The following is a 60,948-nucleotide window of genomic DNA, read 5'->3' as shown; positions in this document are numbered from 1 at the left end:
ACCATTTGTCAAGACGTGCGCTGCGTCGTACGGATGTATTTGAAATTTTATTTAAATGATGTTCGTATAGCAACAATTATCAATTGTCGGCCGGACATGTGTGCTTCGCGCAATGTCAAGTTGTCACCTTTGTAGTTTTTCTTTCTTGTAACCCTTTTTACTTTCTTTGTGATTAGTATTATGGTTTTTATTTTTGTTACGTGCATTTCTTGTATGTGTAATTTTAAGTTTTGTAACTGGGTTAGGCTTGTTAGCCACCAGTTGAAGTAGGATAGGAAAACACTTCCTACTGACCTTTCGGCCTCTGGCTCCAGTGACCATCAGGTCAATTGGCGAGCCTATATAGAGAGGGTCAACCCGTTTCTCGTGGCTTTTTTACATCTTCTTTCACCGAAGAGGAAGCTGCCGCCTTCCGTAAGTTTAAGGTAAACTCCTTTGTTTAAGTGTTGTTCTAGGTAACCTTTTGTTGTACTACAGTGCTACGCGTGGTAAACAGACTTTTTATCTTAAACTTAGGTTTAGCAATAAGTAAATGCACGGAGTCTTTTAATTCGCTTTCGAAATGTTTAGATTTGTATTTTTCTTTTACTGTACCATTGATTTGCATATTTTCATCTTTCATAATTCCGTTTCCGTTGTTTAAATAGGCCAAAAATAGTTAAATTTATAGTTTATTGTTAAATTTATAATTTAAATAAAATGTATAAATGTTTCATTCTAATTTTTCTGTCACCGTACTACACCGGACCTGGCAAATAACATGTTTTGAAGTAGTACGTCTGTTACTACCTTGTCCGTAGATATTCACACTCTTTTTTAATACGCCAAGGTCATATTATTGACAGTCCACATTTGGAATATGCTGTTTCCGTATGGTCACCGAATCTCATAAAAGTCATTGACAGACTGGAAAAAATACAACGGCGAACCCCAAAACTGATTCCAAATATCAAAAACAAATCATACGAAAATCGACTAAAACATATGAATCTGTTTTCCCTAAAAAAGCGTAGACTCAGAGGTGACTTGATACAGATCTTTAAGATTCTAAAAGGAATTGATATAAAAAGTGACAAAATTCTCACACTGAATGAGAATCCGACAAGAAACAATGGTCTCAAACTGTCCGGAATTAGATTCAGTTTGGAAGTGGGTAGCAACAACTTCGCTAACCGTGTAGTTAATGAATGGAATAAACTTCCTGCAGAGGCAGTGCGATGTAGTTCAGTTCGAAGCTTTAAGAATCATTTAGATAAACACCTAAGCAAGATGCTGTAATGATTATAATTTATTTTAGATTACTTGTTTTTGTTTTGTTATCATTTGTCTGATTCTCATTTATTATTAGTTATATGTAAATGTATTATCATTTACTATTTACCTGTTTGTTTATTATCTAACAATACCTATGCATTTGTTTATGTATTTTATTTGTTATTTACATTATTATAGTTTTTATTTATTCATTTATTATTATTACGATTTTTTCGCATCCGACCTAGATATGGACCAAAAGGTCTCCTGTCGGCATGCTCCGCCTTTGTAATCCTTTGAGTGGGTGGGGGATGGGGGTGAGGGAGTATGTGTGAAAAAATTAATTGGCGCAGCATGAAGGAATTTCTCCCCGTCTTCTCTTTTTCTGTATGAGGGGACGGAGAGGAGAGGGCCACCGATTTAATGAAGCGGCCTTGCTATGGATGTGCTGTGTCTTACGACACTGCTTCTGACCCAGGGCAGTGGGCGATATGCAGGGATGATTCGTCATCCAGGAGCCAAGATAGGAGGGAGGGAGGGGGGTGAATAGGAGTGGAATAGGTGAGGATACAATGGGTGAGAGTGAAATTTTGCCCACATATTTCACTCCCCTTCACCACCACCCCTCCCTCTTCTCTCTCTCCTCCTGGATGACGGGTCATCCCTGTATCTCGCCCACTGCCCTGGGTCAAAAGCAATATAGCAAGACAGCACATCCACAGCAAGGCCACTTAATGTTATATATACATACATACATATATATATATATATATATATATATATACATACATACATATATATATATATATATATATATATATATATATATATATATATATATGCATGCAGAATGATCAAAATAAACGCACGATAAAAACCTTCTGGTAACCACAAAAGAAATCTGTTCTCTTTCAGATTTTCTTCGTAGTTACGAATATATATATATATATATATATATATATATATATATATATATATATATATATATATATATATATATATATATATATACACAATTCCAACTGTAGTCTTCGGATTCGAACCGGGCTCGTGAAATCTCACTGCCGTCGCCTTACCGGCTGAGCTACTGACCCTATAAAATTCTCTAACTTGGAAGTTAATCTATTTCCCGAGGAACTAAGTCGACTGCTAACCGTCCGTACTTATTATTTTACAGAGAACCAGGGCTACTTACCTAGTGGTTAGACTGGTACGTTTCCTTGATTGACTTATCGTCGTTGTCCTACCTGAATAGAATCGCCATGCAGTGACGGTGATGTCGATCAAATAATTCCGACAGTCGGAATTATTTGATTGACATCACCGTCACTGGTGATTCTATTCATATATATATATATATATATATATATATATATGTGTAAATATATGTATATATATATGTACATATATATATGTATATATATATGTATATGTATGTATATATATATGCATATATATGTATATATATGTATATGTATATATATGTATTGTATATATATATGTAAATATATATATATATATATTTATATATGTATGTATGTATGTATGTATTGCACATATATACAGTATCTCAGAAGGAACATTATCCTGGCTAAAATCACCATATCTTAAGTGCAAACATTTAGTAATAGTAATAAAGGTAAACGTTAATAGAAAATATATCTATATACAATTAAAGACCATCAGGGGTACTTACTTTACTTTTGATACTTCTGATATTTCCATCAACTAAAGAGTAAGGACACAGCTGAGGTGGACCTCCACTGCTGCCAGGCTAATGTGCGGCACATAAAATTGCTCCTTTTAGCCCAGCCTGGTCTTGTAATTCACTATGAAGTATAGTATCAGTATTTACTTAGATTACAGACTCGCCGTCGAAAATAGATTATACACTGATATTCTTTAATTTGGAAAAATAGCGAATATATAAGTGACGACCGGCAAAGTTTCCAACAGACCTTGTTATCTTGGAGAGCAACTGCCTATCCGTTCCGAACGCCCTTGCTCACATCCTACATGCACGAACTTTTCCCTAATTTGTTCTCATGGCCTCTGGAAACTCTTCTATCCTTAATCAAGAGACCTCTTCTGTCACTGTAGTTTATCCCTTGTAGTGACCTGAATACTGTAATCGTACCACTTCTTTCTCTTCGATCTTTCAAAGTTGGCAGATCCCGAGATTTCAGTCTTTCCTTATCTGGTATATCTGTTACGTTGACAACTAGTACGGTTAATGCACTGAATTCTCTCGATCTTGCTTACATCCACTCTCTTTTTACTATATGTAAGAAACGACTACAGCAAGATCTATATCGTTTATTAAAGTAGGGCTAGGTTAAAACTGAAGTTGTAATGCATACATTTCATTTGTTAATGTTTTCACAGCGAGATGCCAATTATAAGAGCTGTATCAGTCCGGCAAGTCTATGGATACCTGAGGGCTTTCGTATGTGTTCAAACGTTTGTAAACAAGCCACCGACCCTACCTGATCAAACTGTAGGTATGGCAATAGGTGGTTCGTAACAATGTAGTTCCTCTCCGTTTAGCAAGTGATGTTTTGGTCTTAAGTTATACTGTATCATGTATCGTTAGTAGCCTAAATGATGGAAGTGATGTCTTTGTAGCACATTGATTTAATGATCATGCCTGGGGGAGTTTACTTGATCAAAAAAACGTTTGGAAGCGTGATTTGAGAAACAACTTTGTTATATATTTTTTACTATTGCTCACGTCCTCCTTTGAAGGTGAAATTTGTATGATTTTCTAATGATTGTAAGGTTTCTGAAATAATGATATAATCTGATATTCATTTCTCTCAGAAATCACTCCAATTCACTACATTCACCTCAGCAATCTAGGGGACCATGTTAGGAGATCATTGAGGTTTTCTATGGGGGGGAAACAAATTAAACCAGTGATTTGTGATATAAACGAACAGATTACTTGAAATTACATAACCAAACCTAATGAAATTTACTAGTCTGAACCTTACCTAACAAAACCTAAACCAGGTTACTTACCTGATTGTAATACACAGGAAAGGAGCACTGCTTTTGGAGTCCCGGCTCCTGCTCTCCATTTTATCATACATAGCCTCAAATTCATATATGATTCCAACTTGGTTTATATCCTTAATTTCCAGTTATATATAGGTTGTTTATATATTGTTCCCGCTGCGGCTAGATCCCCTCCTTAATTATTCCAAGTATTTATGCATGTATATGGAATACTGTATTTCTTTACATCCTTACGATATGTAGACTTTCTTATCTTGTACTCCTGTCCTATCACCTCTCTCTCTTATCTTTCAAAGTTGGCAAACCCAGTGCATTTAGTCTCTTCCTGCATGGTTTATCTGCCTGGTTGGGAGCAACTTTGGTTGCTGCCCCTTGTCTGCCTTCTCAGTTTTGCTTATTTCCTGCCTTCTGTGTGAGGACCATAACATAGACATATTCTAGTCTTAGATGGATCAGGATGAATTTGTTCATCATTTTGTCATCCATATAGTGAAAAAGCTAACTTAGTCTGTTGTAGAAATCCATATGTGTCTCCTACATTCCTGCTGATATGTTCGTCAGGTGACAGGTTGTCTCGTATCAGTACTTCTAAATCTTTTTCCTCTTGCTTTTGTAATGGATTCATTTACTAGAGAATAGTTGGACTTTTGTAGCTATTGCTCATTTCCAATATAGTACTTTTAATTTTTTGGTATTGGAATTCAATTTCCATTCTTGGCTCCATGCAAAAATAGTTCTAAATATTTTTTGCAGTAGCTTACAGTCATTCTAATTTTCCACTCTTCTCATGTTGGCATAACTTGCTGTACCTTTCATCATGTCATTGACTTGGATAAACATTATTGTTGCAAGCACTGAGCCTTGTGGAACTGTGGTCATTACTGCTGTCCATCTTTACATTTATCTTTTACTACTGTTCTCATGTATCTTTCCTTCAAATAATCTTTCATCCATTCAAGGAGTTAGCCTGTTAGTTCCCATGCTCCAATTTCCTTATAAATTGACTATGAGGTACTTAATCAAAAACCTTCTCTAGGTCTAGGTGTACACAGACCACCCAGCTCTTCCTCTCTTGCAGCACATCAATCACTCTTAAGTAAAAAATTAAAAAAGTTTGACACACTTGACTTCCCAGATCTGAATCCAAACTGTCTGTCAGAATCTTCATGTCTGGAAAATATTTGTCTCATTGATCTTTCATAATCCTTTCACATAATTTTACTATTGTGTTGATTAGTGATACTGGCCTATAATTCACTGTTATTTCTTCACTTCCATTTTTGTGAATTGGTGCTACATTAGCCCTTTCCCAGTAATGTGGCCCTATGCCTTCTTTTTATGAATATACAATAAGACTGTGATTCTTGTCTTCTCTATGCTTTTTAAGTATCCTTTTTGAGATTCCATCAGGTACAGAGGCTTGTGTCATAGCCATTGATCCCAGAAAATTGAGCACTGCCCTCACTTCTACATTTATATCTTCTAGACCTAAATGCTTGATCCCCTTAATAATAAAAATACATACATACATATACCAAGGCTTTTTTCCCCTTACAAGGGAGGTAGCCAAAAAGAAAAAGGCATAAAATCATTCCCACCCATTCCATCCCTAAATACACTCCATTCCCCTCCACCCTCCCTCTTATCTTAGCACCTCCTGGATGATGGGTCATCCCTACACCCTGTCCACTGCCCTGGGTCAGAGGCAGTGTTGCAAGGTACAGCACATCCACAGCAAGGCCGCTTCATTAAATTGGCAACCCCCACTCTCTGTCCCCCATGCATAAAAGAAGAAGATGGGGAGAAATCCCTTTGGGCTGCGTCAAATTTTGCTCAAACATACTACCTCACCCCCCCATCCCCCCACCCATTCCACCTCATGCATCACAACATCCATATACAACCATTCTCCATTCACCCCTGTCTTCTGTCCTCTCCCGTCCTTCCTCAACAGACATTCCCCTCTTCCCCAAAGCCCCCTTCACCCCATCCATCCATCTCATCCTAGGATGTCTCCTCATGTTCACTCCCTCCACATCTGCCTTCCATACCTCTTTTACTAGTCTTTCTTCATTCATTCTTTCCATGTGTCCAAACCATCCTAATACTCTTTCATCAAGCCTATCTCCCAACTCCCTTTCCACCCCTGTTCTCCTCCTCACCTCCTCATTTCTCACTCTATCCAGCCTAGTAACCCCTATCATACTTCTCAGACACCTCATCTCAAACACATTCAAACTCATTCTCTCTTTCTTATGTTCCATGTTTCTGCCCCATACAGTGCTGTTGGCACAATCATTCCTTCATACAGTCTCCTCTTAGCATCCATTCCCAAATGTCTATTCCTCATTACACTCTTTAATCCACCAAGGCATTTACTTGCTTCTCTCAATCAATAATAAAAATAAATAAAAATTCAATTAACAATAAAAAAATAAAATAAATAAATAAATAAATCCTTTGTGAAGACATCAGAAACTTTCATTATTTCTGCCCGAGCTGAAGCGTCTTCAAAGACTTCTCCACTCAATATTAGTTTAGTGATTACTTCCCTGTATTTTTTTTACCACAGTTTTGGTTCATCTTTTCATTTATCTACAGCACCCCTTTCAAAATTACTTTCTTCCTCCTTGCAGATTCTTGTGTAGTCAATTCTAGCTTGTTTGTAAGGTTCTTTTGTTTTGTTGCTTCTTTTCTTCCTCCATTTTCCCTGAGCTGTGTCCCTGGCTTTAATTATAGTCATACACACTTTGTTGAACCAGTTTTGTTTCTACACCTTTCTTCTACTTATCTTTGGCACATGTTTATTCACTCATAGGCTGTCACTGTCAAGATATATATGCTTTTTCCTCATTATTCCCATGGTATTAATTAATTCCTCCCAATCTTTTGCTTCAAAGAATTTCTTCAAACCTGAGTAATCTGCCTTCCAAAAATTGAGTCTTCCTTGTCTGTGTGGTTCATTTCTTGGCTCTATTTACTCATCCTCCAGCTAAAATTCTATTTTTACATGGTCACTTATTCCAATGGAGCAAAGGTAGTTCAAGGAGTTGATGTTGTCTGTCTCTTTGGTTAGTAGCAGTTGAATGTGATCTTGTGAGCCACTTCCTTTACCCATAGAGTCATTGTGTTCTCCATAACTATATTTAACAATATATATTCACAAGAATCTGCTTTACCACTTACTTTCCATTCTTCCCGGTTGACCTCACTGTAATTAAAATCTCCAATGTGGACTACATTGTTACTTTGTTCATGTTTTCTACAGGAGAAAAGTTGTGTCCAATAACATTTCTTGATATTCAGCCTGATTCCAAGCTGATGTCTTGGGGATATGGCACCATAGAATGTCTTTTATTCAGCCCATTAATTCTAATTTTCAAGTGGATGGCTTCAGCCCCTTTACTTAGGTTTGATTCTTTAATCATCATGTCATTTCTCACAATAACAATTACCCCTCCATCCATTTTGTCTTCTCTGACTTGTCTTGTGGAGGTGTATCTATGATTCCTTAGCTGTAGATGAATTTTTTGGGGGAGTTTGGTCTCTGCTAAGCACAAACTATAAAGTTCGTTTACCTTCAAGTAATCAGTTATCTCCAATTTAGCTGAGAGTAGACCATCTACATTTACAAAGCTACCCTAAGTTTCCTTGTAGCATTTCCTGTATATACAGTATTGCCCTCCTATTGTTTTCAAAATTTATTCCCTCTCATGCTGATTCATAAAAAAAAAAAAAAAATCTCGTGTCCTCATGTACTTTGGCTTCCTCTAAGTTTCTGTATATTTGCATGTTCATCTTTATTTGCATCTTTCCAATTAAAAAAAAATATACTAATTTCCAAGACTTATTGATTACTTTAATTATCATGACTTGCTATTGAAATTTTATTTTCATTGGGTGTGAGCATTTTCTCTTGTTCTGACCTAACCTTAGCATGTCATCAATCTGATCCATTACATCTAAGTTATTTCCAAAGATCATAGAGGTAATTTCCCTAGCCTTTTGCATCTCAAGTGGTTTTTCACTATATAGATGAAGAGATGATGAAAAAACTCATCAAACCCATGATCCATCTAAGACTGGAGTGTGTGTCAGTAGTATGGTCCCCACACAAAGTGAAGGAAATATACAAGATTGAGAGAATACAAAGGTCAGCAACCAAACTGGCTCCTCAGCCTGGCACACAAACCATATGAGGTTTATGAAAAAACAAAGTGGCCTGAATCTGTCAACATTGAAAGATTGAAGAGAAAGAGGTGATACGATTATTGTACAGTATTCAGGTCCCTAAAAGGGATAGATTGCATTGACTGAAGAGATCTCTTGATTAAGGATGGGAGGGCTTCAAGAGGTTGTTGGAACAAATGAAGAAAGGACTCATCTAAAGGATGAGAAGAAATACAATTTTCCATATAGCTGCATGAATATTTGGAATTGTTTAGAAGGTGATATGGCCCAAGCTGGAACAATATATAGATTTAAATCTAAATATGATAATTGGAAAGTAAGAGATGGGAACCATGGAGCATTGCTCCTGTGCACTACAGTTAGGTAAATACATGAGAAAGACAGTGGTACAGTTCTTTTCACCCCACCACAATGGTATTGGGAAGAGGTATGATAATAGAAGTGGTAAAGTACAGTTTTAAGGGAACAACATAAAGGAGGGACAATCATAGTATAAAAGTAATTTCATTCCTTTATGAATAGAGATCATACATAGATACATGATGAGTGAATCTGGTCCATAATAACATCCCAAAACAGTCCCTAAAATATTGGTTGTATGTTACCCTGCAGTCAATGCCTGAATATATGTGTAATCCACAACAATCCTCCCCAGCCCCCCCTTTTTTTCTAATCTGTCCAGGGTTTCAACAGTAACATTGTACACATTGGTATATTTTATTTTTACAGGACTGCCCACAGAATGGTTGACTTTGTAAACAGGAGTGAAAGGTAAAGTAATGGTTCTTCATAAGAGCACTATGTAGAATATAAATGCTTAGTTTTTGGAGAGAGTGAATGGTTTGAGGTAAAGGTGGGACTTTGTCAGGGGTGTGTTATGTTGCCCTGGCTGTTCAATCTTTACATGGATGGGGTGGTGCGAGAGGTGAATGCAAGGGTGGTGGGTTAGGGGTTGGAGATGGTTGGAGAAAATGGAGAAAAGTGGGAGGTGAGCCAGCTGTTGTTTGCTGACAACACTGCACTTGTAGCAGGATCAGAGGAGGGATTGAGGAAGTTTGTGACAGAGTTTGAGAAGGTGTGTGAAAGAAGGAAGCTGAAGATAAATATGGGTAAAAGTATGGTGATAAGATGTACAAGGGGAGAGAGTGACAGTAGGCTGGAAGTGAGCATTAAGGGTGAGAAACTGGAAGAAGTGGATAGTTTTAGATACTTGGGTGCGAATGTGACAGGAAAGGGAGGAGTGGGGGTGGAGGTAGAATGTAGATTGAGAGAAGCGAGTAAATGCCTTGGTGGATTAAAAAGTGTAATGAGAAATAGACATCTGGGAATGGATGCTAAGAGGAGGTTATATGAAGGAGTGATTGTGCCAACAGCAATGTATGGGGCAGAAACATGGAACATGAAAGAGGAAGGGAGAAGGAGTTTGAATGTTTGAGATGAAATGTCTGAGAAGTATGATAGGGGTTACTAGGCTAGATAGAGTGAGAAATGAGGAGGTGAGGAGGAGAACAGGGGTGGAAAGGGAGCTGGGAGATTGGGTTGATGAAAGAGTATGAGGATGGTTTGGACACATGGAAAGAATGAGTGAAGAAAGATTAGTAAAAGAAGTGTGGAAGGAGTGAATATGAGGGGACGTCCTAGGATGAGATGGATGGATGGGGTGAAAGGGGCTTTACAAAAGAGAGGAATGTCTGTAGAGGAAGGACGGGAGAGGACAGAAGATAGGGGTGAATGGAGAAGGCTTGTGTATAGATGAGGCTGTGATGCATGAGGGGGAGTGGGTGGGGGATGGGGGGTGAGGAAGTATGTATGAGAAAAAATTTGACGCAGCCCAAAGGGATTTCTCCCCGTTTTCTCCTTTCCTGCATGAGGGCCTTCTTTTAATGAGCATCCAATAATACTGCAACTATCCAGTTTGAGATCCCATCAGGCCCTGAAGCTTTTGTCACATCCAGTGATCCCAAAAAATTGAGTACTTCCCTCACTTTTACATTCATATCTTTTAAACTTGAATTCTTGCTTCCCTTTCCACCAAGAAACTATTATCATTTGTGAAGACAGATTGGAAATCTTCAATTGTTATTTATGGTTGAGGTAAGGCCTCCTCAAAGACCTCACCACCAACTTTTAGCTTGGTGACTTCTTTCCTGCATTTCACTTTACCATTGATAAAACTGTAAAACAGTTTCAGTTCATCTTTGCAGATATTTACAACACCTCGTACAAAATTACTTTATGCAAATTCTTGTATATATATATATATATATATATATATATATATATATATTTTTTTTTTTTCTTCTTCACTGTCCTCCATCTTATCTTTCTCCTTTAATTTGTCATTATCAGTTTTCAGATTGCCAGACTCTTTTGGTTTTCTTTTAAATTGGTCATCTATCATTGATATTCTAAGTCTTTTTATTCTTGCCTCTTTTTTTTCAATCATGTCTTTATGTTGCTAGTAATTTATTGTGGCCATTCTTGTCTTTTGTTTATCTATACTTACCAGTAATTCTGCTATACTCAATATCCTGTTTCTGTTCAGTACCAATACCAAGATCACTGCTACTTCTCCCATCCACCATATCTATTTTCTCGTGGCTTCACCTGCATTCTGAATTTTTGTTTTCCTTCTTTCTACTTTGCACAAACTCACTTTCCAATTTTTGTCTTGGTGGGATTATGTGTTTCCCCCAACCTCAACCACTATATCTACATTTAGAATATTAAAGCCAATTCATTCTGATGTCACAGTTGGATGAGGGATATCTTTTTGCCACCATGGCCATTAACTGTTTATATGTCAGTATAGTACATAAATGCTTATGTGATTATTAAATTTCCAGGCTATTTCACCTAGATTTAAAGGGGGCAGCACCCAGAATTGAATATTACAAAAAGGTAAGGTAACAGTATTTCTCTTCATTGAAGGTCTTGTTATGACACTCATCCTGTAGTCTAGCCATTAAACTAAGCTTTCCTATTCTTTTTTTATTTGAAAATAAATAAGAGTTACATGGATAGGCAATATGAAGTATCTAGCTTAGGAGAAGATTAATTTATCAATCTGTTGCCCTAAATCTACTTTCCATTAGATCCACTGCACGTAGGTAACCAGCAACAGCCACTGGATTGGTCCATAAGTCACTTAAGGGAGAAATATTGTGTTGTTGTCTTTGTATGGTTAAGATGAGGCATTGTAAGAAAAAATATTTTGTGCCTCATCATCTGTGTGGTGATTCCATCCAAAGCAGTTTGTTTCTATGACTGGAAGGCATTTTTGAATGTGTTGCAGATATATGGTATAGGGTAAAGGCTGTTGACGCCAAAAGCTTTTGTGTGAGTAGTAAAGCTTATCGTAGGGGAAGGAATGGAGACAATAAATGGTTTGAGGTGAAGGTGGGGCTGTGCCAGGGTTGTGTAATGTCACTATTGTTATTGAATGTGTACATGGATAGGGTAGTATGGAAAATAAATGTGAGGGCAGAGTTTAGGGCTTTTGAATAGAATTGTGTTCTCATGAACATATGATGTTCTGTAAAGAGAAATTTGGTTTCTATATGCAGATGTTGTATTGAGTGGATAGGGCGACCCCCTATCATTTCCTCATCCTCTCCTCACTCCCAGCACCCTCCCCACTACACTCCCAAACTCAAAATCTCCCCTTCCTTTCAATTTAATTTCACTTAATGCCAACACATCTATCCTTCTCACAAACATACTGCCTATCTCTTTCCCTCATCTCTCATCTGTATCACACCCATGCACATTTAATGACCCAGATGCACCCAGACCCTCTGATGCCTTGACTTCTCATAGGATAGCATTACAGAGAGCAGGATACCTAGTCCCATCACTCTGTCCCACTTTAGCCACCTTTTACAACCTGCATGGGAAAACTCATTAGCTGAATTCTGCCTTCCTCCTACCACATGGGACAGAGGCTTAAAAGAAAACATACTCATAGAAGTAGTACAGAACATTTTTGAGAGGGATAGTTAAAGTACAAAAGTAATATCTTTTCTCCAGGAGTAGAGGTTTTCTCTAACATAGAATGACATGTGGCCCTAGTCTGTTGGGGCACCCCCAAAATAGTCCCTAAAACATTGGCTGCATGCCACTGTGCAATTAATAATGCACAATAACATGCAGCCAGTATTCCCCAGTACAGGGATACCATACCACCAGTACAGTCTTACATACATATACCAAAGGTCTTTTCCCCCTTACACAGGGGATAGCCAAAAAGAAAAAGGCATAGAAACCACTCCCACTCATTCCATTCCCTACATATTCTACTCCTCCACCCTCCTCCCTCCCTCTTATCTTGGCACCTCCTGGATGACAGGTCATCCCTGCATCCTGTGCACTGCCCTGGGTCAGAAGCAGTGTCACAAGACACAGCACATCCACAGCAAGGCCGCTTCATAAATTCAGCGACCCCCCCTCTCCATCCCCTCATGCAGAAAAGGAGAAGATGGGGAGAAATCCCTTCGGGCTGTGTCAATTTTTTTCTCGTACATACTTCCTCACCCCCCATCCCCCACCCACTCCCCCTCATGCATCACAGCATCATCCATACACAACCGTTCTTCATTCAGTACAGTCTTACCCAATGAAAAATCCATGAATTTGTGAACACACCAAAAGGGGAAGCCATGAATATTTGGGGTTAGGTGTATTTTCTTTGTAGATTCAGACTTTACAGAAATAAAATGTGTATGATGAAAGTTAGGCCAAGTAAGTATAAATTTTCATGTAGATTTTTATTTCTCTTCTGACAGATATTTCCTTTAGTGGCCTCTCTAGGGGCCACAGGTTTGTTGGTTGAATATGAAGACATGTTTCCATACAGCGAACCCTACACCCATCTACAGGCCCCATATGCATATACCCCAGGACAGATAGCAGAACTTCAGAACCTTGCAAAACAGAACAACCTCAGTTTCATCCCACTTATCCAGACTCTTGGACATTTTGAGGTAACAGAAACTTATTATTTGTTGTAATATGCTTATCTTTGCCATTTTTTTTCCCACCCAGCTCCTCATCTCTGTATGTTATCTCCCTAATTTTTAATGACTTTGCTTCAAAACTCCGTCCTTTGCCACCTATATTTTCTCCATTTGTTCATATTGTCAAAAGCTGAGGACTGACAATAAGTAGTTGCACAAGGTAGTCCTGCAGTGAGGACATGGATGTCTTTTTCCTGCCACTCATCTTCAAACCCTGTCAATCTTCTCATTCCTACTTGAAGGTCCAGTCCTAAGAGACTGACATTCAGTCCTGAAACTGAGCCCAAGATATCTCTATATCAACATTGTTTCTATTTCTTCTACTTTGAAATATGAGAGGTGAAAGCTTGTGATTGCTCCCCTTGTACTACTTTTAGCCAGTTACACAGAAACTCTTCCATAATAATCTTCCTATTGTATATACCGTGGCCAAGGTATGCATCCACATTCACCCATCCCACTCCCATCAGTCACTCATTAGTTTCCCTTCTATCATAGCTACTTGTGGATGAAGAACCATCCATGTCCCCCATCCCACTGCCCTGGTGAGAAGCAATGCAGCAAGACATTACATCCACAGTAGGACCTGACAGCCTAAGCTACTCCTACTGCTTTATTTACATGGTGACCCTACCTCCTCATCCCCTCATGTAAAAATAGGGAAGACAAGGAAAAATCCCTTTGGGCAGTATCAATTTATTGTCTGTTTGGAAACATTCTCCATTCACACCTATCTCTTGCCTTCTCCCTTCCCTGCTCAACAGACATTCCCCTTATACTCAAGGCTCCCTTCACCCTGTCCATCTATCTCGTTCTTCCCCTCAAGTTCACTCCATCCGCCTCTGCCTTCCAAACTCATTTTGCTAATCTTTCTTCACTTGTTCTCTCTGTGTACCCAAACCATCCCAGTATTCTTTCATCAACTCTATCTCCTAGGTCCCTTTCCATGCTTGCTCTGTTCCTTGCCTTCCCCTTTTTCACCATCTCCACCCTCATAACTTCTACCATACTTCTTAAGCATTTCATCTCAAACGCATTTAAATATCTCTTGTAGGCGTCATAAGGTGTGAGTGGGTACACGAAGATGCTGATGTCAGCGTCTTGATTATATATTTTTTTGTAGTTGCACATGAGTTACCCCCAATTCTGTGAACTGGTTTGATCATGATTTCTGTGTTTATTATTATTCAGAGTTCCCCATTGTATTTCAGATCTCTGCTCCATATAGTACTGTGGTTGAAATTTTATTCTTTGCTCCATATCTTGTCATTTGAAATTCTAACACTCTAAGATATATGTATGTATATATATATATATATGTATATATATGTATATATATATATATATATATACATATATATATTTATACTATATATATATATATATATATTATATATATACATATATATATATATACGTATGTATGTATATATATATATACATATGTATATATATAAATATATATATATATATATATATAAATTTGTATATATATACATATATATATATACATATATATATATATATATATATATATATTGATAAGCAGTAAATTATATCTCAATTTCTAAGGGAGAAAGGGTTGCACTGCCCCTCACCACATTGCTGAAGTCATAAGCAATGCATCAAGATATATTTACTTCACAGCAGGGCCCAACAGCTGAAGATAGGTTTCTCCTCAGTCCTTCACCATATGAAGCTCACAACCCCACCCCTGCCATCCATTCATTTACAGAGCGGTTGTTGGGAACATTATCCATGTGTCTGTTCAGAGTCTTTCTCTACACATTCCAATCATTAAACCATTGTACTCTTTCTCAAGCTTTGGTGACATATGTACATCCAGAGCTCCTCCCACTCCATTCATCCATCTCATTCTGGGTCTTTCTTTGGTTCACTCTGCTTTTACTTTCCACACAGTTATTGCTAAGCATTCCTTGTTTATGCTATCCAAATGTTGAAACCATCTACCATATTGGACAGCTCTCTCCCCATTTTCTGTTTAATAATAATGAAAGATACTATACCTTGGACACTTTGATAATTCATGAAGAATTTCATGTTACATAAGATGTGCATAATATATTATTAATGGATGTTAATACACAGGAATTGGAATTCTTGGATTAATTATTCATTTTTGTCTACCAGATATTATCAAAGGAGATTGTTAATCTTGGCAAATATCTTCTTACAGTTTGTTTTGAAGCATGACCGGCATAGATCCCTGCGTGAACTGGACCCTTACCCCAATTCCCTCTGCCCAACCCACCCTGAAGCATTCCCTCTTGTCTCAGGACTTATTCATCAGATGGTTCAGATGCATCCTACAATCAAACACCTCCACATCGGTGCTGATGAGGTCAAGTACTGTAGAGTTTAAGTTTGGTCTTACTTTTTGCCTGTAGGGAAAGGTGTATGTGTATATTATTGAGATTAGTAAAGGAATACAAAGGGAAACATTTCAGTGTAGTTGGAAGTAAAATTGCTTTTCAAAACAGATATATAAAAGATCTACAACCATGGCAGTAGACCTTGGATGAAATTTTGCACTGAGATTATGATGAGAAATGGAGATACTTAGGGAAAAAGTTTTGATGGTAAGATAGTGAAATATGTGGCTTCTTTTGTTTGTTTATTTGTTAATCTAGGTGAGACAATGGTGGAGGGGCTGCCATGTTGTACCTGCAAGGGACTGCCCTGCTGGCCAGGAGAAAAGGAGATGATTGAAAGTTCCCTAGTCTTCAATCAAGCCACTGCCAACTCCAAGCTGCAAAGCAGCACAAGAACCTCACCTCCACAAGGAGGTGCGGCCTTGAGGGGCTGGTACCTGGTTTCCAGATCATGCCCAGAAACTCACTCTATCTGCCTTACTGCTTCTCTCCGACCATCTTCCCTTTTTTTATTCTCATTTTAATTACACAAGACATCAATACCCTGGTGCCTTCCCTCCCACACCTCACAATAGTGAGAGACATAGAAACCAATCCAGGCATATACACATAACCAACATGTACAAAACCAATAAACTTTTCATGCATGGGTCCACCTCACATACTCTACACTCTCCACCAACAACTAGTACACAAAGTATTGTGTATTGCAAGTATCTCACAGCAACACCTACATTTAAAAGCACACTTACACAAAAAGGTATACTAGGAACACAAGATGTATGGGTCTAGGGAAATTACTTACATGATTATGGAAAATGACTGAGATGCAACTAAACAGATTGATGACATTCTTAGGTTAGGTCAATATAATTGCTCACTTCCATTGAGAATATAGTTTAAGTCACAAGCCATAGTAAATGAAGTAATCAGCAAGTCTTGGAAATTAACAGGAAAAGAAAAGTTTAACATTAATTGGGTTAGAGAAGATGGAACTGAAGATGAATTTACAAAGATCTGGGAAGATGTAAAGGAAGCCAAGGACAAATATGAAATGAAGATAGAAGAAAAGCAGCAGTTTTTCAAGAGCTCAATCAGTGGGAGGAAATGGTTTAAAAAATATATAGGGAAGTATAGGAAACACATAAGAAAACCAAAAGTAACCTATACAAGTGTAGATGGTTCACTATGAGCCAGTTTGGAGATAAATGATAACATGATGGTAGAGATACTCTCCAATCATACCTAGCCTCAAATTCATGTACAGTTCCAACTTAGTTGATATAATTGATTTCCAGATATCATATTTAGATTTGAATTTGTGTATTGTTCCAGCTTGGGTTATGACATCTTAGCTATTCCAAGTATGTATACATCTATATAGAAAATGATTTCTTCATATCCTTTAGACATGTAGTCTAATATATCTCATGACCTCTTAAAGTCCCCCTATCCCTAATCAAGGGATCTCTTCTGTCAATGTAATCTATCTCCTTTAGTGGCCTGAATACATACATACATATACCAAAGGCTTTTTCCCCTTTACAAGGGAGGTAGCCAAAGTCAAAGACATAAAATCACTCCCACCCATTTAATCCTCACATACTCCACTCCCATTCACTATCCCTCCCTCTTTTCTTGGCTCCTCCTGGATGATGGGTCATTCATCCCTGCATCTTGCCCACTGCCCTAGGTCAGAAGCAGTGCAGCAAGACACAGCACATCCACAGCAAGGCCGCTTCATTTAATCAGCGACCCTGCCTCTCTGTCCCCTCATGCAGAAAATGAGAAGACGGTAAGAAATCTCTTTGGGCTGTGTCAAAATATCATTCACACATACTCCCTCACCCCCATCCCCCACTCACTCCCTTCCATGCATCACAGCATCATCCATACACAACCATTCTCCATTCACCCTATTTTCTGTCTTCTCCCTTCCTTCTTCAACAGACATCCCCCTCTTTCCGAATATCCCCTTTACCCCATCCATCAATCTCATCCTTGGTTGCTCCCTCATGTTCACTCCTTCCACCTCTGCCTTTCACACCTTTTACTAATCATTCTTCACTCATTCTTTCCATGTGTCCAAACCATCCCAGTACTCTTTCATCAATCCTATCTCCCAACTTCCTTTCCACCCCTGCTCACCTCATCTCCTCATTTCTCACTCTATCCATCCTAGTAACCCCTACCTTACTTCTCAGGCATTTCATGTCAAACACATTTAAACTCTTCCTCTCTTATGTTCCATGTTTCTGCCCCATACAGTGCTGTTGGCACAATTACCTCTTGTATATCCTTGCCATGTGTTAAAAAGGGTAAGAAATACAATTGAAGTTAATAGAGGGAAATCTTGGGCCCAATCTGGTGGAGGCTGATAGAGATGAAGGAGTTGATTGGTTTTGAAATTGGGCAGTTTTCCTGTCCATTATGCAGGAGAACAACATGCATGTACCTATCATTGGTCCCTCAGGTGATGGTGGTTGTGAGAAATGACATGATGGAAGAAAAAAAAAAAAGCCTTATGGAAGGCAAGGCTGAAGCAATTCACCTGAAAATTAGAAATAAAGGGCAGAATAAAAGAGACCTCATGGTGTCATATAATCACCACCACCCCAACAAATGAAATGAAATGAAGCTAAGTATCAAGAAATGTTGTCAGACACAACTCTCCATATTGAACAGAGTAACAATATAGTCCTTGCCACAGACTTCATATGCAGTACTGTCAATTGCGATAAGTGGGAAGCAAGTGGCAAGGCACATTACTGGGGTGATAACCTGTTGATTACAGCAATGGAGAACACAATGACTCAACTGATAAAAGAGGCAACTCAGGTAAGAGGGGATGATATTCCCATGAGGTTGAACTTGCTACTTATCAGAGATCCAGAATTCATTGGCTCTGGGGGTGGGGGGTGGGGGGGAAATTGTAGGAAAAAGTAGCCTTATAACAATTTAAACAATTTCCTTTTTTATTTGTGTAAATTATATGGATAGTGTTCTGATATGTTAAAAAAAATCATGGGTAACACTGAAATTATTAGTTAAATTAGTAATGCAGTGCATAAGGATCAACAACAACCTGCCTTAGATCATTTAGTTGAGTGGAACAGTGAATGGCAATTGGAAGTTAATATTGATGAATATAAAGTTTTGCATAAAGACAACAAAAACAACTAGTGATTATTTCATGATTGGTAACCAGCTTCAGAAATCAGATCATGAAAAAGACCTAGGTGTCACTGTATCTAAGGATCTAAAGCTGACTCTTCAATGCACAAAAGCTGCAAATGGTAAGATTTTGTTGGAAGAACATTTGAACACAAGACTGAAAAAGTAATAATCACTATATATTCCTCTTGTAAGACCTAATTTCGAATACTGTGTTCAGTTTTGGTCCCTATATCCTATAAAAGACATAAACAAATTAGAAAGGGTACAACGTAGAATCACTGAAATGATCCCTTGTCATGTTAAACCTTATGAAGAGTGTCTGTGTAAAGTTAATTTATTTAGCATATCCGAACATAGAATGCAAAGTGATTTAATTGAAGTCTTGAAAATGTTCCATGGTTTTTCAATATGAACATGATGACTATTTTATTGTGGACTGTAGTAATGTCACAAGAATAGATGGTTACAAAATAGTCTATAAGAAATCAAACACCAATGAATTTTTTTTTTTTTTTTTTTTTTTTTTTTTTTTCTCTTTAACCACATTGTAAATGTTTGGAACAAACTACCTGTTCATGTGAGTTAAAATACAAATGGCACTTAAAGAATGCCTAGATAAATATATGAAGTCCAACTCCAATTTAACTTATTTCTCAGCATTGTGAGCTTATACACTTAAATTAAGTCGGTGGTTCTTGGCTGTTTCCACTGTTTACACCTCCTTTCAGTTTGCAAGCAGCCCCAAAAAGATTAATAAGTCTGTTGTGGTTTGCATCTCCTTTGTATTCCTTTGTAATTTCAGCCAGCAGATGAGGTAATAGAGCTACAAATACCACTGGGATTATGAGGAAATTGGAAAACTTTCATTACATATACAATAATCTGTTGCTTCTGGCCTCTCTTCTAGAAGACTCACAGCCTCCTGGAAACCTGTAGCAGCATCTGGATGGGATCATAAGCCACTTAGAGAAGAGATATTGTGTTGTTTGGGACACTGTAGTATGAGGTGTTGTGTGTTTTCTGTGTGGTGGTTGAATCTAGGGCAGTTTAAGTCTGTGGCCAGGCTAATCCTGTGTATGTATTGTCTTAATGACAGATGTCCTGTATGCAGGCATTCTAGTATGGTTCGTGTCTGGTCTGGGAGGATGTTCTCTGTGGGACTTGTTTCTGGAGTTTTGAGCTTGGTGGTCTTTCTTGAAGGATGTAGGACAGCTGTGTCCCGAGTAATTGTGTCCCAGACAATTGCATCCTGGACAGTTGTGTACCTGGACAATTGTGTACTTGGCCAATGGCACACATGGACAATTGCATACCAGATAATCGTGTAACTGCATATTTGAAAATTTTAAGGAATAAGAGATGTAAAAATTGAATATGCTAATGTTAAATTGTCCAGATATTTGTTTATTTACCTAATTGTACATACATATACCAAGGGTTTTTTACCCTTACAAGGGAGGTAGTCAAGGTCAAAGGCATAAATCCACTCCCACCCATTTCATCTCCACATACTCTACTCCCATTCACCACCCCTCTCTCGGAGCACTCCATGATTCACCGAGTCAAATGCCTTCTTGAGCTGCAAAAAACCCCTGTTAAAACTCATGGCACTCCACAAGAATATGAAGAACTAGGAACCAATCAATTGTAGACTTGCCTGGGTGTGAAGCTAGACTGCTCAGGCCTCTGAAACTTAAGCAGGTGTGAATGAACCCACATCATCAATAGATGGGCAAGCACCATACCTGACATACTGAGCAGCGTAATACTGCAGTATTTGTTGTAGTCCTGCCAGTCCCTTTTCCCTTTCCAGATAAGGATGACCAGACCCTTTTTCCAGTCAGAGGGAATAGTAACAGACTGCCAGACAACAGATCGTACCACATGCAACCTGCACATTATGGCCTCACCTCCAGCTTTTAGCAACTCCACACTGATGATGCAGATGCCAGCTGCCTTTCCACCCTTCATCTTACTCACAGCCTCTTTGACCTCTGTCAGAGAGGGTGGAGATTTTTCTATCATTGGATCAGGAACAGCCACCTGATGTGCCTCTCTCTATTTTCATGAGAGCTTTAGTCTGCTGTTTTTGAGTCCTGTATTGGTCTAGGTCCCCAGCCATTCTGGCAGCATGGCCCAACTCCCCAGTGACTCCTGTGACGCCACACCACTCCCCAACCTTGGGCACTCTCCAATGCACTCCTCACCAGCTTTCAGAGTTCACATTTAATAGTGTCCCACAGTTCTTCAGGGTCCTCAAGAGAGCCAATAACTTCAAACCAATTACAGATTGCTACTGCATACTCCTGGGTACATGCATAATCCCTGAATTTCTCCAGAAGAAAGCCAGGGGTGTTACATCTTGGGATTCTCCTGGATTTGATATGCAGTCTTAGTGTTGTGACTACAAGTCTATGATTGGTCCCAAAGAATTCACATACATACATACATATACCAAGGCTTTTTCCCCCTTTCAAGGGAGGTAGCCAAAAAGGGAAAGGCATAAAAACACTCCCACCCATTTCATCCCTAAATACACTCCACACCCCTCCCACCCTCCCTCTCATCTGAGCACCTCCTGGATGACGGGTCATCCCTGCACCTTGCCCACCGCCCTGGGTCAGAAGCAGTGTCGCAAGACACAGCACATCCACAGCAAGGCCGCTTCATTTAATCGGCGACCCCCCCTCTCTGTCCCCCCTTGCATATAAGGAGAGGACGGGGAGAAATCCCTTCGGGCTGCGTCAAAATTTGCTCACACATACTACCTCACCCCCCCAGTTAGATAAATCCTGCAGTTTTGTAGGATCTAGTGAGTACTAACAAGTATGTGATCAATCTCATTGGCCACTCCTACAGCATTGCTATACCATGTCCTTCAGTGTGGCTTTCTTCTCTGGAACCAAGAACCGACAGCCTCAGCCTTCTGGACTTTGCAAAGTTCAAAAGGAGAGGACTGTTGATGTTCCTGGTTCCAGAACCATGGGGCCAATACATACTTCATAGCCAGTTCTGTCAGTGCCAGTAACAACAATGAAGTTCCCCAAAACAAGTGTGTTTTGTGGTGGGCACTGGTCAACTATAGATTTAAGCTTGGCATAGAACATTGTCTCTTCAAAGTTATATACTTAAGACCATATACTTTAATAGGAGAGATGAAACCCAAAATGTCCTTCAGCCTCACCAGCATCATACAGTCATCAACTGGAGTAACTTTTACAATGATGTGCTGTAGTTGGTAAAACATTACCATCACAGAATAGGCCTGGCCACAGAAATAAACTACCCCAGCTGTAAATGTAACACAGAAGACACTGAACTCATCATCTTACACTGCCCCATCTTAACTCTACCCAAAGAACAACATAGTATTTCTTCCTTGAGTGACTTATGGGTCAATCTGGTGGCTGTTATCAATTACTTGGGTCTCTTGCAAGAAAGATCTGAGGCAGTGGATTGATTGACTGATTGACTATTTTTAATGTTTTGTTTTGTGTAGTTTGTAGTGTCCACTGGAAGAGCAAACTATCACAACCTACCTCCACCTGTAGTTGTAACCCCAAGGGGCCAGTACTTGGTTAAAAAATATTATAGATATTAGATTTATTTCAATTTATGTTTCAGAAAACTGCATGTTATTGTGCAATATTAAATGCACTGTAGCATGGAGCCACTGCTTTAGGGACTATTTTGGGGCACCCATACAGGGTTGAGCCACACATCATTTGTCTATGTTAGAGTAAAATCTCTACACCTAGATGAATGACAGTACTATTTGCACTGTGACTATCCCTCCATAATGCTGTTCCTTTGAAACTGCCCTTAACATTTCTTTGAATATTCATTTTTATTTACCCTGTGTCCCCTGTGGCAGGGGAAGGAAAGAATTCTGCCACAGTGTTCCCATGTGAATCATAAAAGGCAACAAAGTGGTACAGAGTGATTAGATAACCCACTCCCTGTACATTTATCCTATGAGAAGTCAAGGCAAAATAGGGTCTGGAAATTTTCCAACCATAATCCTAAAATTTAGGTTATTAAATGTGTGTGGTTGTGGTACAGATGAGAGTAAAAGGGAAGAGATAGGCAGCATGCTTGTGAGAAGGAAGAGGGATATGTTGGTGTTAAGTAAAACTAAGTTGAGAGGGATGGGTGATTTTGAGTTTGGGAGAGTCGTGATTGGGGAGGAGGCAAGGGAAGAAAGGGGTAGCTTTATTGGTAAGTGATATGATAGGAAAGTGCTTGATGGAGTTGAGGGAAGTATCTCCAAAGTTAATGTGGATGAGGGTGAAATTGGGATGAGAGATGTGGGCTTTTGTAAGTGCATAAAGACCCGATTGTGAAAAAAAATTAAGATGAAAAGGAGGCTTTTTGGAAAGAATTTTGGGAGGAATATCAGTAATGATGTTGGGAGATTTCAATGCAAGAATAGGGGATGAACCAATAGATGGAGTATTAGGGAATTTTGGAGTGCCAGGTAAAAACTATAGGGGAGAGTTGATATTGTTTAGAAAGGTGATGATAGCAAACACAATGTTTAAGAATAAAGTCAAAGATAAGTATGTATGGGAAAGGGTAGTGGATGGAAGGGTGGTTGATAAGGCATTAATGAACTATGTAGTGGTATCCAAAGGAAAGGTAGGAAGAGTTCTGAATGTCCAAGTTCTTAGGGGAGTATCAATTTTTATGGTGGAAGGGAAGTTGAGAGTGGAGGATAGGTGGAAGAAGAGGAAAATGGTGGAAGATAGAGAGGTGCTTAGAATAAACAGTTTGAATGGGAAGGAAAGGGAGAAGGAATACTATGAGAAGCTGAGAGAAGTATTGAGGTGTAGAGGTTTGTTTCAAGAAGGAAATGACAAAGTGTGCAAAGATGGTATATGGAACAAGGAGAAAGGGAGTGAACACAAGAAAGGGTGGTGAGTAGTGGGATGATGAAGTCAAGACAGAAGTAGAAGAAAAGTGAGTATGTGTGGATTAGGAATCATATGAGAGTTATGAGATAAAGAGAAGAGAAGAAAATCATAGGAGAAAGGTGGCAAAGAAAATTTTGAGAAGAATAAAAAAGTTTTGGAAGGAAGTGAAGAGAGTGAGAGGGGTTGAATCAGGTAGAGAGGAAAAGGTAAAAGATCCAGATGGGTAGGTGTTAATGGAAGTGAGGGTGGTAAGGGGAAGATGGGTACAGTGTCATGAGAAATAGGCATCTGGGAATGGATGCAAAGAGAAGAGTATATGAAAGGGTGATTTTGCCTACATGAAATATAGAAAAAAGCAGAAAGAAATTTAAATGTGCTTGAGTAGAAGTGTCTGAGAAGTATGGTGGGAATAACAAGGTTGGATAGAGTGAGAAATAAGGAGGCAAAGAAGGGAGTGGGGGTGGAAAAGGAATTGGCAGATAGGGCTGATGAAAGATCATTGGAAAGGTTTGGATAAATTGAAATAATGAGTGAAGAAAGTGTGTGAAAAGCAAAGGTAAATGGAGTAAATTTGAGGGGTATACCAAGGATGAGATGGATAGGTGGGGTGGAAGGGGCTTTGAGCAAGAAGGAAATGTCTCTTGAGCATGGAAGGGAGAAAGCAGGGGATAGAGGTGAGTGGAGAGTGGTTGTATATGGATGATATTTTGATGCATTCCAAAGGGATTTCTCTCTATTTTCTTTATTTTCTGTATGAAGGGATTAGGAGGGAGGGCTGCTTTGTAAGAGTGTTAGCCCTGCTGTGAAAGTACTGTGTTTTGTTGCATTGCTTCTGAACTGGGCAGTGGCCAGGAGACAGGGATGACCTTTTATCCACAAGGAGCTAAGATGGGAGTTTAACAGTGAGTGGTGGATGGGAGTGGAATGAGTGGGAATGGGTGCTTGCCTTGACTGGCTTCTTGCCTTATACGGGGAAGCCTTGATATATAGATAGATGTTTCAGTAATGATAATTTTTATTATTAGTATGATTGAGTCATGTATAATATTGTGATTATGTGACACTCTTTGATTAATTATCAGGTATGGCACTTAGGGAAATGTCCACGTTGTCAGGATGAAATGATGAGTAAACCCATAAACGCAGTCCAACTCTGGCTGGCATGGATTGGCACCTTAGCGCGCTGGATCAAAGAGAACTATCCTAACATCACTATCATTATTTGGGATGACATGATCCGAACAGCCTCCCTGGATCTTTTGAAAGGTGAGCCATACCTAGAAACCTTCAAATGAAGGATGAGATACTAATTTGAAAGGAATGTATTTTAGGAATGGTAAAACTTATGAACATAAGGAATTGCAAGGTAGTTTATAAGAGGAATGTAGAAGCTTTGGAAGTACAACCACTCCTCGTTTAACGACGACAATTGGGACCAGCGTGCCGTCGTTAACCGAATTGGTCGTTAAGCGAAAGTGTATACATATACGTATATGTACTGTATGTACAATGACCAGCAATACATGTATCTTTATTTTCGTGTATTTTCCCTCTTTTATACAGTACATTAAAGCTTTATTTACTGTTTATTTACGGTGGTTAGGTTCCTGAAATTACCGTATATGACCAAATCCGCATATGCTGACATTCCATATTGAATACCGGGGTATTTTTTTAGTTTCGACCATGGGCGCAATATAGCAATAGAAAATTAATTATTATTTTTGTAAATTAAAATTTATCAACGTAATATGCAATTTTGTGGGCGGAAATGAAAGTAAAAAATACCATGCTACAAGAAAATATGCTAATGAACGAAGTCAGTAGCATAGGATCGGGACGCCATCTTGTCGTCTGCCAACGTCTCTCACGACGACGACAACGACGACGAGCCGGATGACATTTAATTTGCAGGTAATGATTTATCAAACACAGGTTAGGTTAGTTTAGTTTAGGTTAGACGAATTTATCATCCTTTCATTTCTTCGACATCGGCATCTATCATAACAAACATGGTGTACCATTCGTCCGACATGACTTCGTTACTTACGAAATTTGTTTTAGCACCTTTTTTTCCGCTCACAAAATTGCATATTACGTTGATAATTAATTTTCTATTGCTATATTGCGCCCATGGTCGAAACTAAAAATTTACCACTACCAGTATATACTGTACCCCAGGTAGTTTTTTCAGCTTGCAGGATGGTAATGTAGACCTAAGCTTCAGAACACTTTACCTCACAGGTAATATCCACCGTACAAGTTCATTTATAACATATTACAAATTTGCCTCACCCAACTTAATTATCATACACGACGTCGTAACTTCGGGAGATTTACGTTAAACGAATGTCATAAAGCCCGTCGTTACTCCGAGTTGTCGTTAACCGAGTAGGTCGTTAAACGAGGAGTGGGTGTACATGGAAATACAAATAGGAATTTAAAGAGAATATTAGGAGCTTGGAGAACATGAAGACAAAATGAATGTGGAAGCTATTTAGGGGAACAGAATATGAGGTGTAGACAAAGTGGGTGTGGAAGTTATATAGTGGAAATGGATGTTAGGTATTGTAATAGAGGGAGGATTCTTGGCACATTATTTGTCCCTTCTCTTCCATCTCTCTCTCACTCTCTCACTCTCACTCTTACTCTCCCTCACTTCTCTCTGTTTTCATATCTGGATTTCTCTGAAAATGCCTTGGAACCACAGGAAGATTCCCTTGGTTTTAGGAAGATGATTGGCACAGACAAAAAGAAAAATAATAATAAACAAGATAAGACATGTTCTCAATAAGTGTGTCTTTTAAAGCGCTGGTTATTTTGAATTGCTCAGATGTACTACTGGTACATTTTTGTACTTGTTTCATTTTGTAATTTGAAGGTATTTATCTTTTGATAGGATGACTAAAAAGCATATAATTTTTGTTGCAGAAAGTGGTATTGGGAAATTGGTGGAACCAATGGTGTGGCAGTATTATGCCAGGAACTTCAATTTGCCTGAAGGTATGTTTTGGCATCCTTTATTATTTTAATGACCATAGAAAACAAACAATTGTGGGAAACTTGTGACAGGCCATTTCCTACCATGAATCCCTACTGTCCAATTAGAATAAAATACCACCACTTAAACAGTAATATAACACTGAAATTCCCCCATCTCCATGGAACATCTTCACCCTTTTCACTGTCATCACACATGTCTCTTTCAATCAATCATCAGTCAGTTGCCCCAGGCCTTTCTTGCAAAAGAACCATGGCTCTCAGGTAACTGACTACATCCAGTGGGATGACTCAAAGAATAAATGTTTATATTGTTGTTGTCTGAGTATGGCTAGGGTGAAGCAATGTAAAAGGATGTGTTCACTGTCCTCTGTGTGATGGTTGCAGTTGATCAGTCTGTTGCCCCTGGTCTTCCAGGAGACCCATGACCCTCAGGTAACTAGCAATGACTTCTGAGCAGGATAAGTCATTAAGAGAAAAAAATATTGTGTTGCTATGTAGGGATTATCAGTGTTGGGTATTGTCTTCTGCATGGTGGTTACATCTTGGGCAATTTGAATCTGTGACCAGTGACCAATTCTATCTAATGTTGGTGCTGTTTTAATGCTGTATGGTGTACTGAATGCAAGTATGCCAATGTGGTTCTTAGAACATGTGGGAGGGATATTTCTGTGGGTTTCATGTCTGGAGGGGTGTTGATGGAGAGCTGAGTTTGGTGATCTGTCTTGAAGAGCTTTTTTAGTGATATGAGTGTGAATGTGTTTTTTGTGTGGATGCATCGTGTGGTACAGTTGACAGCTTGTATATATTAGAGTAGTATGTCTTTTTTTTACTACTATCTATAATATCCAAGCTGACAGAAAGGCTGCTTATAGCAAGAATCAAATTGGAACTACCTACCTCCCCCAATCAACATGGTTTCAAGGAAGGTCACTCTACCAGCACTTGGCTCACAAAAATCACACAAGTACTGGAAGGACTCAATGAAAAGCCCCACCAGAAAGAACAGTTATGGTTGCCATAGATATAGACAAGGCTTTTGAGAAGGTGCTGAGACACAAACTATTCAAAAAGTTAATTGAGACAAATATCCATAACAGAAGAAGTGGTTAACCAACTTTAGCAGGAAGACCATGAAGAGTAACCCAGAATAACCAAATCTTAGGTATAGAAATACTATAGAACAGAGTTCCTTAAGGTGCAATACTTTCACCATTACTGGTCAACTTTTTTCTTTTCTTTTCTTTCTTTCTTTCTTAAGGTTTGTGGGGCTGACACCTTCCTGGACCTCAACCTTGTGGCGATCTGGAACAGTTTATATGTGAACTCAGGAGGCAGTTTCCACGGCTTTCCGCTGTTAGGAGTGGTGATGCCCAGAGGAGATCAGGAAGAGAGGGCACCCCTCAACCCTAGACAGCACCAGGGGGAAGGCATCCCTTCAGGAAGCTGAGGGTTGCCTCAGAAGGGGATATGGTGAGGTACTGCGCCACTTCTTCCCAGTTGAGTGGTGGGCTGAGGCCTAGGTGAAGAATAGCAGAACTTCTGCACTCTAGGAGGTAGTGGTGGAGAGGTTGTACCACAGCCCCACAAAGTTTGCAGTGTTTGTGATGGTCTCTCCTCGTGCATAACATTTGCCATTCACAACAATATCCAAGGCAGATCCTGTAGAAGATAGATTCTGCACATCTACCAGGAGACAGGTGGATGACCTCATACCTAGTGATGAAGTAGCACACCACTGTGCAGATGACAAAATAGGAATAAGACTGCTATGGTTGACCCAGGCCATCAATCTGGTCTTCTTGTTGGTGACCCACATGATGTGTGTGATCATGGACATCAGGGGCAGTGTAATCCTGCTGTACCTCGTCATAAGAACATAAGAATGAAGAAGACTGCAAGAGACAATAATGTTCCCTGGAATTCCAATATAGCTGGGGATCCAAAGAAACCTTGCAGGCTTTTCTTGATGGTTCAAGAGGTTCAGTGAGTGCTGGATTGATGTCATTAAGTAGACATCATCCATTGTTTTTCCCGACTGGATTACATCAATAGCACCCTTGAGAAGGCATGGTCCAGGGGCTTGGAGATGGTAGCAAGCTCCATCCATAGAATAGAGTTGCCATCATTCACTCTCCATAATGGGGTCCCCTCAGTAGTAGTGAAAAGCTCCCAAGAAAGGACCCACAGAGCCGTCCATGTAGTACAACAAACTCGCTGGTAGGGTGATGGACCTTAAGACCTTAAGGGACCGTCAGGTTGCTTTATAAGGGAGCATGTCCTATAACTTTTTGAATCTCTTTGATGACCTTAGGGATAATTACCCTTTACATTTGTCTATGATTCCCCTGGGTATTGTATTCCTCACATGTATATATAAAGTGTAGTGAAGATATAATGAAGTTATAATGAAGTTTAATGAAGCTGTAATTAATCATATGGAAATCCTTCCACATAATTAAGCTTGGTATATATTGCAAGCTTAGATTCTGGGGAATATTTGTTATATTGTACATTTGACCAAACTTATACCTCTGATTTTTTGTGAATTTTCTTTTCTGAACATTTCAAAGATGCTGCAAAATTCAGGTTTCATAAATAGAAAAAATAAAATGAAATAAAATTTCTTTTATTTTTTTAATATAGGAAATAAAGAGCATAATTTTATCTTTCAAATGAAACAAAAATGACAAAAATCCATCAAGAACAACCGAAGAAATAACAACAAAAAGAACAAAAACATTAAATGTACATGAGAAGGCATTTAAATTTTGCGCGACATTTTTAAAAGGCCCCAGCCCCATAGTCCCCGCTTTTGGTCACTTTACCACTTTTACTTTTCACTTTTTTCTCCTCTCGTTTCTTGTCTCTTCTTTCGAGGGCAGACTTATGAATATGGGTGTAGGGTTCTTCAAGAAGAGGAACAACAAATCCTTCTTTATAACCAACATTGTTGGATGCTGTCCTCTTCGTTTGTTTGTTTTTTTCCTTCTCGTTTCTTCATCTGGCATGCAAGGGCCTTCACTGCATTCTTCCTCCTTGCTCGCTGGCTTTTCGTCAATCTTGCCATGATTACCGCAAGAAATTACAGTGAGGAATCAAAAATATGAAGCACGGTGAGAGCTTCAAAAGAACGTGACCTCACTTTGACATTTGGATGGGTACTGATGCCCTGATGTGTGCTATTTCTGGATCTACGCTTGTGGGAGGAGTTGCTAAATACCTCCATAAACACAATTCCGTAGCAAAAAACAAAATAGCTATAGAAAAAATTAACGCTATTCCAATATACAGAATATTTGATACGCAATGGGGTTGCCAGAGGTTGCCAATAATTTATCTATTTTATTCTGTATAAAAAGATAGAAACGAAATACAGCTCTATAACTTTGTAGGAGTGTTGCCAACATCATAGAGATTCTTTTTAAATGTTTTCCTAAAATTCGTTCATGTACCAGATTTTTTCGAATAATTGCCCCTGACGGACCCTTAAGGATTATGGGTTGTAATTGTGCTGGGTTGCAGTCAGCCTTCCTCTGGGTGAGAAGAAAGATTTGGAAGGTGGCACAGAGATTGCTACAGGGGAGGTGGGTATAGTCTGGATGAGGTCTGTCCATCACCTTTGTATTTACCTCCTGTACCACCCTGGGATACAAAGGGTATTGAGCAAGAGGGGAATGTCTGTTGAGGAAGGGAGAAGACAGAAGATAGGGGTGAGTGGAGAATGGTTGTGTATGGATGATACCGGGATACATGGACAGGAGTGGGTGGGGGATGGGGGGTTAGGGATTGGTTGTGTAAGTGATATTTTGATGCAGTGCAAAGGGATTTCTCCCTGTCTTCTCCTTTTATGCATGAGGGGATGGAGAGAGGGGTCACTGGTTAAATGAAGGGGCCTTGCTCTGGATATGGGTGAGATGCAGGGATGACCCGTCATCCTGGAGGTGCCAAGAAAAAAGGGAGGGAGGGATGGTGAATGGGAGTGGAGTGGGTGGGGAAGAAATGGGTGGGAGTGGATTTATGCCTTTATTATGCCTTTCATCTTTGACTACCTCCCTTGTAAGGGGGAAAAAGCCCTTGGTATATGTATGTATGTATGTCCCACCCCACCCATGTACAAATTGAACAGCCATGGTGAGATGACACAGCCCTGATGCAGTGTCCTTGACCAGTATGATTGTGTATGAAAAAAACTGTAAAAGATATATGGATGAAACATTTAGGGGAGAAAGGATTATTGGCTGACAATCAGTTTGGATTTAGAAAAGGAAAGTATTGTGTAACCAACCTGCTATTATTCTACTCTAGAGTGGTTGATGTGCTGCATGAGGGAAATAGGTGTATTTTGTATACCTAGATTTGGAAAAAGCTTTTGACAAAGTGCTACACAAAAGATTCAAATGGAAGTTGGAAAACATGAGGCCACAGAGGGAAGACACTGAAATGGGTAAGACTTGTGAAGTGGTAGATATATGGGATGAAGAGTTGGACTGGAGAGAAGTAACTAGTGGAATACCACAGGAGTCAGTTTTGGTACTTGTAATATTTTTATTGTATATAAATGACATGATAAATGGAATGGACAGCTGTGCAGATGATGCCAAGATTATGAAGAAAGTGAAGAATGAGATGTGCATACCATTACAGGAAGACCTAGATAAGGCTAATGAATAACAAATGCAACCAGTAGTGTAAAATTAATAATACAGTAATACAAAGAAATGTGAAATTGTGGAACTGAGCCAGAATATAATAAAAGAAGGAGGTAATGAAGGAAAAGGGCTTAGAGATCCTAATCAGGGATGATCTGTAGCCATAAACTAATATAAAGAAAATAACAGGAAAAACCTATAATTTGCTAAAAAAAAATATAAGAGTGGCATTTGACTACATCTATCTATATACCAAGAGCTTTTCCCCCCTTATAAGGGAGGTAGCTAAGTCTGAGGAACGTACCTATTCCCACCCATTTCACTCCCCTCCATCACCCTTTACAACCATCCTATCTCAGCTCCTCTTGGATGACAGGTCATCCCTGCATCCGCCAACTGCCTTGTGTCAAACACAGTGCACCAATACACAGTACATCCATAGCAAGGCTGCTTCACTTAATCGGTGACAACTCCCCCTTCATACCCTCATGCAGAAAAAGAGAAGACGGGGAGAAATCCCTTTGGGCCGTGTCAAAGTATCCTTCACACATAAGCACCCCCTACCCGCCATCCCCCATCCTTCCCTTGCATAACAGTATCATCCATACAGTCATTCTCCACTCATCCCTATCTCCTGCCTTCCTCAATAGACATTCCCCTCTTGTTCACCCCCATCCATCCATCTCATCCTTGGCCATCCTCTCAAGTTCACTCCCCCCACCTCTGCCTTCCACACCTGTTTTACTAACTTTTTATCACTCATTCTTTCCATGTTTTATCAACACTCCCAAATCTTTCTCCTTTGTTTTTGTAATGGTTTCACTTTCCAAGGAATGGTTCAAAGACAATCATTTTGAACTGTTGCCGATTTCCAATTCTTTGTGTCTGTATGCCTCCACACTTAAGTGATCACCTCAGAGGAACATCAAATAGAGGACATGATTCACACATGCTTTTTTTCCTTTATTCACAGGAATGTTTGATAAATTTGCAGAAGTTTTTGACACATTATGGGTTGCAAGTGCCTTTAAAGGGGCTACAGGCAGCACACAGTTCATGCCACCCCTGGAACAACACATCAGCAATCAACTTACCTGGCTGGCGGTTATTGCACTGCATGCTCACAAGTTCAAACGATTTGCTGGAATTGCATTAACTGGATGGCAAAGGTAGGTTTATTGTGTCCATACTTTTTTAATCTTTGTTTTTGGTGAACAACTTACAACCCATTGTATAATATTAATTTTGAATGTATTTCTTCTCCGAACTTCATATAGTGTGTATTTCACAATTTCATGTTACCCCATATCAGAGTTCTGACTACATAGTTTTAAGCAGCTATACACAATCAATCTATCTAAATCTATATCCATATACCAAGGGCTTTATCTCCCTTGTGAGATATCCAGGCATCCAGGAGGTGCCAAGATAAGAGGGAGGGAGGAGGGTGGAAGGGAGTGGAATATGTAGGGAATGGAATCGGTGGGAGTGGTTTCTATGCCTTTTTTTTTTGGCTACCACCTATGTAAGAGGGAAAAAGCCTTTGATATATGTATGTATGTATGTATGAGGTAACCCAGTCAAAAGGCACATACCCACTCCCATCCATCACTCTTTTCCCCCTCTCATCTTAGCTCCTTGTGGATGAAGTGTCATCCCTATCTCCTGCCCACTGCCCTGGGTGAGAACCAAAGCAACAAGACACAGTACATCCACAGCAAGGCCACTTCACTTAATTGGCAACCTCCCCTTTCCATCCCCTTATGCGGAAAATAGAGAAGATGGGGAGAAATCCCTTTGGGCTGCATCAAAATATCATTCACACACAACCAATCCCTACCCCTCCATTCCCTGCCCCATCCCTTTTTTGCATCACAGTATCATTTATACACATCCATTCTCCACTCATCCCTATCTCCTGTCTTCTTCCTTCCTTGTTCAACAGACATTGCCCTTTTGCTCAACATCCATTTCACCCCATCCATCTATCTCAACCTCAGTCATCCCCTCAAGTTCACTCCATCCACCTCTGCCTTCCACAACTCTTTTACTAATCTTTCTTCACTCATTCTTTTCATGTGCCCAAGCCATCCAGATACTCTTTCATCAACCTTATTTGCCATCTACTTTTCCACTATTACTCTCCTCCTCACCTCCTTGTTTATCACTTTATCCAACCTTGTAACTTCTACCATACTTCTTAGACATTTCAATCTCAAACACATTTAAACTTCTCTGCCACTCTCAGATTCCAAGTCTCTGCCCCATACATTGTCATCAGCACAATCACACCTTCATGTAATCTCCCCTTTGCATCCATTTCCAAATGCCTATTTCTCATAATGCTTTTCAATCCACCAAGGCATTTACTTGCTTCAGGTCTTCTTCATTGCTTTGCCAGCAGAGAAGCTGCAGGCAGGCTGGACACTTCATCATCTCCAAGGTCACCACAGAACTAGAAAGTTAGATGGAACCTACATACATACATACATATACCAAGGCTTTTTCCCCCTTCCAAGGGAGGTAGCCAAAAAGGGAAAGGCATAAAAACACTCCCACCCATTTCATCCCTAAATACACTCCACACCCCTCCCACCCTCCCTCTCATCTGAGAACCTACATACAAAGAAAAATCATAACTGAAGAAAGCAAATTGGCAAAAATACATGGAGGAAGATATATACTGTATATATATGTATATATATATATATATATATATATACATATATGTATATATATGTATATGTATATATATGTATATATATATATGACGAGATAAACACCATATGAGGACGGAGCCTTTATTTGTACGACGTTTCGCTTATTACAGACGTTTGGGCCAGCATTCTCATCCTTTCCCAGTGTCCAATCCCCCCCCCCTTCTCCTCCTCCTCCTCCTCCTCCTCCTCTTCCTTCCCCCCCCTTTTCTCTCCTCCCTCCTTTCCCCTTATTTAATCTCAAGCATTTGTATCTCAACTTGTACTTGAAAAAGCTGTAATAAGCGAAACGTCATACAAATAAAGGCTCCGTCCTCATATGGTTTTTATCTCGTCAATCTTGTCGGCAAACTGCCACTTTTAAGAATATATATATATATATATATATGCATGCATACATATCTATATATATATATATATATATATATATATATATATATATATATATGCTTTCAGCCTAGAACAGTTTTCATCCATTCATAGACTGTAAATGATTCCAAGAGACTCCAGAAAAAATTCAACTCATGCTACACATAGGAGATAACTACCCAGAAAAATTATAAAAAAGGACTCAAATACCACAACCTAACACATGCATCATGCAACACATTTGTACAAAAACATGTTCATATTTAGACCACAAAACAAGCACTTTGAGACTGATCATCAAGTACCTAATTCCATCAAACTTCTAGTAGTTTGCCTTTCAGTCCTCCAATGTGATCCAGTTTTCAAATAAGTTTATTGTGAGATACTTTGTCAAATGCCTTCTCTAGGTTGAGGTACACACAGTTCACCCACCCTTATCTCTCTTGCAGTGCCTCAATCACTCTTGAATAAAAGTTTAAAAGGTTTGACACACACAACCTTCCATATCTGAAGCCTAACTGACTGTCTGTCATAATGTACATCTTTTCAAGATATTTGGTCACTGATAAGACCAAAATTGGAGTACGCAGTGACACTATGGTCACCCAGTACTAAAAAGAATATAAGAAAAATTGAGAGTATCCAGAGAGCAACCACAAAGATGGCCCCAACACTATCAAAACTATCTTATGAAGACATTGTCAAAACTAGAATTATTGATTCTGGAACAAAAGAAAGAAAGAGGTGACTTGTTGACTATCTACAGAATTATGAGCAGTATAGAAGTCCTTGATAGAGAAGACTTACTAAATTGGGATAAGAGGAACACATGAGGACATGGAAGGAAGCTCAAAAAGGACAGTTATAGAAGAGACCTGAAAAAGAACAGCCATCCCCACAGAGTGGTGGATGTATGGAACATATTAGATGAAACAATAGTGTGTGCAAAAACAATACTGTACATGAGATTAAGAGCAAATTAGATATGGCGAGATACAGAGATGGGACACCACGAGCATAGCTTCCCTTCCCATAAGATACAAATAGATAAATACAACTAGATAAAATAAACAGACCATGGAACAAGCACTTCAAGACAGACTACCAGACTCGGTATTCCATCAGATCCCTCCAGATATTATTCATACAGAATAATCCCTTACAAAAGAAGGAAGAACTGCTCTAGCAAGACTGTGGTCAGGTCACCATTGAGCAAAAAGCAGTACCATCACAAAATAGGCCTGAACACAGAAACAAACTGCTTCAGATGCAACCATCACACAGCCATCACTGAACACATCATCCTACACTGTCCTGCTCCAACCCTACCCAGATAACAACACAACATTTCTTGCATAAATGAACTGTGGGCCAGTACAGTGACTGTTAGGGAGTTGCTGGTTACCTGGGAACCAAGGGTGTCTTGCAAGGGGACCCTAGAGCAATAGATTCTTCTTCGTTGTCATCATTGTCATATTTGTCTTCCTCTTTCTCTTCTTCCAAAAATTTAACATGCACTTGTACATTACCTGTTTCTAAATTTGAATCAGAATACTCAAGTTGAATTGTATGTTTACTCCAACTAGGTATGATCATTATGCGGTCCTGTGTGAGTTGCTTCCCATGGGAATACCAAGCTTAGCATTATGCTTGCGAGCGCTCACACGAGGTTCCTTTAATGTTGTTGATCATGAAGCAGTATCCCAGGCTCTTGGATTCCAGCAGAAGATCAACATAACACCTTTTCCAAGGTTAGTTCTATAGAATAAGGAGTTATTCATCAATGTTTTATTATCATTACACACTACTAGAATATCATGAATCATACAGACCTATCTTACACCACTCCATCATATCAAAACTTATGGAACTGTCCTGATGAAAATAAAAATTCACTGACCTTACCAAATCAACATGTATGAAAAAAAACTTCCACTTCCACATATCACAAAACAAATATTGAATGGCTTTGACAGATTAGAAAGAATTAGAAAGAATAGAATTAGAAAGAATAGAATAGAAAGAATAAGAATCATTAGAAAGAATAAGAATGATGGCAATATATGAAGATAAGACCTTTCATACATTCTTGGGAGATATACTATCAAGAAAGCTTATAAAAACAGCTATGTACAATGACAAGAAATTATTTACTTTTTTTTTTCAAGTAGACAACACTGTTTCAGAACCAACTCCTGTCAGTGACTAAAAGTTAAATAAAGAATACCTCGTATTGATCTTGTGTATGAGACCAATATCAAGTATCAGCAAGTGGTGATCCTATAAGATAGACATCATAGAGAATCATCTCCCTGCCACCTATTTTCAAAGCTCATGAACACCCTCACTGCCCCTGTGTGGCTTTCACTTGGTCTCTGAACAAGGTTGAGACCGTTTCTTGGTCATTAGCTTGTTGTATTCTGATAGAGATGTAATGAAGGGCCTGAGGACCATTGACAACCACTGAGGGTTGCAGGTTCCCAGTCAATGGAATTCAGGCAACAGTTATTATTAACATATATTTCTCTTTGCAGACCTCAGATCTTAGAACAGGGAATGACCTTCCCTGGCCACAAGATCTACTTAGGTGTGCAGATGTGGTCTAATTTCATTGCTCAGTACAAGGCCATAACTAGCTCTGAGGGGTCAGTATTGGTGTTCCTCTTGAAAAATATGTTGCTATGTATTTAAAGAAACTTGTATACGTTCCTATGTTGTGTATGCTATATCTAATGATCAATGGCATGGGGCTTTTGACAGTATGGTTGGATGGTTCAGCACCTACCTACGTTCAAGAAACTTCACCAATCCAGTCCAGGTTGAAACTATTATGAATCCTCTATCAGAGTAAGTACTTTTGAAACTTCTGTAGATGATAAATCATCTGTAGTGATTAATAGATTATTGAAAACAAAAGGACTTAATTATATTTACCTAATTGTAGTATACAGGGAAGCTCGCTGGCTGAGCGGGTTAGGGCGTCGTTACTTGCGGTGAAGGTCGAGGTGAGGGCAGTTCAAATCCTACCACCAGCGAAGTTGAACCAAGGGCATGGTTCATTAAATTCCACACTACAAAGGCCTCTGTGAGGGGCACTGTCCTAGCCTCCCGATAGGGGGGAGTGTGTGACATTAAACCATATCATCATCATCATCATAGTATACAGAAAAGGAGCACTAATTGGGTCTCATCTCCTAGTCTCCAATTTATTATACATAGCCCACTGCCAATTTAAACTATATCCTTGATTTCCAACTTTCATATTTAAATTTGAATTCATGTATTGTTCCAACTTAGGCAATATAACCTTATAAGCTATTCCAGGTATTTATGCACCTATATGGAAAACTGTATTTCTTTACATCCTTTAAACATGTGGTCTTTCTTAATTTGTTTATAAGACCTCTTAAAGCCTTTCCATCTTTAACCAAGAGATCTCTTTTGTCACTCCCTTTAGTGACCTGAATACTGTTTAATCTTTAAAAATTGGCAGACCCAGTGTTATTAGTCTTTCCTCATATGGTTTATCTGCCAGGCTGGGTACCAGTTTGGTTGCTGCCCTTTGTAATATCTCATTCTTGCTTATATCTGTCGGGTGAATGATACGCGTGGGAAGCTCGTACACTTTGTTTATTATTATGTAAGATCAGTCAACATAGGCGTGAACGTCGACATGCGCAATAGCAATGGTAATGATAGTACAAAGCAATAGCAATAATACAACATCCCCCTTCAAGTTTACAAAATCTCAAAATAAACTTATCAGTAAGTAACAGTTAGTAATTCCCCAAAGGGCTGCAAAAGAAAGCATAGTGATGACATATCAACTAGAGTAAACCTTTAGAATTAAGTACAAAATTAGATACTATTATTTGTGATACATAACATACACTTAGTAGTAAACCATTTCTGGTTGTACATTGGGTTTAGGCACTCTGCCGGACCTTCTAACTTCAATTTGTGATGGGCTAGGTACACTAGGTTTAGTGCTAGGACAAACAACAGAAGTAGATGCACCTTTAGGAATATCACTGACATGGATGGAATTATCAGAAGAACCGAGCAGGGTGGGAGTCCCTTCTTTGGGTTCAGTGTTAGGCAATTTACTGTGTTCACCTGTGTGTATGAGAGAGTGTCTGTTTCTTCTTATTGTGGAACCTGCATCAGTCAGGACTTTGTATGATCTCGGTTGAGTCAGTCTCTGTGTTACTTCTCCATAACCTTCTTGGTCTCGTATGTATACCTTATCGCCTGCTTGAAGAGCTGGCAATGTCTGGATACGATGGTGGTTGTTGTAGTTCTTAGAGTATTTCTCTCTATAGAGTTCCTCTTTTTCTAGTAGGTCATCTTGGTTATATCCCTTTGGTCTCAACGTATCAGGGAGTACTGGCAATTTTGTTCTTATTTTTCTACTCATCAGTATTTCACTTGGGGTCAAACCATTTCTAAGTGGAGCTGAACGATAGGCAAGTAGTCCTAAATAAGGGTTAGCGTTCTTTTTAAGGATGTTTTTAGCTGTCTGGACTGCCCGTTCTGCCTCCCCATTTGCTTGTGGGTGTAGGGGTGATGAGGTAACATGGGTAAACCCCCAACACTTGGCAAATTCTTTGAACTCCTGGCTGGAGTACTGAGGTCCATTATCGGATACAACAGTTTCAGGAATTCCATGTATGGAGAAAATATCTGCAAGAGCTGTTGTGACTGCAATAGTTGTGGTATTCTTCAGTTCTCTGAACTCAAACCATCTACTGGAATAATCAACTGCAATGATGTATGACTTACCCTCTAATTCAAAAAGATCTGTACCGATTCGGCTCCAAGGTTTGTCTGGAAAGGACATCGGTAAGAGAGATTCCTTTGGTTCAGGTCATAGCTTAGCACAAATATGGCACTTGTTAACCATAGATTCTATCTGCTTTGTGATGAGAGGCCACCAAACTGAGTAACTTGCTCTTCCTTGGCACTTAGTAATTCCTAAATGACCTTCATGTAAAGCATTGAGAATATCCAGCTGTAGGGAGGTTGGAACAACAATGCGGTTGTTAAACATTAGTAGTCCTTGGTTGACTGTCAAATGCTGTTTCTTCTCCCAGTATGGTTTCAAGAGTGGCTGAGAAGGCATTATTGAAGGCCACCCATCTAGACAATAAGCTTGTACTTGTTTGCAGATGGCATCTGCTTGTTGAGCTGCTTTGATCTCTCCCAGGCGTCGTTCTGTAGCTGGGATAACTTTAAAATTACCTTCTTGACTTTCTTCCACTTCTTCTATAAGCTCTAGATCAGCTTTTGTAGGAAGACTTGTAGGAGCTCGCGATAGAGCATCAGCTGTTTTCTGATGAACGCCTTGTACATATGTCACTTCTGGTGAATATCTTGCTAGTCGGAGACGGAAGCGAAGAATTCTAGATGGAAGTTTTGACAAATCAGTACTTGAGAGCAAAGGCACTAAAGGGCGGTGATCTGTTTCAAGCTTGAAGACTGTTCCTAAAACGTAGTCCCTAAACTTTTCACAAGCCCAAGTAGCTGCTAAAGCTTCTTTTTCAATAACTGCATACCTCTTCTCAGTGTCACTGAGTGATCTTGAAGCATAAGCAATAGGACGACGGTGCCCTGTGTCATCCATTTGTATAAGAACAGCGCCAAGACCATCTTGACAAGCATCTGCAGCAATAATGCATGTCTTGTTTGGGTCGTAATGGGCTAGGATCTCTGTGGACACAAGTTTCTGTTTGATTGTTTGAAATGCAGTTTCTTGTGGTTGGTCCCAGAACCATTGTTGACTCTTCCTTAGAAGCTGGCGAAGTGGTTCATTTACATCGGCTAGGTCAGGAATGAACTTGGCAAGCTGATTTACCATACCGTTGAACCTTTGCAGTTCAGTTACATTCCTGGGTCTTGGGAAATCTTGGACAGCTTTGGTTTTTCCTGGATCTGCTTCAATGCCTTTCTCTGAAATGATGTGGCCCAGGAATTTCATGTGTCCTTTTGAAAACTCACATTTGTCGTTTAGGGTGATTCCTGCTCCCTGTAGTCGACATAACACTTCTCGAACTCGATTGTCATGAATCTCCTGTGTGGGCCCATGGATGAGGATATCATCCATGTGGCAAACAACTCCTTCTAAACCTTCCAGTATGGTAGACATGGTCCTTTGGAAGATTTCTGGGGCGGAGCTAATGCCGAAAGGCAAACGATTGAAGCAATAGCGCCCAAATGGAGTCACAAAGGTTGTCAGCAACCTTGATTCTTCATCGAGTGGTATCTGCCAGAATCCAGAGTTGGCATCAAGTTTTGTAAAAACTTTACTACCTCTTAACTTGGCAAGATTCTCGTCTACACTGGCCATAGGGTGTACTTCCCTCTTCACGGCTTTATTCAGAGGTGTCAGATCCACACAAATTCTCATATCACCATTGGGTTTAACAACGTTAACCATCCCTGAGCACCACTCTGTAGGTACAGTTACAGGGGAAATGACTTTTTGGTGGACCATGGACTGTAGTTTCTTCTTTACTTTTGGTAGCAGAGGATGGGGTACCCATCTTGGGGTATACAGGCAATGAGGAATAGCATCTTTGTGCAAAGAAATTCTGTATGTAGATTTGAGTAACCCTAGTCCGCTGAAAAGCTTGGGAAATTCTTCCTTGAAGTTCGCTGCCTTGTCTATGTTATACACCTCTTTAGCAGGTTTCAGCAGTTTGAGAGCTTCTATAGCTGATTTCGACAAAAGATTATTACTCTGACCTGTCATAACATACACATTTTCTATATGTCTCCTACCACCTAATTCAAGTACAGCATCTACAATTTTCCCTTTAATAAGGTGATTGAGATTGACTTCCCCTGGTCCTCGGAAGTCACTATCTGCTTTTGTGAGGTTACACTTCTTAAGCCAAGGTGTTTTGTCACTAACAATTGTCACTTTGGATCCACAATCAAGTTTAAAGTTAGTCACTTTCCTATCTATTGTCACATCAACTGACCAAAAATTCTCACTAGCAGATTTGACTTCCCCTAACATAAAAGAATTATCTACTTCATCACAATCATTTTCTTCTATTTCATGGATGGATGTTGTCTTTAGGCAAGCCGAAGCATAATGGCCGACACGTGCGCATATGTGACATTTGGAATTTCTGGCTGGGCAGTTTTTTCTGAAATGTCCATCTGTGTTCCCACACCATCTACACCTGGGCGGGCTAAGCCCAGATGCTTTGAAAGGAGATTCACCTCTCTTCTTTCCTGTCTGTTTCGGTTTCGGTGGTTTCCATACATCTTCTTTGAGGTGTCTTTGGTGCACAAGTTTCCTCGTTGAAGATGTACTGGCACCTTTCCGCTTGTTTGTGTACTCAACTGCAGCTTGCACTTTACCTGTAATTACTTGCTTATGTGTTCTGGAGATTTCTGCTGCTTTGAGGCTTTCGATCACTTTGTTGAGGTCTGGGACAGGCCGTTCACGGAGTAGTCGTTCTCTCCCTGCTTCATCCGTTGTACCTACGACAATTCTGTCACGAAGGAAAGAGTCTTTCAAGTTTTCAAACTCACAGGATTCACTGAGCTGACGAAGACGGAGCACATACTCGTCTACGGATTCGTTGCTCCTCTGAGCGGCTGAGTAGAAGAGAAACCGTTCATACAAAACATTCCGCTGGGGTATGAACTGCTTCTGCAGCTCGGCGAGTATTCTAGCAGGATTCTTCTTGTCTTGCTCTGTCAGCGTAGGAAGAGAATTCATAACTTTTTGGCACTCGGTTCCCATGACAGTACATAGAGTGGCGGCCACTTTGTTCATTCCCTCATTATTATCTGATCCATCGGCGTTCTTCAATTTTAAGTTCAGATCAGTGGCAATTGTGTAGTAGTGCCACGAGTTTTCAAAAACCTTCCAGTTCTCCACCACGTCTCCTTTCAAAGACATGGGTGGGGGTGCTGGAATCTGGTATGCAGACATCGTAGACTATCCTTCCACTGTCGTCACTGCTGTGGGTGTCGTCTGCGTTGTCAAACGCCAGTGCACAACCACAACGTTTTCGGAGGTTTATTAGAGAAGATACGTCGTTTACCGTCGCCAGTAGGGAATAATTACACTGAATTACACTGTTCACGAATAGCCTAGGGTAGCGGAACACTGTCAGCAGTACCGATACGAACGATTTGCGATCGTCCGTCGTGGGCGTTTACGTAAGCAAGAGGGGAAACTTATGTAACACTGAGGGAAGGGCACGCTCCTTCACCGAACTCGGTAATCTGGTACAAGTTACACACGCACTTCTAGTCCACTATGGTAGTTTTTCTTCGTGATTTTCCCAATTGAGGATGTTCACTGAAGTTTAGAGCATATCTCTCGAGACGTGGTTTCTCGGTATTCGACTATTAATCGCGTAAATAGTCGAAAAACCACTTGCTCGCACTTGCTCCGAACTCGGCAGTCTGGCACGATTTTCACACGCGTTTTGTATGCACTACAGCTATTGTTTTCGTGATTTTCCCAATTGAGGATGTTCACTGAAGTTTATAGCGTGTCTTACGAGACGTGGTTTCTCGGTATTCGACTATTAATTGCGTAAATAGTCGAAAAACCACCCGCTGCCACCATGTCGGGTGAATGATACGCGTGGGAAGCTCGTACACATTGTTTATTATTATGTAAGATCAGTCAACATAGGCGTGAACGTCGACATGCGCAATAGCAATGGTAATGATAGTACAAAGCAATAGCAATAATACAACAATATCCTTCTCTCCGTGTGGGGCCCATACCAGTGACATATATTTCAGTCTTCTGCAGATCAGGGTTTCTATGAGTTTTTTCATTATCTCTATTAATTTAGTGAAAAACCACTTAAATCTTCTGCATCAGCCTGTATGTCTCTATCACAATGCTACTATATCTGTCAGGTGACAAATTGTCTTTTATTAACACTCCCAAATCTTTCCCCTCTTTTGCTTTTGTAATGGGTTCACTTCCCAAGGAATAGTTCAAGGATGGTCTCTTGTTGAAATTACCCATTTCCAGTACATTGCATTTTGTGGTATTGAACTTGATTTCCTCATTTTTCACTGCTCTCATAATTTTTGCATCATCTGCAAACATATTGGCATCGCTTGTCACACCTTCCATCATGTTATTGACATAGACAAGAAACATTATTGGTGCAAACACTGAACCTTGTGGAACTCCGCTTAATACTGCTCTTCATCGTAACATCTTATCCCTTACTACTGTTCTTATGTATCTTCCATTTTTAAAAATCTTTCATCGATTCGAGTAGTTTGCCTCAGTCCTCCAGTGTGTTCCAGTTTCCACATAAGTCAACTGTGAAATACTTAATCAAATGCCTTCTAGGTTGAGGTACACACAGTCCACCCACCACTCTCTTGGAGCACATCAATCACTCAACTTAAAGCTTAAAAGGTTTGACACAACATTCCAGATCTGAAGCCAAACTGACTGTCTGTCAGAATGTTCATCTCTTCAAGATATTTAGTCCATCAATCTTTCACATAATTTCACTATTGTGCTGGTCAGTGATACCAGCCTATAATTTAGTAGTGTTTCCTTACTTCCACCTTTGTGAATTGGTACCACATTTGCTTTTTTTCCAAACAAGTCATACTATGACTTCTTTCAATGACCATACTAATTGTTCCCTACATTTTTAATTATCTGGCTTTTCCCTCACTTCCACATTTATATAAAAAAAAAAGTTCCATTTTGTGAAGACCAATTGGAAACTTTTATTCATTATTGCTGTTTAAGCTTAAAGTACATTTATGAGCCACTTCTCTTTTGCATCCCTGAACCCTATGAACTCTGTTTTCAACACACACTGCACAAAATGATAAACCATTTTGATATTTGAAATGGTGCAGCCAACCATCACTATAATCACTTTTGTGTGTTAATCCCAGCTCCTCATGAAACTCTTTTGATTGTACCTTTAAGAAATCTCCATAAATCTTAGTCCCTTCAACTGTGCAAAAATCAAAGGGTAACCATCAATCCCAGGTACAATTCTGCATTTTGTTATTATTATTATTATTATTATCATCCACTTCTTTTCTCCTATTCTTTTCTTCCCAATTGTGCATTATCCTTAGTAGTTCTTTCTTCATTTTCATAATTCCCTAAATTTTATATTAAATAGCCTGCAGCATTCAATACAATCCTTTTCCTGTATACTGTAATTAGGTCAATGCAATGACGTTGCATAAAGAATAAACACAACTCATGATGTCACTGTGGAGTAGATGGTATCACGGGTAGGTTTTACAAGAATAGCTGGAACAGACACCATTTAGGGGATAGGATCAGTAATTTCAAATTGGAATAGATAAAAAGCAAATTTTTTGTGTGTAATTTATTGACCTATTATTGACTTTGGGAAGTACTAAAAACATATTCTGGTAAAATTAGACACCTTTAATTTTCATAGTGATTACACATTAAACCAAGTAATGAGCACCTGGTCAAGTTCGTAAGTTTTTCCTTTAGTCATTGATTTCCTCACAAACATCTACTTTCTTGATCTACTGTCAACAGAGAATAATAGTTTTTTTCATGTTTTTAAATGTCATAAACAGTTGAAGAACCAATGCCATACAGGTTGCAAATATTCTTAGCAGACATACCACTATCAATTTTTTCCACACTTCTACTTTTTCTTTGATGGACAGTGCATGAAGTTTGCACTTCCCACCACATTTTTTACTTCCTAGATCCATATTTGGGGTTATACAGCAGCAGATGTATAGCATGATACTACTTGCCTGGGGTGTGGAACACTGGAGCAGTGTTGCCAGTGCACTGGTTGGGAATTACCAAACGTGGAACTTTGAAATTGTGCTCAATGACCATATGAAGATTACTGCCAAAAAACTGAAGTTTCTGTATATTTGATAGCTAAATTTTTGAGTTTCAATCTGTACTTATTTTTTGTCAGAAACTCTTGATTACAGTGAAGTATAGATTTTGTTTCTTTCATTTCCTCATTTTGTAAATATCTTTGCATCAGTTTTACACCAGCTTCAGGTATTGGTTATAAATTCTTGGTGCATTATAAGAAAATTATTTCATGTAGTCTTCAAATCAAGCAAGAGGTTCATTGAATATGCTCTCATTACAGAAATGGTTCACAATTACATGAATGAATGATAGTAGTGATATCTGATTTTATATGGTTCACAATTACATGAATGAGTGATAGTAGTGATATATGATTTTATATTCATCATCTTTTCTTCCTGTAAGAGTTCATCAAAACCTGCATGAGCTTCGTGACCACATGTCGGTGTGGATGGCTGAAGTGTTCTACCAAGATACTATAGAAGAATGGATTGGTTGTTTTATTGATCCCATCTTAGGAAAGATTGAGAACCTCTTGGAGGAATGCAAGAAGCACATCCTGCTTGGAGGAAGGGTGAGATATTACCCAATAAGGAATTGTGTACAAGCACAAGGTCATGAGTGAGTGATAGTTTTCATTTAAATCACACTGTTACATATAATGATTCATTGTTATCAATCATAAAATGTTCATATGGCTATACTTGAAGAGCAGTTTGATGGAGATGTAATTATTCATTTTATATTACTAGATTTTAATCTGTTACCTGTAAACTAGTTTTAAATATTTCATGTAATGAAATTATAAATTGATTGTTGTTATATAGGTGGTTAGATTTGAAATTGATATTGGGAAATTACAAAAGCACATGATATTTGATGCTCAATGAAACTATTTTGAACAAAATATGTGCTGAAGAAGAAAAAGTGCCATTAGTAACCAGCTATCTTGTATTATTTGAGCAAATTCAGATGAGTAGCTGATTGTATACAGACTTGTTATGTAAACTCTGTTTCTCTGTCTATCTATCTGTTTGGCTCTCTCTCTCTCTCTCTCTCTCTCTCTCTCTCTCTCTCTCTCTCTCTCTCTCTCATCCACCACCTTTACCCTTATATCCCTCTTATCTTACCTCCTTGTGGTTGAAGGGTCATCCCTGACTCCTACCTACTGCCTGGGTTGGAAGCAATGCTACAAGACAAAGCATATCCATAGAATAACTGTTTCATTTACATGGCGACCCTCTCTGTCCCCATATGCAGAAAATAAAGAAGATGGGTAGAGGGTGGTAGCGAATTAAAAGTAAGTGTTAAAGCTGGGGACCAGTTTGGTAGCTGTCCTTTATATTCCCCTGATCTTACTTACATCCTTCACTCTGTGTGGAGACCATACAACTGATGCATAATCTGTCTTAAACAGATCAAGGTTTCAATGAGTTTTTTCATCACCTCTTAATCCATATAGTGGAAAGCCAATTAAGTCTTCTGCAGTAGTATGTCTCTCCAAAAATTCTGCTGCTATATCTGTCAGGTGACAGATTGTCTTTTATCAACACTCCCAAATCTTTCTACTCTTTTGCTTTTGTAATAGGTTCTCTTTCCAAGGAATAGTTAAAAGATGTCTTTTTTGCCATTCCCCATTTCCATTATTTAGTTCCATGCAAAAATGGTGTCTAGATCTTTTTGTAATAGTCATCCATCCTCCATGTTTTTCACTCTTCTAATGATTTTTGCAACATCTGCAAACATGTTAGCATAGCTTGTTATACCTACTATCATGTCATTTATATAAACAAGAAACATTATTGGTGCAAGCACTGAACCTTGTGGAACTCCACTTGTTACTGCTCTCCATCTTGACATCTTATCCTTTACTACTGTCTTCATGTATCTTCCCTTCAAAAAATCTTTCATCCATTCAAGTAGTTTGCCTCTCAGCCCTCCACTGTGGTCCAGTTTCCACATAAGTTGACTGTGAGGTACTTTATCAATTGTCTTCTCTAAATCAAGATACACAGTTCACCCACTCTCTTGCAGCACATCAATCACTCGTCAGTAAAATCTTAAAAGGTTTGACACACATGACCTTCCAGATCTGAAGCCAAACTGATTGTGAGAATGTTCATCTCTTCAAGATATTTGGTTCATCAATCTTTCACAATGTATTCACATAATTTCACAATTATGCTGGTCAGTGATACTGGCCTTAAACTTAATGGTGAATTTGTACCATATTTGTTCTTTTTCTATCTAGTGGCACTATGCTTTCTTTCACTGGTTGTGAATTTTGTCTGCTAGTTGTTCCCTGCAGTCTTTAAGTATCTAGTTTGAGATCCCATCAAGTCCTTAGACTTTTGTCACATCCAGTGACCCCAAAAAACTGAGCACCTCCCTCACTTTTACATGTATCTTCTAAACCTGAATTTTTGCTCCCCTTGCTTTCCTCTTAAAAATTGCTCTACTTTGTGCAGACCTATTGAAAACTTTCATTATGTCTGCCCGAGCTGTGGCTTCTTCAAAGACCTTACCACCCACTAGTAACTTTGTGATTACTTCTTTATGTTTCAATTTTCCATTTATAAAACTGTAAAACAATTTTAGTTCATTGTTGTATTTATCCACTACACCTCTTTCAAAATTGCTTTCTTTCTGCAAATACTTTTCATTTCTAGTTTGTAATTTTCTTTTGTTTTATTGATTCCTCTCTTCCTCCATTTTCCTCAAACCACATCCCTACCTTTTTTGCAATCTCACACCTTTTGTTGAACCTGTCTTGTTTCTTCTTCCTCTCTTCCATTTTCCCCAAGCCATATTCCTACCTTTTTTGCAGTGTCACACCTATGTTGAACCAATCTTGTTTCATCTTCATCCCACTAATCTTTGCCAAATATTTGTTCCCTCCAAGGTTGTAAATATCAAGAAAGCTTTCTCATTTCCTCCTTATTCCCCTGGTATTGATGAATTCCTCCCAGTGTGCTTCCTCAAATAATTTTTCAAACCTAAGTAATTTACTTTCCCAAAATTGAGTCTTCCTTGCCTGTGTGATTCATTCCTTGGCTCTATATCCTCATTCTCCTGCTGAAATTCAGTTGTTATATGGTTACATTTTCCAGTGGGGCAAAGGTAATTCTGGGAACTGATGCCTGTTTAGTTAGTAGCAGATTTAATCTTGTGGGAGTTTTGTCTCCTCTTACTCAGGTCACTTCCTTTACCCACTGGGTCATTGTGTTCTCCACTGTTATACTTAACAGGATATTTCCCTAGGAATCTGCTTTGCCACTTGAGTCACATTCCTCCCAGTTGACCCCTCTACAGTGAAAATCTCCAGTAAAGACTGAATTGTGACCACATTTGCCATTTTCCAATCAATTGCCACAATGTAGTCTTTCAACAAACATGTAATGATACTGTGAATCTTGTTGACTAATTGTTCCCTACATTCTTTGATTATCCAGTTTGAGTTCCTGTCAGGTACTGAAGCTTGTGTCACATACAATGATCCCTAGAGATTGAGCACTTCCCTCTCTTGTACATTTACATCTTCTAAACCTGATTATTTGCTCCCCTCATTTTCTTCCAAACAATTCGTCTCCTTTGTGAAGACTGATCAGACATTCATTATTTCTGCCTGAGCTGATTCCTCTGAAAAGACCTCATCACTCCTTATTAACTTTGTGATTACTTCCCCATCTCAGAGTTAGTTCATCCTTGCATTTATCTACTACACATCTTTCAAAACTGCATTTTTCCTTTCTGCAAATTCTTGTATAGTCATTTCTAGCTTGTTTATAAGTTTCTTTTTCTCCATTTTCTCCAAGCCATGTCACTGACTTTGTTGCAGTCTATGCCTTTTGTTACTACTCCTTTTTCTGTTGCTTCTTTACCATGATATTCATGAATTCCTCTCCCAGTTTGCTTTTTCAAATAATTTTTTCAACCCTAATTAATCTGCTTTCCTAAAATTGAGTCCCTTGCTTGTGTGATTCATTCCTTGGCTCCATTTCCTCATCCTTTAGCTGAAATTGGCTGTTTCATGGCCACTTTTTTCTTTGGGGCAAAGGTAGTTCATTGAATTGATGTCTGGTAGCCAAGTCAAAAACACATACCTACTCCCACCCATCCACCACCCTCTCCCCCCTCTCATCTTAGCTCCTCATGGATGATGGGTCATCCCTGTATCCTGCCTACTGCCTTGGGTCAAAAGCATTGCAGCAAGACACAGTACATCCACAGCAAGGCTGCTTTACTTAATCAGCAATCTCCATGCAGAAAAAGGGAAGGGGAGAAATCCCTTTGGGCTACATCAAAATATCTTTCATACATAAGCAACTCCCTACCCCCCACCCTCTGCTACTCCCTTGCGTAACAGTATCATCTATACACAGTCACTCTCCACTCACCCGTCTCTTGCCTTCTCCCTTCATTGCTCAATAGACATTCCCATCTTGCTCAATGCCCCATTCACCCCATCCATCCATCTCATCCTCGATCGTTCCCTCAAGATAACTCCTTCCATCTCTGCTTTCCACACTGCTTTTACTAATCTTTCAGCACATCAATGACTCATAGTAAAAGCTTAAAAGGTTTGACACATATGATCTTCCAGATCTGAAGCTAAACTGACTGAATGTTCATCTCTTCAACATATTTGGTCCATCAATCTTTTATAATCCTTTCATGGTAACACTGATCAGCACTATATATATGGTGTCTCCTTACTTCCACCTTAGTGAATTGACACCACATTCGCCATTTTCCAATCAAGCAGCACTATGCCTTCTTTCAACAAACATATAATAAAACTGTGATACTTGCCAGCTAGTTTTTCCATATATTCTTTGATTAATAATAGTTTGAGATCTTGTCAGGTCTTGAAGCATTTGTCACATCCAATAATTCCAAAAGATTGAGTACTTCCCTCACTTCTACATTTATATCTTCTAAACCTGGTTTTTGCTCCCTTTGCTTTCCTTAAAAAACTGTTCTCTATTGTGAAGACCGATTTGAAACATTTATTTATTATTTCTACCTGAGCTGAAGCCTCTTCAGTGACCTTACTGCCCATTCTCTTGTCCATTACTTCCCTGTGTCTCAATTTACCATTGATAAACCTGTTAAACAGTTTCAGTTCATTTTATGTTTATCTACTACACCCTTCAAGCTTCCTTTCATCTTCCCCACAATTTCTTGTATAGTCATTTCTAGTTTGTTTGTAAACTTCTGTTGTTTAACTGGTTCTTCTCTTCCTCCACATGGTCCAGTTTCCACATAAGTTGACTTCTAAACCATGTCCCTACCTTTTTTGCAATCTCACACCTTTTGTTAAAACAATCCTATTTCTGTTTCTTTCCTCCACTGATCTTTGGCACATGTTTACTCCCAAGTTGTAAATATCAAGAGAGATTTCTCATTTCTTCCTTATTCCTGTGGTGTTCATAAATTTCTTCCAATTTGCTTCTTCAAAGGATTTTCAACACTAGATAATTTCCTTTCCCAAAATTGAGTCTTCCTTGCCTGTGTGATTCATTCCTTGGTTTTATATTCTCATCCTACAGCTGAAATTCAGTTGTTACATGGTCACTTTTTCCTATGGGGGAAAGGTAGTTGTATGTATGTACGTGTGGGTGTGGTTGTATTTATCCAACTACAGCACTCATGGTATATGACGTCATATTGACAACTTCTATACTTCAAAAGGAGTTACCAGTATTGAGTATCCTTCCAGGTATGTTCTGATCATAGCTGATGCAAGAAGCAAAGTTATGGATATTTTGAACATGGGTGTTGCTGGTATGGATGAGTATGTAGTACTCCTGACATGAGACAGGCTGGCTTGGGCCTATAAATGAAGAATGGATGCATTCTAGCATGCATTTTTCATCAACCTTATATAGTACTGTAAATATCTAATAGATAACATATGGTATCTCTTATCATAGAAAAATCATATGCATGCTGTATTTATACACATGAAATATATGTATGTTTGATCTTAGTATAGACTTCAGCTGAGACTGTGGCATGAGGCTTACAACAAATAAATGTATGATTTTGTAGTGTGTTTATTTTCATTATGGAAATGAAAAACTTATCCAGTAGATAACATTAGAAGGAATGATTATCTTCAGACAATTCAAGAAGTTAAATCTGAGATTAACTTGATTTTTAGTAAGCCTACAGTTGGTGATTTAATGTTCTAAAGTGTGATCAGGTCGTCAGAAAATTACCTATAAAATCACAAGGATAAAGTAAAACTAGAAGGGGAGTATACACAATGAAGGATAGGTATTATGCTGTTGTATGTTTTTGCTGTCAAAGGTAGTCATGTTGAAGCTAATTGTTTATGAAAAATGAATGGCAGGGATCACTACAGTGATAGATGTGTTGATAAATATTGGTCAAAAAAATTAATTCAACACCAAACAAATGTATAAATCATGTGATTATTCTGTTGATGTGTGTTATCATGTTTTACAGAGTGAGCTAGAGAGAATTGAAAATAGCACTAATCATGGCTGTTTAAAATAATAGTTCTTGCTTGCCATGTGGCCTGCAAAATGTTCAGTCAGTTAGTAATAAAATATTTAATATTTGTGACCTTATGCAGTTACTGGCACCAACAGAGTTGGCTATGAAGTATGTATTGGCTCCCATGTTTCTAGAACCAGTAACATAAACAGGTCTCTGCTTCTGAAGTGTGCAAAGTCTAGAAGGCTGAATATTAGTGACTCCCAGTTCCAGAGACACACTGATGCACTTGGTATAGTAAATTTTGGCCATCTGTTCCTGACACAGGTTTATTCACATCTGCTAAAGTTTCAGAGGACTGAACAGTCTGGGTTCACACCAGGTAAGTCAACAACTGATTGAATCCTAGTGTTTCATATTCCTGTGGAGCACCAATATAAGTTTCAACAATGGTTTCTTCTAGCTTATTTTGATCTCAAGCAGGCATTTGACTTGATCCATTGTGGGGTGCTCTGGGATCTTCTGTGGAACTGTGGGACTCTTCATTTAATCAGCAACCCCTCCCCCTCTCCATCCTCTCATGCAGAAAAAGAGAAGATGGGGAGAAATCCCTTTGGGCTGTGTCAGAATATCATTCACCCATAAGCACCCAGTACCCCCCATCCCATGCTCCTCCCTTCCTGCAATGACAGTATCATCCATACACCACTCTCCATTCATCCCTATCTCCTGCCTTCTCCCTTCCTTGCTCAACAGACATTCCTCTCTTGCTCAATGGCCCCCTTCACCCCATCCATCCATCTCATCTTTGGTCATCTCAAGTTCACTCCTTCCGCACCTCTTTTAATAATAATTCTTCACTCATTCTTTCCATGTGTCCAAAGCATCCTGATAATCTTTCATCAGCCTTATCTGCAATCTCTTTTTCCACTCCCACTGTCCTCCTCGCCTCCTCATTTCTCAATATATCCAATCTAGTAACTCCTAACATAATTCTCAGACATTTCATCTCAAACATTTTAAACTTTTCCTTGCTGCCTCTCTTAAATTCCAAGTCTCTGCCCCATATAGTATTGTCAGCACAGTCACCCCTTCATACAGTCTTTTCTTTGCATCCATTCCCAGATGCCTATTTCTCATAACACTTTTTAATCCCCCCAAGACATTTACTAGCTTTTCTCAGTCTATGTTTGGGGGTATTGGCTGCATGTTATTGTACAGTATAAACTGTGGTATATGGGGATGGAATGGGTGGGAGTGTATTATTGCTGTAATAAACTTCAATAAAAAAAAAATCCTATATATTGTTTGTTATTAAGTTCAAGAAAAGTAAAAAATAATCCTTTGGTGAGCAAATGTCCTATTTGTCACTTGTCAGGTGAGCAACTGTCCGGTGAGCAACTGTCGTACACCCGTATGTATAAATGGTCCCCGATGTGGTCACTGCTCTGCCCTTGACTCACGTGCTACACCTAGATGTGATTTTGAACCTTACTGCTTCCATTTTGTTGTGTAAATGTATGTTGGGGAATTAGCAATCGAAAGGTGAACGAAGTGGTCGCGTCCCACTTTGCCGGCCCTTACCCCCCCCACCCCCGGCTTTCGTCGGGTCAGATGTAGCGGCGGACTGCAGGCGGCAAAGGGTTACACGGATGTTAAGCCCGATTCAAGAAAAGTTGTTCTACTTCGTGTCGAAGAAAAGTGAGAGATCGTGAGTCGGCTCCATCGTGTTTGGCGGAGAGACTAGCAACGATATTTTGACATAATCGTGTGTGATTAATAATTTTCAGCTCAACTGTTGGTTACCAGGCTTCGTTCGTGCTTCATTTGTTGCTTTCAAGTGGTCATGGGTCGGTCCACTCCATTTCGTTTGCTCTTGGCACGGTTGTCTGGGCGGCGGAGCGGTTGGCTGAGGCTTGGCCCTGGAGCAGTGAGGTCGCTGTGGTGAAGCCAAGTTTTGGAATCGGATGCGCAACAAGACACCAAAATCGGCTCTTCAAACCTGGACGTAGGTGGAATAGTGTTTGTTCTGGTCTGGATCCTCAAGCTATCTAGGCATTGCAATGGTGCAGGGTAGTGTCAGACTCACTCATGTAATGAGACTGTTTGATGGGTCCAGAGATTTGGGTGCGTGGACAGATAAATTTGAGTTGCTTATCAAGTTGAGAGATATGGAGCAAACAGAGATAGTGTTGCCCATGTTTCCTGAAGGAAATGGAACTTAGTAGTGACAGAAGAGAGATGTAGAAGGCATTATTAAATGCATTTTCGGTCAGTCCGTTTGGAACTTACAAGTAGTTTCCCAAGTGGGTATGGCGTGATGGACCTGTTGATCTTTTCATGTCAGAACTGCGGAAGTTGGCACGGTTGGTAGTCAGTGTCAGATGAGTTATTTCAAAGGGCATTTGTGGTAGAATTGCCATTGACTTTTTCACGTGAACTCAGAGCAACGGCCAATATAAAGAGTTTTGGGCCTCAACTGCGCAATGATCTGGGCGAGCCGTTGCTAGTCTCGCATAGGGTACACACAAGCGATCGAGGATCGAACCGATGCCGCGACCCTAGCGCACGCTTAGGTCAAAAGAAATTGCTATAAAGGCACACACAGTGGTGCTAACTTCTGCAGAATCGTCGATGCACCAGAAAATAATAATAATCATAATTAACAGTGGGCGCCACGGGACGAAGCGCACACACGAACACACGCGAGGACAAACGTGGGTAACGACTCCACGTCTGTGGGTTCGGGTCAACTATGGGACGCTTTGGTGTCTCTGAAATGGATTAAGGTAGAATTACACTAGTCAAAGGAATGCTTGGAATCCAACCATTGCATTAGTTCATCCCATAATAGTGCGTGTAAGGTCATAGCATTACCCATAGATCGGTCGTACGAGCTCTGAGCTCACTTCCGGGAGGGAAATAGCTGTCGATCACGAGTCCAACACGTGATCCAAAGACTAGGGTGAATACACATGAATTATATATTGAACACTAGGCAGAAGACGTTTGTCATCCATAGGAAATGGCAATTGAAGTGCTGAATCAGATTATATTATCATTATTTCTGAATATAGTCGGAATCCCTCACATCCCAAAGCCCCTCTTGTGGAAATATCTTCTCTATTACAGCATGGGTAAATTCAGTATTCCACTCCATCACGTTGAAAAGTGTTGATACCAAGCAAATCATAATTTTCGCGCGTAAAAAAATATAGGATGTTTACATCCAGCGAGTCAAACGACTGTTTGATTATTGCCACAATATACATTCCTTGAATTTTCTTTTCTATTTCAAGAAAAAGTTATACTATTGAATAACTTGTCTCTTATTACTGAATAAATTATATATATTATATATATTATATTATATACATATATTTATTTATTTAAAATGATTTCAGACAAATGAGAGAGAATATGGGTGGGGAAGGGCAAGCGAAGATGTGTTGGGAATAAAGTTTATTGCCCTAACGTTGCGACCAACTTGGTCGCAACGTTAGGGCAATAAACTCTATTCCCAACACATCTTCGTTTGCCCTTCCCCACCCACATTCTCTCTCATATATATATATATATATATATATATATATATATATATATATATATATATATAAATATATATATAAATATATATATATATATATATATATATATGCGAAAAGGACTCCCTAAGGGGCTGCCCATGGCGACTCCATCGATTTGTTTGTACTGTACATGTTTCCGCGTGGACATGTGAAGGAAGCTTCTGGAATGTTCAGTGTTGCTGTGCTGTCACATCAATAGATTCTATCTAGGATGAATTGTATTGTTCTGTCGACGTCGATGTTTGTGAATAGACTTTCTACGTCCAACGATGCTATAATGTGATTTTTTGCGGGAGGGGCATTTGTTAGGATATCTAGGAACTCTTGGGTTGATGTCAGAGCGTAATCCGTGGGTACGTGTGGGGTGAGAATTTCGTTCAGTCTTTTAGCTACTGAATAAGTTGCTGTGGGAATTTGGGAGATGATAGGACGAATGGGGTTGTTGGGCTTGAGTATTTTCACGTTTCCGAAAGCATGGCCAGGGGAGTGGTCCCCGGTTAATTTGTTAAAGTGCGGGCTAGATGATGAGGCATTGATGGTATCTATTACTCTGTTGATTTTCTTTTTGATCTGTTCCATGGGATTACGAGTGATCTTGGTGAACTTGGAGGTGTTAGCCAGAATGTTGTACATTTTTGTGAGATATTCTTGTCTAGGGATTATGGCAAAGGCTGCGGTTTTGTCTGCTCTTCTTACCATAATCCCTATTTTTTTCTCTTCCTCCTTTCCTCTTTTTCATATATTTTTCTCTATCTTTTTGTTTCCTTCTTCCTTCCTGTCCTTGTTCCTCCTATGTCTTTTTTTTATTTTATCTTTTTTTTTCTATCAGACAAGAATAAAAAAAACTATCACATTTTTAGGAATAACAAATTGTTTTTATTCAGCTGAGGGGACCACCACACGTGTGTATGTGTTTGTGTGTGAGATTTTACGTATGTGTGTGTATATGGGTATTTGCATGTATTTGTATGTGTGTATATGTGTGTGCATGTGCATGTGTGTATGTATATGTATGTACGTGTATGTATGTATATATATGTATTTGTATATATATATGTTTGTTAGTGTTTGTGTGTAGGGGCGCTTTCAGGTGAGAGAGCCTTCTTCCAGCAGTGTTACCTTCAGAGCTAATGAGACCCTTCCAACAACACCGCCTCAAGTTCCTCTTCCAAATCCTCGGCTCCACAGGGATGGCGTATTGGACTGGGCTAATGAGACCCGTGCCCAATACGCTTAGACCAGCGTCCTGCGGCAGCTGAAGGACTCCTACGAAGGTCTGGTCTCTGTCGGGCAGGGTCATGGCGCTGTAGCGATGCTACTATTGGTGAAGAGAAAGAGGTTTTGGTGAGTTCGTCTCCTTTATTGTCAGGTACGAGTGAACTGATTTCACATGCGGCGGAGCGCTATATATACCGCGTGGGTAAGTTACCCGTGGTGCGTAATTACATAATTGCACTGGGTTAGGTTAGTCGGGTCAAGCAGGGTCGCACTGGCAGAGAAGCATCAGATCGTGGATGACATCATTCACGTTCCATGCCACGTGATGATCGGGGTGTGTATAATATTCCCCTCTCAAATTTGCCTTGTCTGCAGAGGGCGTTCTGCGCGTGAGAATTTGGTGGGCGGAGTGTCGAGGTGTGCCGGTTTTAGGCGGTCGATGGAAACCCATTCTGGCCTACCGGAGATGGAGATGCGGAAGGTTTTGTCCTTACGTTCAAGGACAAGATGGGGGTCAGTGTAGGGACGGGTGAGTGGTGGGGTGTGAGCGTCTGTCCTGTGCGTCGATGTGTGGAGGTGTTTTGGGAGGTATTCCTTCACCTCCCGGTGATGTGTCGGCACGCATGGGGCGAATTTGCCGACAGTGCGTCGCAGCTGCTGCAGGCTCTCGGGAGAATCCTGTGGAGGGAAGAATTCTGTGGGCACGACGAGGGTTTGGCCGAGGACCATCTCTGCTGGAGACACGTTGAGATCGTCCTTGATGGCTGTCCAAAGGCCAAGGAATATCCATGGTAGTTGGGGTAGCCAGGAGCCGTTGTTGCAGCGTGTCATAAGAGATGCTTTGAGTGAGCGGTGGGTTCGCTCGACCATGCCGTTGGCTGCAGGGTTGTAGGAGGTAGTGTGGTGGACTGTCATAACCAGGAGTTCAGCGAGGGAGTGCCACTACCGCGACGTGAAGCAAGTTCCTCGGTCGGAGGTGACGTCGGCGATGTTTGAGACTGGGTAGTAGTCAGGTTCCGTCATCATGTTCAACCGCCGGTAGTCTCCACGAGGGCACCAGGAACCATCGTTCTTCTTGACGAGGTGGAGAGGGGAGGACCTAGGGCTGGAGGCCTTTTGGCAGAGGCCTAGTCTCTCCGTCTCTTGGAAGGTTTTCTTGGCGACGGCGCCGAATCTTGTGTGGTAGTAGCACAGGTGGAGAGGGGCGGTGGTCCGGCGTCGCTACTACTACACAAGATTCGGCGCCGTCGCCAAGAAAACCTTCCAAGAGATGGAGAGACTAGGCCTCTGCCAAAAGGCCTCCAGCCCTGGTTGGCGAGGTTCGGGTGCGCTGTGCCGGGCCGAGGGGCCGACCGAAGGAGCGCGGCCGCCAGTCTCCAAGGCTGAGGCCCGAGGCCACTGCTCCCGACTCCGCGTCCTGGGTTGGCGATGGGGGTGTGATCCTTGGGGGCCGATCGGCTAATCCCTTCCTCCGGCTCTGACGCGGCCTGGGCTGGGGGGTTGGGGGCGGGTGCCCGCCGCCGACCACACGCTGACCTGGTTGGTAGTGGTGCAGGCTGGAAGGCTTGCCGACGCTGCTGCTGCGGCTTAGGCTGGCTGCGTGGTGGGTGCTGGTGCCGTGTTGCTCCAGCGACGAAGTTCTGCTGTTGCTGCGACTGACTACGTGATGTCCTCGAGCGGCGTCGTTGCTGCCGCCGCGGAGGCCCCTGGGGCTGCCGCTGTTGCTGCCGTTGCGGTGCCCCCTGGGGCTGCCGCTGTTGTTGCTGGGGTTTGTGGGGAAGCCTGGGGGGACTGAGGAGCCTCTCGGGACACCGGGGGTTCCAGGCATGATGCCTGGGGAGCGGCTATCCCTTCAACACCACCAGCACTTGCCTTGTGGGGAGCTTATCCGCGCGGGAGTGCAGCCGCTCGGTTGTGATCACCTTTGGGTGAGCCTCTACCGCTTCCAGGGGCAGGTCCAATGGGTAGCACTCTAGTACTACCTTGTGCCATCTCAAATTGGGGTCGAGGAGAATCAGTGTTCCCCTCCTCAGCGAGGCGGCGCGGCGGAGGAGTACTGCGGATGCCTCGTCCCTGGCATTGAGGATGTGTTCACCCTGAAGGTTGAGTCTCACCTCCATTTTCAGGCTGGGGTTCTCCCTCTCGAGAGCAGTGATGGCCTGGTAGGCGCTGTCGTGGTCCCTTAGGTGGCCCATTTTGAATTTGGGCCTCGGAGGAAGCTGGTGGCGGGCTCTGCGATTTCTGACGACGGCGGTCCATCCCTGGCCTTCGTCGTCGCCTGGTTGCTCCTCGTCACTCCTGAGGAGCTGTTCAAGTAGGGCGGCGGCGTCCGCGTTGCTCGGGGTGCCTTCCGGTGAGGAGGGCGCGTCGTTGTTGCTGTCTACCATTAGTGAGGAAGCGTCGCTGCTGCTGTCGTCCTCTTGCAGGGAGGGCGCGTAGCTGGTACTGGGCCTGGCTCGGGCCGCCTTCTTGGGCGTGGAGACCTCTTCCAATGCCTCTGTGGGAAAGCATTCCCTGCCCCTCTTCCCGACACTTGTAGTCACTAACTCCTTCACTCTAGCCATGAGGGTGTGCGACGACGGATGAAAACCACGAACTGTGCATGTATGAAGAAATCACTTCGTAGACTGGACGATGAGTTGGTGGTGTGGTCGATGCGCGTATGCGCGCTCGCTGTGTGATGAGGTGTGTCAGTAGTCGAGGTCGGAGTGTGATGTGTCCGATTTTTTTTTTACATGCGGCGGAAGCCGCTATATATACCGCGTGGGTAAGTTACCCGTGGTGCGTAATTACATAATTGCACTGGGCCTATTAGGTCGGATCACGCAGGGTCGCACTGGCAGAGAAGCGTCAGTTCGTGAACGACATCATGCAAGTTCCATGCCACGTAATGATCGTGGTGTGTACAGGGCATTGGGCGGTCATAGCGGCTCCTCGGCCGCTACGAGAGGCGCTCGGTCGAAGAAGGGGACCGTAGGAGCGAAGAACGTGCAATGAAACCCTTACTCCTACGGCGTCACCCCGCTCAGAGGTTTTTCTTTTTTATTTTTATTTTTTCAATTTTTCCTCCCTTTGTTTAGTTTTCTTCTTTTATGATTTTTTTTATACTTTCATATTTTTATATCCCTTTGTATTGCATAGGGATTTTTTTTTTTTCCTTCTATTTTTTCTCCTCCGGCGGGCTTATGGGAACCCATGTTCCACTGCCGCCTTCGTTTTAAGCCGTTTGGCAGGAAGTCCTTTCTGCCACCGCGAGGACGCTGGACGCTCAGAGGTTTTTCTTTTTTCTTTTTCTTTTTTCCATTTTTCCTCCCCTCGGTTAGTTTTCTTCTTTTATGATTTTTTTTCATTATATTTTCATATTTTTTATATCCCTTTGTTGCATAGGGTTTTTTTTCGTTTTTTTTTTTCGTTTTTTTCGTTTTTTTCTCCTCCGGCGGGCTTATGGGAACCCATGTTCCACTGCCGCCTTCGTTTTAAGCCGTTTGGCAGGAAGTCCTTTCTGCCACCGCGAGGACGCTGGACGCTCAGAGGTTTTTCTTTTTTATTGTTATTTTTTTCCATTTTTCCTCCCTTTGGTTAGTTTTCTTCTTTTATGATTTTTTTTCATTATATTTTCATATTTTTTATATCCCTTTGTATTGCATAGGGTTTTTTTTCTTTCTATTTTTTCTCCTCCGGCGGGCTTATGGGAACCCATGTTCCACTGCCGCCTTCGTTTTAAGCCGTTTGGCAGGAAGTCCTCTCTGCCACCGCGAGGACGCTGGACGACAAGGGGAAAGAGAAATCCCTGAGGAGCTGTGGCTTCCGATGAGGGCGCTGAAGACGTGCTGGTCGAAGTACTTCCTCTCTGCGACGACGTCCTCCGGAGGCTTCGGAGGAGCGAGCGTCGTCAGAGTAAGGTCCAACTCGAGGGCACAGATGGTTCGAATATGACCTTAGCTGTGTGCGTGCGTGTGTTGTAATATAACCAAGGAAATGTCAAATATGTCATTATTACGTACATTCTGTCCTATATGTATCGGTATAGGACATATACGAATGTATATATATATATACATTTTCTATTAAAAATCACTGCATACTCTGCGTTGGTGATCTTCGGAGCATCCCGCGTCACCAATAGAACATGA

At 40.3% G+C, this 60,948-nt stretch overlaps 2 protein-coding genes across 4 annotated transcripts; one reads left to right on the top strand and one right to left on the bottom strand.

The window, feature by feature from the left end:
• Nucleotides 1-3,657: 3,657 nt before the first annotated feature.
• Nucleotides 3,658-46,170, top strand: LOC143040264 (hexosaminidase D-like). 3 transcript variants are annotated; one of them, XM_076211036.1, is made up of 12 exons: nt 3,658-3,755; nt 9,193-9,234; nt 11,310-11,364; nt 13,248-13,445; nt 15,676-15,840; nt 25,044-25,227; nt 26,893-26,964; nt 32,587-32,782; nt 36,286-36,450; nt 37,234-37,344; nt 37,460-37,546; nt 45,951-46,170. In XM_076211036.1, the coding sequence occupies exons 2-12, from the start codon at nt 9,206-9,208 to the stop codon at nt 46,168-46,170; spliced, it is 1,482 nt and encodes a 493-aa protein (XP_076067151.1). In that variant the 5' UTR covers nt 3,658-3,755; nt 9,193-9,205. The 3 variants fall into 3 exon arrangements, with proteins under 3 accessions (XP_076067151.1, XP_076067153.1, XP_076067154.1); XM_076211038.1 differs by having other exon boundaries at nt 3,701-3,751; XM_076211039.1 differs by lacking the exon at nt 3,658-3,755 and adding an exon at nt 8,629-8,720.
• Nucleotides 46,171-55,789: 9,619 nt separating this feature from the next.
• LOC143040472 (uncharacterized) lies at nt 55,790-56,296 on the bottom strand. Its single transcript, XM_076211567.1, has one exon. The coding sequence runs from the start codon at nt 56,294-56,296 to the stop codon at nt 55,790-55,792; it is 507 nt and encodes a 168-aa protein (XP_076067682.1).
• Nucleotides 56,297-60,948: the final 4,652 nt, after the last annotated feature.

Source organism: Oratosquilla oratoria, chromosome 28 (genome assembly GCF_046742065.1).
Source record: "Oratosquilla oratoria isolate Oo_2021 chromosome 28, ASM4674206v1, whole genome shotgun sequence".
Taxonomy (NCBI): domain Eukaryota; kingdom Metazoa; phylum Arthropoda; class Malacostraca; order Stomatopoda; family Squillidae; genus Oratosquilla; species Oratosquilla oratoria.
This window is presented reverse-complemented; position numbering and strand designations above follow the sequence as displayed.

Bases quoted from the DNA above. Each gene is read 5' to 3' on its own strand.
- LOC143040264 (XM_076211036.1), top strand. From the start codon at position 9,206: ATGGTTGACTTTGTAAACAGGAGTGAAAG. The intron at 13,446-15,675 runs GTAACAGAAACT...ATCTTCTTACAG, and splicing joins AGACTCTTGGACATTTTGAG to TTTGTTTTGAAGCATGACCG. The intron at 37,345-37,459 runs GTCAGTATTGGT...GGCTTTTGACAG, and splicing joins GCCATAACTAGCTCTGAGGG to TATGGTTGGATGGTTCAGCA.
- LOC143040472 (XM_076211567.1), bottom strand. From the start codon at position 56,296: ATGGTAAGAAGAGCAGACAAAACCGCAGCCTTTGCCATAATCCCTAGA.